This window comes from Cynocephalus volans, unplaced genomic scaffold, assembly GCF_027409185.1.
Source record: "Cynocephalus volans isolate mCynVol1 unplaced genomic scaffold, mCynVol1.pri scaffold_35, whole genome shotgun sequence".
Classification (NCBI taxonomy): Eukaryota; Metazoa; Chordata; class Mammalia; order Dermoptera; family Cynocephalidae; genus Cynocephalus; species Cynocephalus volans.
This window is the reverse complement of record NW_026902463.1, coordinates 3,226,231-3,298,136: the sequence shown is the minus strand read 5'-3', so window position 1 is coordinate 3,298,136 and position 71,906 is coordinate 3,226,231. Positions and strand designations below refer to the sequence as shown.

The 71,906-nt window shown below is 47.7% G+C and overlaps 1 protein-coding gene and 1 pseudogene across 1 annotated transcript; both read left to right on the top strand.

The window, feature by feature from the left end:
• The first annotated feature begins 25,659 nt into the window (after positions 1 to 25,659).
• LOC134369108 (PI-PLC X domain-containing protein 1-like) lies at positions 25,660 to 37,363 on the top strand. The gene is made up of 8 exons (XM_063085271.1): positions 25,660 to 25,786; positions 26,626 to 26,743; positions 26,850 to 27,096; positions 27,218 to 27,272; positions 27,357 to 27,499; positions 32,114 to 32,269; positions 33,557 to 33,740; positions 37,125 to 37,363. The coding sequence occupies exons 1-8, from the start codon at positions 25,660 to 25,662 to the stop codon at positions 37,361 to 37,363; spliced, it is 1,269 nt and encodes a 422-aa protein (XP_062941341.1).
• A 9,719-nt stretch (positions 37,364 to 47,082) lies between these two features.
• LOC134369107 (histone-lysine N-methyltransferase PRDM7-like) lies at positions 47,083 to 58,313 on the top strand (annotated as a pseudogene).
• Positions 58,314 to 71,906: the final 13,593 nt, after the last annotated feature.

Genomic DNA, 71,906 nt, shown 5'->3' with positions numbered 1-71,906 from the left:
AAGGGGAAACTGAGAGGATAAACAGCAGGAAAGAAAAAGTGGAAGAAGGAATCTCCAAACTAGAAGTCAGGCTTTTTGAATTAATACGTTTGGGAAAGAAAGAAAAAGAGAAGAAAAGAAAAAGGAATTTTGAAAAAGACATTCCCTACAAATAGAAACTGAAAATGAGCAGGAGTTGCCATACTTAGATAACATAGATTAAAAACCAAGAACCATAAAAAGAAAAAAAAGACAAGGGTAGTATATAATATATAATATTAATATATAAAAGAATCAATGCAGCGAGAAGATATAACAATCATAAATATATATAAATACAACATAAGAGCACACAGATATATAAAACGATTTTATTGGATATAAGGGGAGAAATTGACCCCAACCCAGTAATAGCAGGGACATTAGTATGCCACTTTTCACTGTGTGATGGAGATGCAAAGATTGGTCAGAGCCCAAATATTAAGAGCATTGAGAAGCCCAAAGGGATTGCACTGAGAAAACTCCCTCAAGAAGGGAGTAACAAGGCACAGCCACATCAATATTTGCTTCAGCTTTTATTGTAAAGACAAGGAAATACAAGAGAAAAAACAAATTAATCAGTCATTTAACAAAAGAATGAAAAGAAATTGGGTATGGGGAAATTTCTGGAAAACATCTTGAGAAAAAAGGAAAGGGAGTAAAGCTGGACAAGAAATGATCTTAATCAATGACTTTCTTATCTAATCTAGCAGAAACTATTTACTATTTTCAGCACATGCTGTTTTCAGGGCTTAGGTTCTGCATAACTGCATTTAGGATTTTTGCCTTTTGTGCACTCCCTGTTCTTTGTCAAGCCTATGTGCTCCCACATATCCCCCTTTTTTTGTTTAAGCAAAATCTAAATCAACAGGGTGTCTGAAGTAGGTTCAGGAAGTGAGTAATATGGAATCTTTTGAAGTACAGTCAGCATGGCTTCTGCATGGAGAGTTCTTTGGAGAAAGGTGCATAGTGCCTTCAGCACTTAAAGAAAACACAGTAAAAATAATGTACCAATACCAGCAATAATCTATATTCTCACATTGAGTCCTGAAAACCAATTAGCAGGCTAAAGCCAATGATCAAAAACATTTAACTGATTGATGGTTGCATTTTGTGTTTCCTCTTGAAGTTGAAGGATCTTCTTCTGGAGCTTATATTTAAGATTATCTCTACTCAAATCAGAGTGAAAAGCTCCATGTAATAACCATTGTACATCCTCCCAAAATGTAGAATTATCCAAAAGAACAGGAGTGATACATATCTGTCAATATCCAGCATCACAGTTAAGTTGACTTTGTGTCCAAAGTGCTTGCTGATGTGCACCTAACCAAGATACAGTGGCTTCTAAGGCACTTAGTCTTTGTAAAATATCTTGGGCAATTTTTGTTTGAGTTAAATGTTCAGAAGTTAAATTTTTAAAAGAACCATTTGTTTTTTGAGCTGTCTGAATTAAATGAGGCAATGCAACCACAGTTGTCACAGCTGTAGGTGCAATTATTGAGGAAATAAGAATGCCCCAAAATCTCTTATGGTGAACTCATTCTAGAGCAGAAATTATTTGCTCCAGGGCAGAATTCCCCATCCATTTATGAGTAAGTTTAATTGGTAACCAGGCTTCTGCTCTTTGTTTTAACACAAAGACATGAGTACTATTAAGGGCAGAGATATTAGAATGTGCGTTGCCAGGAGTAAACCATGTTTTATTGGAAGGAAAGGCGATGTTAAAACCTTGAGTATGGAAACCTGTAGAAGTAAAATTAGTTATAGTAACATTAGGTTCCTGAGAGGTGATAGTAAATATGTATGATCAGGATGTGCATATCGTAAGAGAGTCACTGGTGTCATTTGGCTATCCATGTAATTTCTCATTTCTTTGAAATTCCCCTTGTCAGATAGTATGAGGGAAAAATGGAGTAGCTAAACACCAAGTAGACTTTTTTTAAAAAATGGAAGTATAATATTAATTACAGCAAAGCCTCAGAAGAGGACCTGCCAACCCAGGATTCCATTGAGATGACTGACCAGAATAATTAAAAAGAAGAGTATAATTCCAGGTGGTATTAGAATCCAGTACCAACAAATCACATGGACCCCAATTTTCTAAAGTCCAATTATTACACAATGTGTTTTCTGTAAAATTGGTACAGTGGAAAGAAATCCAATTAAAGTCTTGAACATCTCTAATAGACCTCCCAGGATGAGAACAATCAGGAATATTGGGTTTAGAATGCTTGTCTCCCCATTTAGAATTTCCACCAACTCCTGCAGTTTGAATAAATATTTGATGTTTTGCAGGTATAATATGATTAAAAGCTGTAAAAATGTGGTTCATATACCATTGTGGTCAAAAGGGAATGCAAAAGTTGCTAGCAATAAAATTAGTCACTATACATAAAGGCAATTCCTCAGCAAGGAAACACCAATTATGAAAAAGTTTGTGCCATCCATTATGATAACCCTTCATACAGCCATTTTTTCAGCAATCTTGTGAGGGGGAAGCCAGTCACCTCCAGAGTAAGCAGTATCATTAGATAACAGAAGAGTCTCTGAATCACCCCAAGTAAGCAAATCAAAAACAGGAGGATTCAAAACATGGGTCCAAAAGATATTATTGGTTACAGAAGCCTGAATAAAAAGGGAAAGCCCATATATCTTGAACAGGCATGCTACCTTTGGACCTTTGCAATTGATAGTTTTGTGAGCAAGCATGGCTACAAACAGGTTTTCTAGCATCTTTGGAGTCTGAGTGGTTTCTAGAGTGCTCTCCATCTGTGTGGTAAGCTTCTTTAAATCACTCCAAGGTGGACCAGAGGACAGCATTGTAGAGGTCAATCTTCCATTTCTTGTTCATCATTCCTGGGGGTGGTTATACAGTAGGATTCTGCAGTTCTGGAATTGGATTTATTCCCACATGGTGACACATGATATGGTGAATGGCCTTTGCTGCCATTGAAAGGAGGCCTACAGGAGAAAGAACAGAAGCATATCTTCTTCCCCATGTCTAACCATTTTGGCCTTTGTAAAGGATGTCAATACAAAATGAATGGTTTAGGCCTATCAGGAGGGGATGTGAAATGTTGATCCACCACTGTTAAATTTTGGGAACGACCATTTAAAATTTTTAGGGTAAATGATCTCTCATTAATGGTTCTTGGGGGATCCAACATCCTTCTGTGTTATCCCTTTTTTGTTTATTTAGTTGTGATTTGAGGAGACCATTAGCCCTTTCCACTATTGCTTGACCAGTGGGGTTATTTGGGATTCCCATAACATGTTTAATATTCCATGTATCACAAAATATTTGAAGGCCTTTGGAAGTATATGCAGGTCCATTGTCAGTTTTAATTTGAATTGGAATCCCCATAGTAGCAATAGCAGAGAGAAGATGTTTTCTAACGTTTTATTGTTTCCCCTTTCTGTGCTCAACAGTAACATGTAGATATTTAAGATGCCCAAAAGGGTCATAATGAGTGACATCTATTTGCCATATTTCATCTCCTTTTAGTCTACGGGGATTTATGCTTCCAGGGGAGGTCATTTAGAATATCTTTGGCGAAGCTCCATTGGCGCAATCGGTTAGTGCGCGGTACTTATAGAATATCTTTGGCAGTTAGATAGGCTCAAATAATTTATTGGTTTTGTTTATAAGGTGTTTAAGAGAATGAGCTAATGCTCCAGCCCCTCGATGAAAGAAGTGATGAGAAGCAATGGCCATTTGAAGGGTGATAATATGCATAACTAGTTTATCAGCTCAATTATTACCTTCTGTAATCAAACCTGGCAATCCTGAGTAAGATCTGATGTGACTTACAAAAAATGAGATGGTCCTGTTTTGAATTAATTTTTTCAATTGTCTAAACATTTCAAAAAGAGCAGGGTCATTTCCATTATGAATCAATGCATCTTGAATAACTTGTAAAGTACCTTCTACATAAGCAGATTGAGCCACAACTTTTAATACCTAATGAGGGAAAATGTAAGGCTGCAATAGCAGCTGCTAGTTCAGCTAGCTGTGTGGAGCAATGGTGAAGAGTTAGAAAAGGTTTCCATGAACCCTGTTCTTCTCAAGTAACAGATCCTTTGCTGGACTTTCCAGACCCATCTAAACAAATAGTTAAAACATCTGGATTTAACTGATCCTTGATAGCCAAAGATAGTGATTGAGGGTGAAAAGCTCTTTGGGTAATGATGAACCTAAGTATTTCCAAGGTTCTGTTTTTTCAGTTTTTTCAGGTGCTATCTGTAGGCCTACTTTATAGCTATGATGTAGAAAATGTAAATAAATTTGAGACCCTGGAGGTGAGCCCGCTGGAAGTGGCTGGCAGCAGCACCAGTCGGTGGAACCGCCTGACTCCACGTGCCCCATCACCTCGCAGCCAGGTCAGATGCATAACTATATGAAAAAAAGTGTGGATTATTCCCTGTTGTAGAACAGAAACTGAAACCACTTCTCTTAACATAAATACATGTAACAACTCTTAAAATTCTCAGTATTGACCATATCTTCTGGGATGTGAATTATCCTTAATAAAATACAGTTAACTTATATTTAAACCAAATTATGTTTTACAACTTGCTTAGTTTATCTCTCCTATGTGACAAATAGCAGTCTCTTCTCTCTTGCTCCTTTATGACATATTAATATAACATTCTAATATGTACAAGCTCATAAGGGAATTTCATCTTTTCAACCTTATCACATTCAATTATTGTTTAATTTTTAAAAATTTCTGATGCTTCTTTAGAACCCACAATTAACTTCACTACATTTCTGGGAGAAAATGGTAACAAAAATAACAACCTCCTCAATTGTGAATAGCACAAATTTCCTAGAAGTTAAATTGATGTGACGATGTTGCCAGGCTGACACAAAAACTACAAAGCAGAGTCTTTGCTTGCTCTGGAGCATAATCTATGTAGGTGTAGTGTAGCTCCACTTATACCCAAATATGTTCTTCTACTCACCCCCAGAAAACTTAGTCACTTTGGCCTTATTTAAATTTATCTGCATATGCTTTAAAAATAAATTTCAGAGCTTGAATATAACTTTGTTTGAAGAAACAAATGGATATGATGTTAAAATCAGCTTTTCTTGATGTACATATGCTTTTAAGCCTAAATAGAAACTTACCAAAAATATTCTTATAAATTTTGTAAAATATTAGGATCCCACAACACAGTGAATTAAAAAATAATAAATAAACACAAATTCTATGCTATATTTTAAACAAAAGTAGATCAAAGCAAATGAGAATAAGTCTAGGTGTGTTGGTTAGATGTAACTTCTAAAGTTGAGTATACAAACTAGAATGCGTTAGAAGACAGTTACAGGGAAAATGAGGTGACTCCAAATAAGGTGAATTTATGCATTCATTTGTTTATATACTTTTCCTCTCTTTCATCCCACAATTGTTTTGAGGTAGCTTATACAGATACATTAAGAGGCAGAAATTCAGATACAATAAAGCATTGAGATCAAGAAGAAAACAAAAACACGTAATAGTTATGTAGTAATGCAAGTTTTAAAGACTGTTTATGGTGGTGTGGATACATGGTCTTTAGAGTTCTAGAGTTTCCTGGCATCCATTTAGAAAATATGGTCGTTAATTTCATTCACATCCAAAATAAATAAATAAATAAATAAATAAAAAGAAAGAAAGACAGAAAGGAAGAAAGGAGAAATGCATACAAAAGACTTAGTTTCTTCCTGGCACTAGGCTTAAAAGAAATGACTCACATGGCTCTTTATAGTGGGAACACTGAGCAATGCAGAATCAGCATCCTCAACAGCATCTCTGCAATACATAAAATAACAAGGTCCTTATGCCACTTATGTAAGTGCCCTACGGCATGAAGCTCAGGACAAAACATTCCATGAAAATAATTCCTCCAAGAGCCACATCGCTGTTATATAAATGCAGTGTTTTCTGCACTTTTAGTTTGGTTCAGAGACAAAACCTAGGGAAACATGGGTGACTTGAGAGAGTCACTGGGGATGTTGAGGAAGCTTTGGCTGTGGGGATAGCAGGGCAAGGGTGCTAGCTGTACAGCAGAGTCTTAACTGAGAAGTTTGGAGGAGGCAGCCTGGGTTTAATTTCATTCCATCTATGCCACTTCCTGATGGTGTAACTTGAGCAAATGCTTGAAACGCTCTGTGCTTGTTTGCTTCTTCGTAAAATAGAGATGATGATCATATTCTACTTTATATAACTGTCATGAGGATGAGATTAGTACATACATGTAACGTCCCAAGAAAAGGGTCTGGCACTGTCAAATGTGCGATAAACGTTAGCTTTTACTTATATCTTCAAATACGAGAAAGGTTAGTTTGTGGAAGAGGATATAGGCTTGATCTGCTTGACTCTAAGCAGTGAAAATAGGATAAACACAGTCCTCATCCATGGACTTGATATTTTTAAATTCTCCTACTTGCTAAAATTTATGCATAACTGAAAAGCAATTATGGAGGGGCTGTTTTGGTCATTTGTGGACATATGCAGAACAAGGAAAAATCTGAATCACCCAGTGTGCCTGTTCCCAGCTGAGGTTAATAAAGCTACCTCTCAGACTGTAAATAAGTGTCCTATTCATACGTTCTCCTTACTACCACATTTTTCACATTTTTGTGTTTTTTGATGTTAATTTTGTTCTTTAAAATGACCCTCAAGCATAGTTTGGAAGTGCTGTCTGCTGTCCCTAAATGCAAGAATGCTGTGATGTGCCTTTGGAAAGAAGAGCTCTGGGAAGAAGAAAAAAATAATAAAAGGAAGATGCTAGGACTGCAGAGACTGAGCGGCTGCTTCCAGAGTGGGTGGGTCCTTAACTGTGATGTTGAAACAAAATGACCGTTTATCCCTGATTATAGAGAGAGGAAGCCAGCAAGATTCACATTTCAGGCATAAATCTTATAGCTCTGAGAAAAATTAAGACAGTTATAAAAGATAAGTATGGTTTCATCATAATACAAATACTGAGGAATGACAAAACATTAAAGAATAATGCTTGGTTTTTATTAAATTTTAATTTAAAGTTTGGCCAAAACTATAGCTATGTTTTTCTTGTTTTGTTGTTGTTAGAGCTCAACTAAGTTTTGAAGTCTTTGTGGTTAAAATTATGTTGTGCGAAGTGGGGTGTGCCTCATCGTACATGCAATGTTTACAACATGACAGACTCAAAATTAACATGGTCTTAATCAATGAGTTTTTACTTTGCACAATCCTTTTATACTTGGGGTAGTCCTAAAGCCAAATAAAGTTTATTGAGCTTGCTATAAAACACTTTCTTGTAAACCCAGCACTGGTTTTGTTGAGAAAGAAGAATTATCACAGTATTGTAGTTCCACAACTGGTTATAGGCCTCATTCCCAGTTTAGAGCTTAAACAGCGTATGCCCACAGATGAGGAGGGAGGGGCTCAGCCTTCTAATACTACTTTCTCTACATGTCTATTGAGACAGCTTTTGTAGAATATGCTCAAATAATTTCATAACTCAGTTTCTATGCAATTGAAAGATTATTTCTCCAGAGTGGCCAGCAGTGCCTTTCCCTGAAATGGAATGTGAAAAATGTGTAATTGAGGATCCAGGGTAGAAAAGGAACCTTTTTCTCTGCGTGTGCATTTTCTACAGTGCAATGAAAATGTGTACACCCATTGTTTCCAGCTATTTCTCGAAAATGGATTCTTTTTCTCTACTGCTTCACTTTTAACAGTTACATATTGCTAATACCTTGGTGGAAACCAGTTTAGTTCACCTTTGCATCAAGTCTAATTACTTTTTTTAAAATATGGAATATTCACTGAAGTTAGAAAACAGAATAATAAAGTATACAACTTTTATTATCACCTCCCAGCTTTGGATGTAGACACTGTCGATCTCTTACAACCTACTCTGTGGCTTCCCTATTCTATCCCATTTTTCACCTTCAGACTCCATCACTATTCTGAGTTTGTGGCTGACCATATCCTTCATTCCTTTTTAATTTAAATGATTTTGTCACTTTGTGTATTTATAGACAACTTATATACTGTAAGATTTTATTTGCTTTATTGCTGATAACTCACGTTTGTGCTCAAATATATGTTTCTAATATTGTGTGTTGTTGCAGATAGCTATAATTCATTTATTTTCATTCAATAAATTCATAAAAGTTTATGTACCACAATTTGTTTATCTACTGTCTTATTCAAGGACATGACATGTAAGTCGTTTCCTGCTTTAGCTATTACAGCATCTAAGTACCTGTATCCTGGCATGTTTGTTTCAGAGCAGAATCACTGAGTTGTGGAAAGTGCACGTGCTCATCTCTTCAAGGCAATAGCAAATTATCCTTCAGCGTGGTGGTACAACAAACATTCCCGCCAGCTGTATAAAAGAGTTCCATTGATACACATGCACACCAGCAATTGGAATCATCAGATATCTTAATGTTTGCCAATCTATCAGGTATAAGTGGAAATAGTGACTAATTACAGTTTAAAATTGTACAACTCTGATAATTATCAAGGATGAGCAATTTTTCTGTGTTTATGTTCCTTATTGTTTCTGAGAGAAAGTGATCCTAAATGCTGGGTACAGATCAATCTTCATTAAAGGAAAAGAATCTGCCAGGCTGCACTCAAAATGGGGAGCAGCGCTGGCGTCGGCGTGGGAGGGCTTATATAGGCTGTAAGTAAGGCTGATGTAATCAGGGAGAGGTTTGGTGCTGGTGTGGAAAATAAGTTTCTATTTCTCAGAAACCACAAGGTTTCTCATAAGGGAAAAGCTGGTGACCATTTTGTGCTCAGTGTGCTAGTCATGTCCAAGATCCATTAGTTTACTCCTCAGCAAAATGCATATTCATGATTTTTTTAAAAAATGGACTTTATATTTTGGAGCATTTTTAGGTTTACAGTAAAATTGAGTAGAAGGTACAGAGATTTCCCATATGCCTTCTCTCCACACATATGCAGAGCCTCTCCCACTATCATTCCACCTGTTCACGACCTTTGTAAACTTCTCTAGTGATTCGTATCTGTCCTTCCAGAAAAGTCATCTATTTCCTAGTTTTTGGCTTGTCTTTTAACTCTTTTATGATGTCTTTTGAGGAACAGAAGATCTTAATTTAAATGTGTAGCCTATCAATTCTTTCTTTTATGGTTATCACTTTTCTGTTTTGTTTGCAAACCCCTATTCTACCCCAAGGCCATAAAAAAATATCTTCCTATACATTCGTTCAAAAGTTTTTCTAGTTTTGCCTTTCATATTTGAGGCTTTAATTCACCTGGAGTGAGTTATTGTGTCTAATAAAGTAAGGCTCTAATAGCATGCTTTTTCATAGCAATAATATAGTTCAAGATTAATCAGTATCTCAAATTATTTCTCTCAAAATAGAAAGGCTGTAATAAACTTTAATTCTTGTCATTTGTTTCTTATATACATCCTTAATATTATCCATTATTTTAGTTCTGTTTTTATTTTCAAACTCTATAAATTTGGCAATATTTTCATGCAGATAATGTTTCATTTGTTTATGTGCATGCTTTTTAATTTCTTTGTTTTCCATTCTTATATCTCAAAGCTTACTTTAATAGAAATTTTTCTTTTTCCTGAAATTATCTAGGACATTGTAGGCTATTTGAAAGTATTTGTTTTCACTGTGAATTCATCATCTCCTGTGCCCAATCTAATCTGTTGGCTTTCTATTGATAATTCTGTTTTATTTTTATATTATGTTATGTTGAATCATAAAACGTGCCTTTAATAACTTTTTGCCATGCCTCATTTGTTACATAGTCTTGGGTAGTATTCTGTCCTGAATATTTAATGTTTTAAGATGTGACTCCAGTTTTCATCAAGCCCATGGGCTTAAGATTTTATGAGTAACTTTTGTTACTATGCATAACTGTCAGCTGTCTTGAGTAGGGACATAGATAACAATTGTGTTTTAGAAATAAGTGTGGGTAACTTCAGTTTTGGAAAATAGGGAGTTTCCATATGGAAGTGATGAATAGGTAAATGTAAAGTACAGAACAGAGTCTAAGAATAGATCAATAGGAAGAACAACCAGATTATGACCCAAGTTGAAGTATTTAAACAAAGGCACTTCAGTTCCTAAGCTAAAACAAATGAAAAAAAATCACTTTGGTTGCATACAGTGAGAATGTGCTAAAAGTTATAATGCTTGTACTTGTAAGGGTAGGGTGAATTGCAGAGAGGGGAATTTGGGGTAAGGCATCAAATTTTTATTTTTTTATCTAGGATTTTGAAAAGTTGCATTGTTTCTACTAATACTAAGATAGAGCATTGTGAACTCTATGAGTTTGGTTTTAAAACGTGAGATCTGTCACTTTAAATAGAACCCAGTACTGGAGAATCATCAGTAGTTCCATCATCAGAAACAGTATAAAACCACTAACCAAGACAGCTCTGAAGCTGTGGGGTGGGAGGTACCAAATTAGCTGGGAATTCTTATACCAGCTACTGAGTGCAGAGCCATCAGGGCAGTAAGAATATACTGGGGTAAACAAAAAGAAAAGAAAAAAAAATCGCATGCTTAATCAGGAGCAAATGGACACAGGTGTAAGACGGATCTGGTAGCTAATACCAGGTAGCAAAAAAGAAAGAGCTGGAGAAGATAAATGCCATGCCCTAAATGTAGGCCAATGCTGGTAGTCAAACAATTAAAATGAGTAAGATTTGGATATATAACCATAGACACAGATACTCAAATAAAGGCACAAGGTACTGAACTGAGTGGAAGTCATAGAAATATTGAGGTGTATACATACAAAATTCCAGATGAATTCGGCTTGATGGATAGGTACTATGTTTTGTCTGCCTTTTTGTCCCTGATTGCAGATGTTTTTGTCCCTGGACTTCAAGATTTTAATACTTTCGACTTGTGCGAGAGTACACAAGATTGTACTTTAAAAACGGTAAATGCCCTGCACATCACAGGTGCTTAATAAATGTTTATTTAAATGTTTATATAATTTAATTTGGTTCTATTACAGTGCTCAACTGAATTTCACACTGTAATATAACCAAATGAGGAATATGTGTTATTGATTAATAGATTAAAGTGAAGGAAGTATAAAAGGAAGAAAGGGGTAAAGGGAGAGGGAGAAAGATCATGGAAGGAGGAAAGAAAGGGAGTAAATGAATTATTTTCTACATCTTGAGTCACAATATTATTCAAAAAGTTTTTTGATATTTTAAAAAATTGGGGGGGATAGAAAGTAGAAGAGTATACAGAAGGATCTCATGACAAGAATGATTTTTAATTTCCAATTGGAATATATCTGTAGAATAAAAGGTGAGCATATAGCAGGGGCAGGGGAGTTTAAACACCAGTGAGGTACATAGATAAGCATCTTGTGTGTAATTGGCTCTTCATAGCTTATGTGAAGCAGGTTCACTGTGCATTGGTTACCAACATATCTGAGTCTTGTGAGACAGAACACCCATGCATATAACAAGCTGTATAAAGCAGATTTATTACATAAATATTGGTAGCAAGGGACAACCAAAGCCTAGGATTCATTGACAGCTGATCCCTAAATGTTCAGTAAAGCTGCCTGGAATAGATAAAGTCTTATCTGTGTGTGTCCCACTTGTACTGCAGCTGAGGGACCCCAGAAAGCAGACCATCACTGGTTTTATAACCTGGGATCTCAGGAAACACTGGGCTAAAGTGTTGAAAGAAATTCTGTTTTGAGAGGAGTTGGGAATAGAGCCCAGGTTGCTGAAGTCAGTTCCTCCCTATCGTAGGATGCTGCATTCCCAGCACCCTATACAGACATTCTTGAGAACTACAAGGAAGGAAGAAAGAGAAGTGGGTTGGTCCAAGGCCACCCGGAGAAATCTCCTGCACCTCCTGGTATAAACTCAAAATTGCCTTTAAGAGTGAAAAATAAAATCATCATGAGACTAGAAGATAAGATTGAAGACTATTTTTTTTTTTTTTGGAATCACTGAAATGGGAAGGACTATGACCCCAAATTCAAAAACCATAAAGGAATACATTAATGTAGTTTAACTACATACAGTATAAATTCAAAATCTCACCAAGGAAGTAGCTAGGAGTAAAGCAGCAGATCTAAAGAAGAGGATGAGTTGGTAAAGGGAAATAGATCAACTACATTGTATATTGATCAAGTAAAATAAAAAAAAAAATTAAAGTTAAATTTTTTCTAAAAAATAAAAGAATAATAGCAAAATAAAATAAAGAAGAGGACCTAAGAGAAAAACAGGGCGTAGTGACCAGAGACCAGGGAAACATGGATGACTCAGCAGATATCAATGTGGTGAGATAATATGGAGCAAGCACCAGGTGGAAGATTGTGTTTTCTTCTAGATGAGAGTGTGATGAAAAATGACATGCCCACAAAGACATGGCAGTATGTTAGCCTCCTAGAACTTAGTCTTATAGCTTGGATCTGAGGAAAAAGAAAATACCTAAATTGATCAATTTATCCTGTTTTAACTGAGTTAGCCTGAAGTGATTAAATTTTCACTCTCAGGCCAAATGGAACTCGAAAAATAAATTAGATTCAGTTTTTAATTTTTTTTAACATAAAAATTTCTTTATAGTAAATAGCACCAAAAATAAAGTTCCAACATTTCTTGAAAAAGATTATTTAATTTTACGACAAAAAATTAAAACTTTTGTAAATATATCATCAATAAAGTCAAAAATATGAACAAAACATTTAGAAAAAGTATTTGGAATGTATATCACAAACAATAACTAATCTTAATATTTAAAGAGCTCCTAAAAATCAGTAAGAATAAAGGCATACGATCCAAAAGAGTATGAGTAAAGACTAATCATGAAAAAAACCCAAAAATTTATCAAGTATTATTATATAAATCACATTCTAATGCCAAAATCTGGCAACACAGTTTGTTGATAAATCTGTGGGGAAACATGTGCTCTTAGATATTACTAATGGAAGTAAAATAGATTTTTACAAGCATTGGGGCAATTAGGCAATATCTATCAAAATTACAAATGCATAATAATATGAACCAGCAGAACATCCTATACATTTATTTGCATTTGTGTATAATGAATGCTTACTATATTTTATAATGCAGCATTGTTTTTAATAGTAAATGATTGGAATTGATTCTATATTCATAAATGAGGGACCAATTAAATAGATTAAGAAAAATCAATATGTAAAAAAATTAAGAAACATTTTAAGTAGTAATATGGGAAGATTTCTTAAGTGAAAACTTTACTCACAAGGTATGAGTAGGTATTTTAAAATTTTTGAACGTGTAAATTTATCACCTATTTAAATGAATTCTTAAAATGAGAGAAATTACTATATATAAGCATGCAAATAAAACAAAAACTGATTTGAGTGTTTTCTTATTTGAGGAGCAGTGAAAGGAAAAATTCAAAATTTGACAGTACACAGTGTTGACAAGACTCTGGAAAAATAGGAAATCTTGTACGTAGCTGGTCTGCCAATCCTGCAGCTTTATCTCAACCTGCTTAACTTTTCTCTTAACAGAGATTGTCTCCCACTATAATAGATGAAAATTCCAGCTACTTGCTGTTTCAGACAAACTTACAGCTAGCATATGAGCATGCAAACTAGTACAGACAAACAGGACCTGACAGGATATTTGGGATTTGCTTTTTTCCATTCTAATAGAAAGCATCACACAGAAGGAGAGCACTCTCCTCTCTGCAGGAGTTTTTTACTGTAGCAACGATCTTGTAGTATACAGGGACAAGCTACAAATGACTTGCTTTCAGATAGTGTATTATATGAAAACGGCACGTCTGTCTTTTTAGCCAGATGTGGAGTATGTTATTGCAGCTATAAGAATTCTGATATATAAATTTTATCAGAAAATGGATCAAATGTTAAACATGGAGCAACTTCAACTTATTGTTGTAACTGTTTTCACAGGGTGGAAGAGGATTAGAGGGAGTAAACAATTATATTTTATATAGGAGTGTTTTCGCTTTGTTTTAACAGCATTGCTCCTTACTTGTGTGGTTTAGGTACATATGGTTTTAATTTTACCATCAAATGTAATTTGTGGGCATAACAAATGTTAATCTAATTTACTGAATGAATGGGGAATTTGAGAAAATAGCTTCTCAGTGAACAATGATAATCCTGAGGGTAGTCTCCTTTACATCTTTGTTGATTTTATCTATTTCAGATGTCAGCACCTCTGTGATTTGGGCACCTGGAAATAATGATCATTCAGATCAGAATCATATTACTGGTCTCTCTCCAAAGCTATCCAGTGACTAAGAATTGACTTGTGAAAACCCAATCCATCTATAAATCCATGCAACCTGTGCAAAATTACTCTTCCCTTATAAAAGTCAGTTAAGTTTACCTTCAAAGCAAAATTGTTTTTCAGGTTTTCAAGTTTATACCCTAAAGTCATCCAAACAATTTGTTTTTTCTCCAAGTCAAGTCATATGCAAAACTGATTAATTGTTAAGGTATTTGTAGGCAGCACATAAATTAATAGAATTTACAAATAAGAATATAAGTAAATATTTCTATTGCCAATGACTGAATCAATTCTAATCAAAGTACTGGTTGAAGTTATTAATTTACTAGCCAACAAATGACTTCTCCAATTCTACTTTTCTGCACTATGAACCCTCATTTCCAGTGAAAACTTTAGTATACTCCTAAAATTGGGAAATTCTACCTAAACCAATATCTAAAACTCACATATAAAAATTTTAAATTCAGGAGTATTAAAGATATTTTTGTTTGTTTGTTTGTTGTACCATTATATCAATGGAAAAAATTATACTTCTTATATAAATTGTGCTTTATGCTTAGTATATTGCTATGGAATCTGAGAATTTTTTTCAAAACCTTAGGAAATCTAGATAAAATTGCAACTATTCTATTTGCAACAGAAGTGGCAACTAAGAAATTGACATTTCACAACTGTTTGGGGTTTTATTTTCCTGAATTAAATGATTATTTAACATAGAATAACTAAATTCTTTGTTAAACATTAAATTCTAAAGTTGACCATTCAAAATGTTTTACTGTATTATCTATAATGATTTATCTCAGGGACAAGAGCAGGGACACCTCAGTGGAGGATACCAGAGATTACATGCCGGGGGCCGCCTGCTGCCCGAGGAGCTGCCCCTCTGCTGACATGAGCGGGCTCGTCCGTCGGTCCCCGGGTGACCGCGGCAGTGGACAGGGCCACAGAGGGGCCCGGCAGTCGGACGTCCTCGATGCCTCTCTGGCCACCAGGACCCTGTGGGCACAGTCAGGATGTCCTCGGAGTCCCTCGTGCCCTGACCACGAGGGCCACGGCCAGCTGTCGGGACGTCCCCTTGGGGGTCTCCGCGGCGGGGGCGGGTCTGCAGTGTCGCGGTCCGGTGGTGGCCGAGCTTCTGTGTGGCAGGAAGTGCCGTGTCCCGCAGAGACCAGGCCGCGCTGCGGGAACCGCGAGACAGACTCCAGCGCGCACCGCAGGGCAGCACCTGTCCCCTCCGCCTGACCCAGAGCCCGGGAGGGCGTGTCCGCAGCACGGGAGGGGACAGCGTCCTCGTCGCTGTTGCGCAGGCCCTGGGGTCTTCCTCCCTGCACCCTGGGGTGGAGGGGCACGAAGGGGCCAGGGACAGTGTCACCCTTCGGGGGGCGGGGTCCGGGCTCCCTGGTTGGTGTCGCCGTGGGATGGGAAGGCGCGGATTCGTCCCCAGGGTCAGACCTGCGGCGACAGCGCGGAAAGCACCGGGCGGCTGCGGGCGGTGGCGAGACGGGACAGGGGACAGGCGCGGCCCTGAGGGCTGAGCTGCGCGGGGGGCGGAGGCACGAGGGCGGGCACGTCCGGGGCAGGTGCGCCCCTGCCTGGTTCGCTCACCCCACAGCTATTCCCGGAGAGGGGGCGACGTGCCAGTCACCAGGAGTTTCCTGCGGGGACGGCAGGTGGGGACAGTCCGCGTCGCACCTGCGGGACGTCGGCCTGGACGCGGACCTTCCAAGCACAGCCTCTGACGCGCCGCGACATTGCGGCCACCGCGGCCGGGAAGGTGCGTGCTCCGTGGGGACCGGCAGGTGTGCGGGGATCTCAGGACCCGCTGAGGTGGGCGGTCGGGAGGCGAGGGCCGAGCTGCCTGGGAAGGGGGCTGGAGAGGAGGATCCCTGTCTACACGACAGCATTATCTCGTGATGGGCAGAAGCCCGCGGAGGACGTGGCGACAGGAAGGGACAGGGCACTGCTCATGGCCAGGGGACCTGGGGTGTGAGGGAGGGCCTGGAGGACATGGTGATGGGAGGGAACAGGACACTGCTCATGGTTAGGAGACCTGAGGTGTGAGGAGAGGATCTGGAGGACGCAGGGACAGGAGAGGATGGGACACTGCTCATGGTCAGGAGACCTGGTGTGTCACGGGGAGCATCGGCAGGTGGCATCTTCATGAGGGTCAAGGGCAAGACAGGTGAGGAAATCAGCTGGTGTGTTGGGACATTCGTCTCCCCATCAGCTCCACCTTGCTCACACCTCTCTGACCAGCCTCCTCGCAGTCCCAGCGGTGGTGACAGCCTGCCATTGCTTGGTCTTGGGGTTTCAGAAGGTCTCAGAGGGTTAGGGTGGGAGCATCTGGCAGCATCTCCTATATCCTGGGTGGATCTGTGGGGTCATTGCCCTTATAATGTTCGATCCCCAATCAGAGATATTTCCCTACGTTTGCATCATCCTTCTCAGGTCAAGGGCGAATATCCCTTGGAAATCCTGTGGTTGGCCTCTCAGTATGATTTAGTTAAACCTAATTATTAAATTTCAACCCTTTCTTGGGATCCTCCCTGAAAAGCTTCGTCTGACTAAGGGGGAAAGAGGGGATCTAAGAGGAGCCCTGCAGGGCGCACAGGCATGGGCCCTGCTGTAAGAGCCTTTCAGCCCCTGTGAGGCATGTCCAGTAAGAGCAATTCCACACTTATTGAGAAGGTGTTGTTCACAAGGACTGGAGCACTGGGGAGTGGACGGGAGCGGTGGGGAGGGGATGGGAGCACGGGAGAGGGGACGACAGCGGTGGGGAAGGGACGGGACCACTGGGGAGGGGACTGGGTTAGTGAGGTGGCAGAACTCTCTGACCTGGAGGTCTGCAAGCTTCTCCCAGTTTAGGTAACAGGGGTTTCATCCATAGGCATGAACAGAAGTAGACAGGTCCACCTGTTCTCAGGAGGGGCCATTAGCAGGGGTTTGTGTATTTACTGACCAGTGGGGACCAGCAATTCCGCTGATCCATCCTGAGACAAGGGGCGTGGCTGGAGGGTCAGGGTCTGACCTTCCCCTAGGGAGGGCGGGCATCTCTCTGTCTCCTCTGAGTCATACAGGGTGAGGGCTCTTTGCAGGAAGCTGCGTTCTGCTCAGGAAAAGTGTAAGGGGTTCCTTACCTTTAGGTAAAATCAACATCCTCATGTGGGACTTTGTCCCATGTCACAGGTGGGGAAACTGAGGCTCAGAGAGGCTTATGAGTGAGTTGGGTCCCAGTGTGCACATAGGAGAGCCAGGGTGGCCTCCTCCTACGTGGTGGGGGAGAGGGGCCCCTGAACCAGTGCTCCCGAGCACTGTTGGGGGGCCCGGCTCTCCTTGGAAATGGGGGCATTGAGGCTTAAAAGTGATACACCTTCAGCGTTGGGGTGGAAAAGGCAAGCTGGTGGAAAGGGCAGCAGCTTTCTTAACCTGCCCCTCTCTGCCGAGGCCACTCCGGGACCACCAGCCTGTTACTGAGAGGGGAAGGGGACACTTGGAGACTCGGGGCTGCCCCTCTGGCCATGGGCCACCTCTCAGCGTCTCTGCGCAGCTGTATGACAGAAAATGGGAGAAGTGTATTCCTCCATGTCTTGTCCTTCCCAGGCCCGCGTAGAAGGACGGCTCCCTGCCTGGGCCTCCCTGCAGTACAGGGACGCCTGGTTTTCTCAAAAGAAGGAGACTGAGGCAAGCCAGTGGCCACTGGGGTCCACCCACTGCGTGTGGCTCCATGGGCTCTCAGGGGCCCTCCCTCCCGAGTCACTGCAGCACACCAAGGGCCACTGTGGATCTGACAGGACTCGGGGTCTAGGAGGGAGTATGTCTGGGAAGACAGAACTGCAGACAAAACCTCCAGCCAACCAGAGACGCTCCACAAAGGTGGGAGAAGGTAACCAGCCTCGCAGAGGTGGACAACCGCACCCTTGTCCGCAGCCAAGCAGTGACTTGATTCACAGCTCCTGTGTTCATGACTGATTTGTCTTATCTTTATGACCAGAGGTGACTTCGGACTTTCTTCTCCCGGGAACCAGCCATTTGTTGTGTTCTCTGATCACCGCGTTCCTCAGAGGTGGCTCCCAGGATACCCGCAGGAAACGTTCCTGAGCTGCGGACCTGGCCGAAGGCTCGCTCCGCCGGTAAGAGACTTAAGGACGTTTCAGAGGAAGAGCTTACGAGGGACCGAGTCACCCGAGGTAAATGCTTTGACAAGGAAGTCTGTTCCCTTAGTCTCGGCCGGGAGGACCGAGCCTCCTGTTTTCAGTTTCGACAGCCCTTGTCACCAACAGGCCAGGCTCGGCTTGTCCTCTAGCATTAAACAAATGACTGGAAAGTCCAGGAGTTTGTGCAAGGCTTAAAGGTTTATTCAGATGACCGGCATCTGGGGGTGACCAGGCTAAATTCATCCCCCCTTCTGATGCCTGTTCTGGGGTTTATAAAGGGGAAGAGGTGGGAAGATGAGGAGAGGGTCTTTGTTCTAAGAAAAAGTGGGGGAAGGGTCTGGGAGCAGCAGATGGTCTGAGTCAAATGTCAGGGTCCCGTGATGGATTGGAAACTTCAGTGTCACAGAGTCTGTGGTCAGCTTCAAGTCTTTGATGTCACCTCGAGGTTGGAGTCCTTATCTCCTCGGGAGAGCTCAGGGATAACAACCTTAGTCAGACATCAGAAATATACCTGACTTGGATTTCTAATGAGCATGAATGCAGTTTTCCTTTAAGTGAGAGGGGAGTTGACAACCAGCTCGGCTGTCTGCCTCTCTCTTATCTCTCCTTTGGGTAAGAAAAACAAGAAACCCAGTTTCAGTCCTTAATTGCAGGCGCACAACCTCTGACGTAAATCAGCATAAGGGGTGATCACATCTCCTGCAGCCTCTCGATTCTTCTGCTAACCTCAAGGAATTGATGATTATCAGTTCCCAAGTTAAGGGCTGACTGAAATTCTGCTGGATTTTAGTTACCCCAAAGATGGTTGTTGTTCTGGCTAAGGTCCCTTTCACCCTCACGTGCTGAATGTGCAGCCCAGGATGGGGTGTTCTTTGTACTTGAGGGCAAAACTCTCAAGCTCACTGTTTTAGTCACTCGCATTACAAGTGGACTTGTTTTTCTGTCTGTCTCGATGTGGATAAGGCCCAGAAATGATTTTACTTGGTTGGGGATTAAAATTGTAAAACTATATGCAATTAGTGGAACAATTTCCACCACGACCCGTGCTCCTGAGTCTGCTGTCACTAACGTCATTGTGAGCAGCGAGTTCGTTTGAGGCTGCTAGAAAAGTGCAGGGGCCAAGGGGTCTGGAGAGGCTCAGGGAAGGGCAGCTGTTTCCCATTCTAAAAATTTACATCATACCTGGATTTTCCTGCAGGAGTCACACATACTACACATAAAAATTTCTGTGCACCTGTCAGGGTGGAAGAGCTGTTAACATGGACAGGCGCTTGTGACTGTGTCTGGGTGTGAGGTTTGTTTGTTCAACAAGTACAGGTTGAGGGTGTGGGGACGGAGAAAGCTCTTTTCCCCTGTTGGAAAAATAGGATAATTTAATCAGGACCCCTAGCCTTAGGTACAGTTGGGGGTGGTGTGGGCCATTCTTTGTAAGCAATTTGTGTGTGTGGGTGGGTGGAATTAGTGCGCAGCCATGCTCTCAAGCCTACGGCTCCAAGGACCTTTTGGCTGGTTATCTAGCTCATAGATCTGCGTTTGAGGGGTCTGGTGACCCAGCCTGGCATGTGAGGGGCCTGGGGACCCAGCCTAAGACTTGAGGGGTTTTTGACCCAGTCTGGACAACAGGCTTGAGGGGTCTGTGTGCTCCAGATCCAGACCTATCTTGACACTGGCCCAGTCGGCAGGATTACCAGCAGGTAAAACAGCCTGACATTCCTCCAGCCCTCTTAGGTTCTCAGGCTGGGGCCTTTTAAATTAGACTAACAAAAGGCAGATTATCCAGAACAAAACAAGTATGTTTATTAACACGCGAATACTCGCGAATCAATAACTCAAAGGGATGATAGAATTTGGGGTCTGCGCACCTACCTTAATACAGGAAAGAGAAGGGAGGGAAAAGACACTTATAGAAGAGCAGAGGATGTTTTTGGACAGGTAAAGGGCCCTCAGGAGAATGAGAGAGAGTGTAGTGGGGTGTGGCAGGGTCTGCTGGGGGTGGTGCTGAATTCTCTCTGTGCAGGGAAGACCTGCAGTGGGTCCTGGGAGTGTATTTAAGACAACTGAGATTTTTTGGGAGGCTCTGCTTTCAGACAGGTATGGGAATTCAGGAACTCAAATGCCTCTGGTTCAAAATAACTCTTGTGCTAAAATGGCATATCTTGGGGTGGGTGGCATGTCCTGATCTTCCTCAAGGGTCAAGAAATACGTGTTGAGTGTGTACAGTCCAGCTACTAGGACAATGCTAGGTAGACAAGCCCCCTGTTTTGGGGGTGACTCCAGAATTTCTGTGTCGCTGGGGCTTAAGAGTCCCTCTGTGTGATGAGCTGCTGGGTGACCTGTTCATCTGTCCATTCACCTATCCATCCATGTATTCATCCATTCATCCAACTATCCATGAACACATCCGTTGAACAATCAACACCACCATTTATCCACCCATCCATCCATCCATCCATCCACCCACCTTTCCATCCATCCATCCATCCAACCATCCATCCATCCATCCATCCATCCACCCATCCACCCATCCACCCATCCACCCATCTACCCATCTACCTATCCATCCACCCATCTACCTATCCATCCACCCATCCACCCACCCTTCCTCCCATCCATCCACCTATCCACCTGCCCATCCATCCACCCATCCATCCACCTGCCCATCCATCCACCCATCCATCCACCCATCCATCCATCCATTCTGGAGTTTGAGAGATATCGTGGTTCACTTGAGTGACACCTTCTCTTCCAAGGATAATGGGGTTACTCCTGCACATAAATGTTCCTTAGCCGCAGTATTCTTGTTGACTTCTTATGCGATGGCCTTGGCTTTATCATGACAATGTTAAGACTGCCACTTGGACACCCATGTTTCCACTCCTACATCTAGCAGGATATATTTGAGGGGATCAGAATATGCCACTTTCGCATAAGGTATATTCTGAGCTGAAGGTATTGAGGAAGAGCTGTCACACAAGAGCTCTCTTGCCCACCCCTTTATGCCTAAAGACAGGACATACATTCCCTTTGTGAAGCTGACATACATTTCCATCTGTGAAGGTGTTACCCTCTCTGTTCCAGAAACACCAGAGACTGCACTGAGATGCATATGCAGAACAGTCTTACTAAACCACCCTTACCACTTTCTAGTCACCTTCCCACAATTTACCACTCCTAGGAGCCAGTCACTTCTGCACAATTTATTACTCTTTATTAAAATTGTTTTTGAGCCCCTGGATCTAGCTGCTCCTTTGGGTTTCTCACTTTTCTGTGAAGACCTTGTGCACGTGAAATAACATTTGCATGCCTTTTCTTCTGTTAATCTGTCTTTTGTCACTTTAATTTGCAGGCTGCAGTTACAGAACTTTAGAGGGTCAAGTTTTTTCCTCCCTTATACTCTGTTCACTGCCTATGTTGACATTTTTGCATACACAGAGGGGCCATTTTTATCCTGTTTTATCCTAGCAGCAAGTTGGAAATTGGAGGTGAAAGTTTGGAGAACCCCTGTCACCTTGATCCTCTGGTCTTTTTTGCAGTCTAATTGGTATTTCAGGTGAGACTTGCAGAGTGTGAGTTTTACCAAGGGCTTGGTGAAGGGCCTGCAGGCAGGGGTGTGCTGGTAAATGATCTAGAAGCAGCTCTCCAGGAAAAATGCATGCACACATACATAGTTTATTATGTAAGCTGATACAAAGGATGTGTACCACACAATTAACAAAGGAAAATACTATATTACTGTTATCTGATAGACTAATAATACACAAGAGTCTTACTGTAAGTGACTCTCCAAAGAAAGGAAGCATGCACAGATACATACATTTATATAAACTGATATGAGGGGTGTGTGCACACAGTTACCCCAAAATAATAATAGATGATACCCTTCATTGGAAATTTCACATAGCCAACTGAGTGTCATGATGCTTTTGTTCATTTTTGCTCAACTCTTGGATGATTAGCCAAGCTACGGTTGCCATCGACCAATGAGTGTATTTCCCACGTGATGAAGCTTGGTTGGTACTTCTATTCTTTTAATTTAATTAGTAAGACTACAAACCTGACTGTGAGAAAAACTCACTCATTCCTCAGTGATGGGTCAACCTCTTTGCTGAACTGGATAATTGTATTTAAATACCAAATTGTTTATGAATACTGCTATTTACTGTATAACAACCACACACACACACACACACACACACACACACACACACACACACACACTTTTAAGTTTAATCTGCATTATTAACGTTTTCTCCATCACTTTCATAAGTCTAGGCAGTTAACAAAAGAATAAATCAAGGCCCGCCAATTTCTGTCGTGTAAATCTTCCCACCATGGACAATTTCAGGCTAGTTTGTTGACCATGGAGTTGCGGGGCGGAGGGCGATGGCTCACCGTTAGTGTTTCCACCGTGCCTATACTATGTAAATAACGGCAGGAGCAGAAATAACAGTAAAACGCAGTGCAATAACTAGAAGTGTTGAGTTTTGAGTATTCGTTAATATAACTTTGTTATTAATATTGCTTATTCAAGTGTAGGGTCTTAATTTAATTTCTGGTAATAGCTGCGTTGCACAACTGGTTCACGCAATTCCTGAAAATTTAACCCTGGGCTTTGGTGAAGGGATAATCGAGTACCTACCATTTGGGGGCACCAGCCTTCACAAGGGTTGGGGTGCAGGTGGTGTTTGAAGCTTGAGAGTCTTTTCCTCTGGAAACAAGATGGCAAGTTGATCCCTGTGAGATTCCCGGGCAGCCCTGCAGACAAGCCTGTTCACAAAATTAGTCTAAGGGTCTCAGTCCCCGGACCATTGAAGCCTGACCTGTCCCATCTGGGACAGGACTGGAGAGGGGAAAGGGTTCCGTCAGTGCTGCAGCTGGATGTTAAAAGACGCAGCAGTCATTTGAGAATGAGTCTAATTGGACTAATAACCAACAGGTCACCCCCATGGGTCCTGAGGATGGGGTTCCAGGCTCTGAGCCCTGGCCCTGTCCCCAGGCACGTCAGATTCCGTGAGGGGGTGCCAGAGGCAGAGGCATCATCGTTGCTGATGGTGGGTGCTGGGTGAACCAGCTGCTGCGTGCCACCTGGCAGACTCCACCTGGACGATTGCTGCACGAATGTCACGGGGCGGCTTAAACAACAGACATTTATCTCTCACGGTCCTGGAGGCTGAAGTCTGAGATCAAGGCGTGGCAGGGCTGGTTTCTCCTGAGCCTTCTCTCTTCGGCTTGTAGATCCCGTCTTCTCCCTATGTCTTCACATGGTCGTCCCTCTGTGCATGTCTGTGTCCTCATCTCCTCTTTTTATAGCGACACCAGTCCTACAGGATTAGGACATACCGCAATGACTTCATTTTACCTTAATCACCTCCTTAAAGTCCCTGTCTCCAAACACAGTCACATTTGAGGTTCTGGGGGTCAGAACTTCAACACAGGAGTTTTGAAAGGACACAGTTCAGCCAGTAACAGTGTCCCATTGGACACTGTAAGTCAGGGGACCTCATGGACAGGGTGGCTTTGGCATCAGATGGCCATGGGTGGAGGCTCTGGTCCTGCCCAGGCGTCCCCACCGAGCAGTGTGGACCTGATGCTCAGGCTGTGTCACCTGTGCAGGGCGTGGCTGGTAGTGCACAGTCACCTGCCTGCTTATCGTGAGAGCAAGTTGATGACTGTGCACAGGTATTTGGCACGCACATTGCAGATGTCCAAGGGCAGCAGCTGGGGTCACAGTTTAGCAGCACATGTCTCTTCCGGCTTCCTTCTGCCCTCAGTGTTTTGCGGGTTCTTTGAAGGAGACGTGTTTCTGTAAAAGGTCTGAGCAGGAAAAAGCCATCAGAGGTTGGAGAGTAAAGCAGAAAGAATGCAAATCCAAATTAACACTTCAATGTAAACCCAGTTTCAACCTAGTGAGAAGGTCCATAGTTAAAACTCATAGCCTATCTGGAAACTTGTTTCTAGCAAACAGAGGCAGGTGGGACATTCGCTCCAGGATTCTCTTAATCAAAGCAAAGAAAGATTTGGGGAAACCAAGATCTGGGCAAATACCCGGCATTATTTAGAAAAAGGCCCCAGTTTTTAACTCTTTACTTTTTTATTACCCAGATCCTCTTTTTTATAAGTCAGAAAGATTTCCTGCACCCGAGCCTGATATCCCAACAGATGGAGGCAGAGCAGCCACGGGGCCAGGCTGGGAGGTGTGGAGCCCAGTGCTCCCCCAGGCAGGGCCCTGAAAGGCTGTGCCATAGCCAGGAGGGGGGACCCTACACCTGTGAGATGCTGCAGCTGGAAGACCCCGCACCCAGGAGACCCCACACGGGAGACCCTGCAGATTCACCGCTGCGCCCCTTTCCACAGTCCTGGATTGTGGGGTGGAGTTAGTGTGTGATCTGAGGGCAAGGGCTCCCCTGGAGGCAGGACACATGCTGCAGCCACTCCAGCAAAGGGGCTTTGTGGGCTCTTAGTGTGGGGGTGCCCCAGGTGGCTCTGGGCACCTCTCTTTCTCTCCCTCCCTCTCTCTCTCTCTCTCTATTCTGTGTGAAGACGAAGGGAAAAAAACCCTTTCTCTACCCTCTTAGGTTCTGTGAACAGGGTCCTGCAAAATAAACTGACAAATGACAGATGAACAGGGGAAAAGGTTTATTTCATATGCATGTGGTGGCCTCACAGAATGAAATGAAAACCCCAAGAGATGGTCTCTTAAACAAAGGTTGACGTGTTTGTGGAGAGGGGACTAGACAAAGGAAGGAATCTGAGCTTCTCGGAGCCATAAATCATGTGTGTGTGTGTTGGGGGGGGGTAAGTATCTGGGGAAACTAAAGGGAGATGGGTCATTGTAGGAGGTTTGTTCAGTGGATTCCTCTCGGTGAGTCTCTGGGCTGCAGAGCGTGCAGGTCGCCTTGGTGACTGGGACCAGAGCTCCTCACGCCTCCACACACGGGGCGGTGTGGGCAGCTGTTTCTCAAGTGCTTTTGGCTCAGAACAGTCCTTATCTACCGTGGGTATTGGGGGGCACTTTCTGGTCCCCTGCATGTTTCTCAGGACCCCTCCTCGTCTCTCTCCCTCTCCCGTCCTCAGGAACCCATCTCCGATCTCCCCACAGCCCAGACCACCCTATCCTCCTCCGGGGAAGTCTGTTGATTCTTTTTTATTTCAAAGCCATGCTCCCTGTGTAACCAGTACAAGTTTTCACCCTAAAAAACCTCTTTTCTTTCCTCGGGTTGCACAGTGCTTGCTTGCAATGGGCGGCCAGGTGAGCGCTGCCAGCAGCTTCCCGAGCCTGCGCTGTGGGAACGCCAACGCGGACTGGATGACGGGGCTGTGCCCCCAGCTGTGGGACGTGCCCCTCCACCACCTCTCCTTCCCAGGTGAGGGTGAGGTCTTCTCTGCATTCCCAAGCAGGGATGCCGGCTGCAGGATCAGTCCTGGGTGTGGGGAACCCCGCAAAACACACACACACGCGCACACACAGATGCACACATGTGCACACATCTGCACACATGCGTATGCACGCACACGCATGCACGTGAGCACACAAATACAGGCGTGTACACATGCATACATGCACACAAATGTGCTTATGCACAAGCATGTGCACGTACACATAGGTATGCGCATTTGCACACATCTCCACGCACATGTGTACACACATCTACATGTATGCAGAAGCATATGCATGAACAAGCATGTACACACATGCGTGCACATATACATACACCTGTCCTTCTCTGTCTCCTTCATCTTGATTTGGCTGCAGAGGGCACGTGGTGTACCCCAGGACAGCACAGCTTTGGCAGCCATTACGGCTGAGGCATTAGTGGCTATGATCCCTGTGACTAGTCTGTCCTTGCTTTGAGGACACCGATGGGAGTTCCAGGCCCCTCACTGCTGCATTCATCATCCCCGTCAAAGGTGCATTGAGCATCTTCTGTGCTTGGAGTTCCAGTGTCAGGTTTGGCCCACCAGCAGGGCAAACTTAAATGCTCAGGGACTTCTTAATCAAAAGAAGAATGCTTGACACGAGTCTATAGCAGCAAAGGCCACGGTGGCCACTGCAGGTATGGGGATCCCAGGGGGAGGGGCCATGGTGTCCCATCTGTGCCCATGAACTCGAGCACATGTGGTTCACCCTCCACCATGGTGTGGGTGAGCCTGGATCCCCACCGCCAGCACCGCCACTGACAGCCCCCACTGCACCTGCGTGAAGGTGGGATGCTTTCTGTGGTGCTGCGCATGTGGCCCTCCAGCTACGAGGGGGCCGAGCTTCTTCTCAGCAGAGCCTGCCTTTGTGCCTGGGCCTCTCCTGCTGTCTGCGACCCATTCACGTGAGCCTGGACACTCAGTCAAACACCATTTCTCTCCGAGATGCAGTTTTGTGTGCTGGGGTTTGTTGCCTTGATGCCTATTGGGTTTCTCTGCTCACCGCCCCAGGAGGCACTACAGCTCACAGGCTCAGCTGGGGGCCATTCTGTTCTCTGGATCTGCACAGCACCCCCACTGTGGGAAGGGCCAGTGCACACCTCAAGGAAGAAAGGTCCTGTCAAGTACCCTGAACAGTGAGGCTCTGGGGTCCTCAATGCTCTGTAAACAAGGAAGCGGGCTCTTCGCTCACCTCCTGGCCAACCTCAGGCCCATCAAGGACGTGGGTCCAAGTAGCTCCAGCACCAGGTGTGGCCAGGTGCGGTTGGGGTAGGGCCACCTGAGGTGACCGGGAGGTGGGCCCAGCTGGGAGGAAGGCAGTTTGGAGGGGGAAGGGGGGACAAGCCTCCTCTGTAAAGGGGCCCAGTCTCGTCTCCCAGGAGACACTCCCCTACCAACCTTCAGACATCCTGGTGGCAGAGGACCAGGCCAAGGGTCAGGCCAGCTGACCTGTGGCCCTTGCTGCTCCAGGGTGGTCTGTGGCTCAGCTCAGGACTTGGGTTTTCCCTACACCTGCAGAATCAGATCTCCCCTTCAGCAAGATATGCTGCTCATCAGACCTCTCCCGATGGCTGAGCCTCCTGTGGCAGGTTCTGGAAGGTGCCCAGCACGGCTTCCCCATGCTGCCCTCGGTTGTCCCCGCTGCCCGCAGGGCCAGCCGAGTTGGGTCTGCCCTCCTGGCTCCCTACCTCGTTCAGCATGAGGGGGCTGGTCTTGAAATGCAACGTGGAGCAAGAGAGGGAGACAGGAAAGGGACGTAGTGGTGTCTCTTTCAAAGGAGCTCATAACCAGTGCGTTCAGGTGTGACATCTGCCCCTGCGCACTCTATTCTTCATGCTTTATCAAGATGTAATTCACACACCACACAAGTCACCCATTTAAGGTGAACAATTCAGGGACATCTAGTCCATCCACAATGTTGTACAACCACCACCTCTATCTAGTTCCAGAACATTCCCACCACCCCAAAAGGAGATCCCATCCCCATCAGCAGTCCCTCCCCCCTCCCCCCTCCATAGCCCCTGGTGACCACTAATCTGCTCCTGTCTCTGTGGATTTGCCTGTTCTGGACATTTCATGTAAATGGAATCACACACTGTGTGGTCTTCTGTGTCTGGCGTCTGTCACTGAGCATCATGTGTTCAAGGTTCATCCATGTTGCAGCAGGTGTCAGAGCTTCACTCTTTTCATGGCTGTGTAATATTCCACTGTGTGGGTGGACAACATTATGTTTATATGTCCGTCTGTTTTTGTTTCTGTTTCTTGGGTTTTTTTACCGTGGTTGTTGAATCGTGTGCATCCATCTGTCCCCTGAAACATTGCCAGTCAGCACTCTCCCCACCAAAGCAATCCATGTCCTGACTTCTTCCACTCCAGGTTCCTTTTGCCTCTTCTAGAACTTTCCACCGAGGAAATCCTACAGAATATACTCAGGTATCTGCTGCTTTCCCTCTGCAATGCTGTTGAGATTCCTCCATGTGTTTGCTGACCCTGTTGGTTCTCTTCCAGAATTCTATAACCTTAAAAAAGACATTTAAATCTTTGATTCATGCACTTATTTTGGTGGAGCAGGATCTGATCTGTACTTTTTCCGGAGAGTTGCCAGTTGTTCTGCCACTTAGACTACTCCAACGGCCTCAATCCTACCGCTCGAATGGCCTGGCCGTGCGGTGCTGTCAGGACTTCAGAGAGGAGAGACCTCCCTGGGTCAGGCCTGGGCATGAGGCACGACTAGGTGTAAGAACACCTGATGCAGTGGGGAGAATGGTGTCACCTGAGAATGGGACCTTATGTGGAAAGAGGGTCTTTGCAGGTGTAATTAGTTGAGATCATCCTGAATTAGGGTGGCTGTTAATCCAATGACAGGTGTCCTCATAAGAGACAGAATAGGAGACACAGACACAGAGGAGAAGCCATGTGAAGATGGAAGCAGGGACTGGAGTGAAGTGGCCACAAGCCCAGGGATGCCTGGAGCCATCGGGAGCTGGAAGAGGCAGGAAGGATCCTCCCCCAGAGCCTCTGGAGGGAGCACAGCCCTGCCACACCTGGATGTCACACTTCTGGACTCCAGACCGAGAGGTCATAAAGTCAGTTGTTTTAAGCCCCCAGTGTTTGGCTGTGTGCTGGTCTGTCATCCCTAATACGGAAGGCCCGAGTCCCTGCATGTGGGGACGTGCAGCGTCTGGCAGCCCGCCCGCTCCCAGCTCGGCATCCGATGCCCCTGGACACCTCAGGATCCCTCCCAGCTCTCCCGCCCACTGGCTGATTTTCATGAAGGGAGCGTGTTTTCACTCCATCACCTGATACGAGGCTGCCGTTCATCTCTTTAATGCCTCTGCCTTTTGGAAATCTCAGCTATACAAACAACGTTTTCAGTGTAAAGAGCTTATTTTCAGGTAGAATTCTGGAGCTGCAGCCCCTCACTAAACTGCTGTCCCTGTTATGAAGGGCGAGGAGGTCCCAGCTCCCCTTCCTCGCACTCCCCCTGCTGAGAGGGGGCATCTCAGATGGCACAGCACAGTATGGGGTGTGTGGGGTGGGCTGGTGACTGCAGCCTTGCTGGGAGACATCCATGGGATGCAGGTTTGCAGGAGCCGTGGTGTTGACGGCCCCGTCCCAAGGCAGCAGGAAAGGGTAAAAGTGAGTTTGTCTACAATGCTTAGAAATCACTATGATGCTGTATGGCTGCTAATAATTTTAAATATATGATTTGTATCAAAATTTACCAGTTAGAAAGCACAATGAAAAACTACCCCCTCCATTTACAACAGCAATAAAATATAAAATGCGTAGAAATAAGTTGAACAATTTGCCGCATGTAGATACAGAAAACAGGCGCCATCGGTAAGGAATGTGGAAGATGTGGATGGACAGAAAGACACGTCCAGACCCTGGGAGGGAGCTCCCCGTGGGCAGAGACCTCCCACCCCAGACTGTCCCCCAGCCCCACACAGGCCCTCCGGAGACGCTTCTCTCACCCGACGCAATAACCCTCAAGTTATCTGGATTTAAAAATGTTAAGACTATCTAGAAAACTTTGGGGGGGGGAAGGAGTAAGAAAGGAGATTTGCTGTGGGAGCCACTGCTATATATTAATAAAGCTGCAGCAATAATTAAAACACCATCACACTGATTCCGTAGGCCAAGGGATCAGAATGTGGAATTTAAAAGTGGATATAATTCTAAGAACTTAACACAGTCACAAGAAGACATTTCAGATCAGTGGACGGAAAGGCCAAGTGAGACGCTTGCCTTTTATTTTGCATCTAAATGTGTTACCGGATGTTTAAAGATCAAAATGGTAAAATAAGAGAGTTCTGTGACAGTATAGAGGCAAATCTGTGGTGAGCCTTTCTAAGGATGATAGTAAATGCAAAAGCCACAGAGGAAAAGACAGATTTGACTTTATAAACAAAAATTTAAATCTTCCTTCCTTAAGAAACTGTATACACAAAAGTTAGAGACAAAAGTTAGCTCTTACAGCAGAGGCCATGGGAAGTCCCTGCGGTCACTGAATAATGTCTTAAAGATGTTCGTGTCCTGATGCCTGGAGTCTGTGAACACATGACCCTGTGGCCGATGAGTCTGAAGTTGCAATCAAATAGAATAGCTGAGATGAGGGAGAGTCCTGGCTTTAACCGGCGGCCCGAGGTCCTCACAGGGTCCTCAGAGGAGGAGGCAGGAGGGTCAGACTCAAGAGAGATTAAAGATGGTGCACTACAGGCTTTGCAGATGGAGGAAAGTGCCACATGCCCTGATGCTGGGTCTCTGGAAGCTGGAAAAGGAGGAAATGGCCTCACCTGGAGCCTCCCAGCCCTGCCACAGCCTGACCCTAACCTTAGCCCTGCGATGCATTTTGGGTGTGTGGCCTCCGGAACCATAAGGTGATTCCTCTGTGCTGTTTTAACCTGGTCACTGTGGTCATTTGCTGCAGCAGCCGCAGGACACTTGGCACCAGAAGGCCCCCTGAGGACCAGGCACTCCTGACGCTGTTGGTTTGCAGCTGAGTCCCTCCCCAGGGACTTCAGTCCCATCCCCAGGCAAGCTGCACCTGCAAGGGGCACAGAAGGGACCCAGGACACAGATCGTCCCTCTCTTGCTTCATGAGCAATTCCCACTACCCTATCCCTGGGAGCCCATCTCCACCCCAGGAAACCCAGCCCATGGCAGACATGAAACAATACGTCTCCACTCGCACAACACGCCCAGGGATGCTGGCTTGGCACAGAAAGAGATTTTACAAACCCACACCAGGAATGAGGGCTCCCCAGGGCAATACGGGAGATTCGCTGGTAGAGGTGTGGCTGGGCCCGGGAGGTGGGGTGACGAGCAGCTCGTGCAGTGTGCAGAGTCGCCTCCCTGCCCCCAGATTAGGCTCGTCTCGCTGTTCTCAGTTCACGCTCTTACTTGCTGCGGGAGGAGCACTAGAGTCTCAGTAAAAGTCACCGTCCTGCCTGTGCCCTTGCTGTGGACCCAGGACCCTTGGGTCTGCAGGTGCCCTACCTGGGGCCCACTCTGTCCATACAGGCCCTGCTCACTCCCTGCAGCTTCCAGACCTCACACCTTTGCACAGGCAGCACCTTGTGTATGGCCATGTGTGAGCTCTTAGACACGTGCACACTGGCGCACACATGCACAGTCATAGACATGCATGAGCACACACACATGCACATGTACCTGGACACACGCACAGACATGCACGCACACATGCCCACACACACATTCACACACATGTACATGCATGAGCAAATATGCAAACATGCACACAGACATACACACAGACATGCACACACAAATATACATATATACACATGCAGACATAATGCACATGTTCACACATGCAAATAGACGCATGTGCATACACAGACACATTCACACCCATGCACACTTATGCGCGTGTTCACATTTACATGGGAATGACATGTGAACAGAGAAATGTGCACACAGACCCATGGACACATACACATTCGCACACATGTACATGCATGCACAAACATGCACACATGCACACTTCTCCACCCAGAAGGCTCCTGCTCTACCCTTCTCCCGCTGTACTGCGCTCCCCCCGCCTCCTCCCTCAACCATGGAGCCCTAGCCAGATGGCCTGACTGTGGTTTCTGCTAGACCGTGTGCCTCATCTATTTCCTTGTACGTGATTTGGAACATCTGTGGAGCAAGTTTTGTTCTTGGAAGCCCCTCCACAGGGGGGAGTTTCCTTGTCTTCTTGGAGCCCCCGGGAATGTCTAAAGGACAGAGCCCCTCCCTTAGCCTCCCAGGACACGCTCACGGAGATCTCAGAGTGGCTGGAGAAGCACCCCCGGGAGGTGGTCCCCCTAGCCTGCAGGAACTTTCAGGGCCTGAGCACGGACCTGCACAAGTACCTGGTCACTTGCATCCAGAACATCTTTGGGGACATGCTGTGCCCACGGGGTGTGAGTGTCCCTCCCACCTCTCTCCTGGCGAGGGTGGGGGGTGTCATCTGCAGACTAGACTAGCTCCCTGGCCCCCCCACCCAGGTGTGATCCCAAGATCATCCTGGTGCGTGTGGGGCTGTGTAGTGGGGTCTTCCTGCCTCCTACGTGCAGAGTGGGCCCAGCTGGCCTGGTGGGGACGGCTGCACATGGGAAGTTTGCTCGATGGCAGCAGCAGTGTTAGTGGAGTGTCACAGACAGCAGGGAGGGCCTCAAGGCGGGTTCACAGCTGTGTCTCCTACACCTCAGGCTGTGCCCGTTACTAGTTTAGAAGTAACTGCAGGGTCGTGATACTCTGCGTAACCTGAGGGGTGCTCTCTGTGTGGGTCTCCTGGGGCCTCCTGTGAATGGCAGGGATGTGTCTGCCTCGCAGCTGTGGACCCAGAGGCCTGAGATCAGAGGCCACAGGGCCACAGTCCCCAGACCGCGCTGAGAGAGGGGGCTCCAAGCCTTGCTCCAGCGTCTGGTGGCACCTGGCTTGTGGCAGGATCCCTCCAACTGGACACGACATTCTCCCCGTGTCCCCCTTCCTATAAAGACACCCCCACAGGACTTAGGGCCACCCTACTGCACAGCGATCTCAGCGAATCACATGTGCAATGGCCTTGCTTCCACATAAGGTCCCACTCTGAGATACCGAGGGTGAGGACTTCCAGTGTGAATGGGAGAGACAGCTCACTTGGCCACACAGTTCCATCATGTGCTGATTTTCCCCTTTTCCATGGTGGCGATGGGCGGATGCTCTCGCCTAGTCTCCAGAAAGCCTGAGAAGTTAAATCTATGTCCATTTTTGGTCGAGGTTACCATTCATTTCAAACCATTTTATGGGTGGCATTTCTCCAAGGACGTCTTTAAGGCCAAGGAGAGCATCCCAGCCCGCGTGTTTTGGTGATAAAATAGAGACGACGGTGGTGCCATGAGCCCGCAGGACGTTCTGTTATGTAGAGTTCCCAGAGGAGGCGTGGGTTCCCTGCCCTCCCACCCTCTCTGCCTGGGGTCCTGACAGAGGACAGGCCTTGCTGTGGAGACCCCTCAGTAAAATGGGAGTCTCCGCCTTGGGAGACACTTTCTGTCCTTTGACAGGGACATCTGCAGCGGAAACCAACCTTCCCTGTTGTTGGAATCGCTAACAGAGGTCTCAGAGCGGGTCCTGGGGGCTTGGGGTGGGCATCGTGGGCTGGTCAGAGTGTGGGAGCCACGCACTGTGGGTGCCTCTCACTTGGCACCCAGAAACTCTGTCCCTTCCAGGAGGTGCCGACGCTGCGCCTGCTGTGGGCGCGGAGCCAGCAGGTGATCATCTTTTACGAGGACGAGGACACCATGAGCCGGCACAGGGAGCTGTCACCGGGGGTCTGCTACTGGTGGGGCAACAAAGTGAAGGTGCAGGAGCTGATCCGCTACCTGGAGGGCATGAAGAGCTGCGGCCGCCCAGGTACCTGGAGCTACTCCTGAACAGGGCCAGACTGAGGCCAGTGACACACTTCTGCAGTCTTGGGGGCACGTTGGCTTTCAGTTTTGAGTGAAAGAATTTTAAAGGTGATACATGTCACTGTGTGTGTGTGTGTGTGTGTGTGTGTGTGTGTGTGTGTGTGTGTGTGTGTGTGTGTGGTGTGCACATATGTATATGCACATGTGCATGTCTACATATATGTGCACGTGTGTGTGGACACACATGCTCACACATGTACATACGCGTGTGTATACATGACAGTACTTCAAAAAATTCACAGATTCATATTGTCTTTCAATTCAGTTTTCCCAAGAACTTTTTGAAGTGTGATGTGTGCACACGTACACACATACACATCACACCAGTGCTGAGGCATGGGAAGCTCTCACTCCCTCTCAGTCCCACATGCCCGTTTCTGCTCGGCAGCTGCTAGTCTGCAGCTCCAGGGCACAAACACGAGCACTCCATATTGATCTGCAGTGTCAGAAACATGCCACAGACGCCATAGCACACACATGCTTACAAAGGACTGGTATTTGATGCACATGTGTATACACCACGCGCTTGCTAAGTCCTGTACAGACCTGAGCATGTTAGTCTCAAAGCATCCTGTGCAGGACGCAGTCCCTTTTGCAGGTGAGATGCGAGGCCCTGGCCCTGGCCCCTGACGGTGCCACCTCGGCTCACGCCCTCTGTCTCTCTCAGCTTATCTCCGTCTCTCTGTCTCTCTCAGTTTATCTCTGTCTCTCTGTCTCTCTGTGTTTATCTCCATCTCTCTGTCTCTCTCAGTTTATCTCCGTCTCTCTGTCTCTCACAGTTTTTTGTCTGTCTCTCTCAGTTTCTTTGTCTCTCTGTCTCTCTCGGTTTATCTCTGTCTCTCTTTCTCTCCATCTCTCCATCTCTCTCTCTAGCTCTCAGCCTCTCCCAGTTTGTCTCTCTCTATCTCAATCTCTGTGTGTCAACATCTCTCTTCTGCTATCAAGTTTAACATCTTATTTGGTTCTGACCTTCCTCGCTGCTCATCTGTGTGTAGCTCATGCATGTGACATGATTTGACGAAACCCCACCCAGAGTCCTGTTTTGCACCATGGTAGTTGACACGCATTGTGCAGAATCTTCCAGGCCCCCAGCCCCTCACACGCTCAGTGTCCCTACGTCCTTTCCCAGTGTCCGCGCCTGGCCTCTGCCCTGAGTGACGACTGGCATGGGATTCGCGTGTTTTTGTGCATTTCTTTTTCCATTTGCCTGTTTTATCCACTGCGTTTCCCTTTTTCTTAGTGGTTTGTCAGACTTCGCTGGACTTGTTGGGTCTCCAGGGACCTGGGGCACCATCATTCTCACTATGAACCAGTAGCAGGTGGCCTGGTGCCTTGTGTGCTGTTGCTTGGGCCAAACTTAGCAAACACCTCTGGCCTTTTCCTCTGAGCCAGCGTGATCTACAACTGCATTTGAAACAAACCCAGCACTGACCTGTCATGCTAACACCATGCGAGTGTTATCCCTGTCTGCCCAAGCCAGTAATGTGACGGGCCAGAGGGGCTCCACAACTGGGTGCAAGGACACCTGACGGAGGGACAGAGGCACAGAGGGACCGGGGCTGGAGGGCTGTAGACGCCAGCCAGCATAGGCTTCCTGCAGCCGGCTCCACCTGCCCCAGTGTTTCCACTAAAAACGTTCACCTTGGTGGGTTTTGTGCTCAGTGCTGCCCTTCTGTGGTTCTTTGATCAGTGGTTTGTCTTTACAGAAAGGAGTTCCTGATGTTGTGGCCATTTTGGTCAGTGTTGTCAAGCACAGTGATGAGAAACTTTCCAGAGGATGGGATTTCGGGGGAGAGGAATGCAGTCCCAAACCTGGCTGGATGTTGGAATCGACTGGTCCTATGTCATGGGTGGGGCCCAGGACGTTTACAGGGATGAGTTACCCCAGGTGGCCCTTGGGGTTGAGTGAGTAGACAGTGTGCTGTATCCACACAGTGGAATACTATGCAGCCATGAAAAGGAACAGGGCTCTGACACCTGCTACAGCGTAGATGAACCTTGAACACATGATGCTCAGTGACAGACGTCAGACACAAAAGACCACACAGTGTAGGATTCTACTAACATTAAATGTCCAGAACAGGTAAATCCACATAAACAGAAAGCAGGTTGTCAGGGGCTGGGGAGCGGGAATGAGGACTGACTGCTAACGGGTACGGGGTCTCCTTTTCGGATGATGAGAATGTTCTGGAACTAGTGAGAGGTGGTGGTTGCACATATAGTGAATGCACTAAAACCCACCGAATTGGTCACTTTTAAATGGTGAATTTATAGTATGTAAATTTCACCTCAATTTTTAAAAAACTCACTGGGGTCCGTCTGGTGCAGCAGCTTTGCAAACCACATCTTGCGTCCTTCAGAGGCAGGAATCACAGGCCTGCAGCAATGAAGGGCCCCGCACAGCACAGGGTTAGGGTTGGGCTGGATCAGCCCCAACGTGCTGCTGTTCACACTGCAAAGCGTGACCCAGGAGAGATGGGTCCTGAGGGAACAGCACAAAACCAGGCACCACAGACCAGGAGCAGCTGTCTGCTGTTTTACTATCTCGCCCTCTCACGTGTATGTAATTGACAAGGTTCGAGACTTTGGAGATAAGAATGAAAAACCATTTGCAGAGAACTTTATTCTCTTAAGGTTCCAGAGGTCAGAAATCCACAAAAGGTGTCACAGGTTCTTTCAAGGCTCCAGGGAGAATGGGTTTCCTTGTCTTTCCAGCCTCTGGAGGCTACAGCAGGCCTTGGCCTAGGGCCCCACATCGAGTCTCCTTTTCTCCACCTATTTCCTTCTCCATGTCACCTACTCTTCTTCTGTATTCAAATCTTCCTGTCCCCCTCCTATAAAGACACTGTGATGACACTGGACCTGCCCAGATAATCCAGAACAATCTCCCATCTCAGGATCTTCAACTGAATCTCATCTGCAAAGTCTCCTTTGCCGAGTAAAGTCACATATTCATATGTTCCAAGTATTGAGACATGCACAACTTTGGGGACATAATTCTGTACACCACATGGGGATTAGGATGTGGACATCTTTGGGGACATTATTCTACCACATGGGGATTAGGACGTGGGCATCTTTGGGGACATTATTCTGTCTACCACATGGGGATTAGGATGTGGACATCTTTGAGGCCAATGGTCAGGCCAGCGTCCTCTGTAACAAAGTCCAACTAATATGAGGCCTCTGCTGAGCATTGTGCCGTCAGAACTCTAACTTCTGAAATGGGTAATGGGGAAGACAAGCGGGTGACGGTGGCAGTGTGAGACGGGACATATGCAGCAGCGTGCGTGTGTCGCATAATTGCTCTGCCACTTCCTTATTTCAGGCGGGTTGTTTGTGGCTGGCATCAAACTTACGGAGAACCTGGAATACATCCTGGTGCATCCGTGTGAGTCCCTGCAGAAGATGACGGTGCCCGAAGTGCCGTACCTGAGCACCTGGGTCCGAGCGCAGTGCCCGGGGCTGGGCTCACGGTGCACCAACGTCATCGCGGGTGACTTCATCGGCGCGGACAGTTTCGTCAGTGACGTCATCAGACTCAACGAGAAGCTGCTTTGGTGCTGACGAAGCTCAGTACGGGGCGGGTCGAATATTCAACCATAATCCTTCAAGTATCGCGCTCTTGTTTCGGCCAAGTACCGGTGAGAGCAGGGGTCTGGGAGTTTGGGGCGAGGCCAGCACGGCCTCCTGCCACCTGCCCTCGTTACCCTCCAGTTTCGACGCGGGATGGAGTCAACGTACATGCTGATGGCTAAAGATGACTACGCGGCAGCACCTTCAAAGGAAGACGCGACTCACCTGTAAACGTGGGCTTCTCCCACCACCGCGGCCGTGGCGTGGGTGCTAACGACAACCCTCAAGTATGTCCTTCACCTGACCACTTTCGAGAGCACCACAGTGCAGTGACGTTTGAATAGTGACAAGGCGCTCCTTAAAGTGCTCACGACTGTGATGCTGGCGGAGTAGGACTAAGGGGGTTGAAACCCTACCGAGAAACACATTTTTTTTAAAGAGAACGAGGGTTACCTATTTTTAATTCTGATGAAATCACAGACTGTTCCCCTAGGCCAAGGGGATTCTTGGGTGCTCGCTGGTTTTGCTTTGGCTTTTCCAGCTGTTCATAGGAACAAATTTAATGAGATGTTTGAGGACTTACACAGATGGGGATGACGGGCCGTGTACGAGATCGGTGTCGAACACACGCTCCTCACGTGTCCCCCGGGCCTCCCTGTGCTGTTCTTATGTGCAGGAGTAAGAACACAGGTGTGAGCGGCACAGCACAGGTATTTTGGGCCCCCGTGCCACAGCCATGCTGTGACCTCGCTGTCACAGCTGTTTCTCACGTCTTCTCTCTCACCTGCCACTTCCAGTAACCTTCCTGGGCCTCCTCTGTCCACCCATCTCTCCCTCCAGGTGAGAGGCTGCGCTGCCTCCGCCAGGTGTCCCCAGTTGCCGGCTGAGATGCAAGCCCACCTGTCCTTCCTGCAGTCCCACCCTCTCTGCCTGCCAGTAACTCTTCCCTTTCCTCCAAGGCCACGGTGGGTTTGTCAGTTTTCCAACGTTTCTGCCTGTTCTGTGTTTTCTTAGATTACATTTTTGTCTGCTTGGCACCTTTCATCACAGGGCCGGCTCTATTAACTACATTTTCCTATTCAAATTCTGGATGCTCTGGCATTTGGGGGCCTTACAGATGAGAAAAGAGACTGCCCTTCCCAGGGCCAGCAAACTCCTGAAGGTAGCCAGCGACCCACTCAGGAGCACCCTGCTCCTGTGCAGCCCCTTTTCCTAATTGTCACACACCCAGCCAGTATCTCCCTGCCCTCAGTCACCTCAGGGCTGGGTATCAGGCCAGCAGAGGACCCACAGCAAGAAGCCCACTGTGGTTTTACAAACTCACCAGCCCCGAGCTGTCCACGCAGCCTGACTTCCCCTCCTGTGGAAGCTCCAGCAAAGGCTGTGACCCAGGCTCTCTGTCGCCCCTTCCTGCCTCCTGACACACACCAGGGCTTTCCCCACAGCCCCGTGTGCGGTGATGGGCCCATCCTCTTGATTAATGTAGTAATTTCTTCTTTCAGTGGCATTGGCCTGTGTTGGCAGTTGGTCACCTCCAAATTTAAAGGCCAATGGGTACAAATGATACTCCCCCACTGTGGCCTGCCGTCCTTGGGTGATGTGACATTTTCCAAGTGGGTTTTTGCTTCACTTCCCAATACTGAGGGGTCCAGGTTTCACAAACCCCAAAATCACAGAAATACCTCCTTCTGTACATCAAGTTTTTCAGAGCTGGTGGTTTGAATTCTCAGCCACATAATGGATACCAGACATAAGTTTTCTTCCAGTTCCCTCGTAAGAGGGTACCCAGCTAGGGATTCTTGTTTGTCCATGTTCTGGAACAAGACAGGTTTTTTTAGGATAGTCTTAAAAATAATTCTTTAATCTACGTTAACGTGTGTTGTTTGGAATCCAATTAGTCGTTCTCCAGAGGAAAATCTGCTTATACTTTTGGTATCCAGTTGCGATGATTCTATGAAGGTACCTGAAATCCAGGAGGACAAACTCATGGGCCACCACCCACTGGCTACCTCAGACCCATGACTTTCCTGGATCCAGCAGCCCAAAGCTTGATGCTCAGGAAGAGCACGATGGAGATGAAGGAACACGTTTAAGGATAAGTCTGTGACACTGGCCAGTGTTTCCACTAAACCCGTATCATGATTCCGTCGTCTGTGCTATTCAGCATGACTCGTTTAATTCCAGAGATTAAAAGAAATTAAAGTCAAATGTCTTTATGGGTTTTTGTGACCATGGAAACAGCCAAGACAATTTTGGTAGATTTCAGAATAATCCATGGGAAGAATCTAGAAAATGTTACCTTGATTGAACACTTTTTTCAGATCACAGAGTTAAAAGAAAACAATAAAATCTTGCCTCTCTCCTCCTCAGGTTACTTTTGTCATAGAAACTCAAGGATTGGGTCAAAGTTTTGAGTTTTGCATGATTTAAGCTCCGCCATGGGGACATTAAGTAAAGGTTGTGTATTGAATTTTAAAGACGAACTTCTGAAGCTTTTGAGTTCAAAGAGACATGCTCTGTCAGAAAGAGCTTTCCGGCGGGGAGGGACTCCATTGCTCTGTGCACAGAACGCCAGCCCCGTGCAGGGCTGAGTCTGGCCCACCTTCCCGCCTTCATAGCAGACAGTGCAGCTTCTGTGTCACTACCCGATAACGTTTGCAAGGGGACCTATGTGACACGGGTGCACCTCGGGCTCTCTCGCAACCCGTCATGTGACAGATCCGGGAGAGGGGCCCCCATGGGGATCAGCCCAACGCAGACCCCCTCCTCTGAGTCCTGCTTTCCTCCCACCCAACGGGGTTTGTTCTCAGGACCCCAGTGCTCTGGTACAGCCAGATTGAGGAACTGGGAAGGGACAGGCCCAGCAGCAAAGCAAGGAGACTGGAGACACTGGGAGCTGGGAAGGATGGGGTGCTACACCTGTGCCTATCCCACACGAAGCCCACACCCACTGTTCTGGGCTCCCTGAGACACCCACCATCTCCTCTGGGCTGCATGAGACCCCCACCCTCTCCTCTGGGCTCCCTGAGACCCCCCTCTACCCTCTGGGATCCCTGAGACACCCAACCCTGTCCCCTGGGTTCCCTGAGGCCCCCACCCTCCCCTCTGGGCTCCCTGAGACCCTCTCGCTTCCCACATGAAGGCCCCTGTGTTGCCGAGCTCCTTGCAGGGGGTCTCTCACTGGGCTGTGCCTGAGGAAGCAGTGGGGGCCACGCTCTCCCTCAGTGTCTGAGTCAGGGTGGAGACCACGAGAGTGGCCAGGTGGGTGCTGGAGGACAGCCAGGAGACCAGACCCCGTGCGGCCATTCCTGTGTCACCCAGACAGGGAAGACTTGGACAGGACCAGACACAGTCTGGAGCCAGACCTGGGAGGACAAGCTGGCCTTGCACATGAGGAGAGGTCTCGGGATCCATCTGGCCATGCAAATCCCAGGAGGGGGTGTCTGGGAGAGCTCCTAGGAGCACAGTGGGCACAGCCCCTGGATGGCCACAGGCTGGCAAGCGGTGGGCTGTACCCCACGAGCCCCCAGGAGGCACTGCCCAAGCACGATGCTTCACAGCCAACAGGAGAGTCTCCAAAGTTGCGGTGAAGTGACTCCTCCACAGCAGAGCCCAGTGAACCAGATGGGCTGGGGGAAGCACCCGTCTCCAGCCACCGAGTCCTGAGGCCTTCAGTGGTCTCCTCACCTACTGGTCCCTGTCCCAGACGAGGGGGCTGTTCTGCTCCACTTAGTAAAGCCTGGGCGACCTGCACGTGTCATCCACCCTGTGAGGCTGGGGGCAAAAGGCTAGACAGAGGGTGCAGCTGGGACCATGTGCAAGCTCTGTCCTCACCTGTGGGTCCCAGGACACGGCCCCAGCCCTGGAGCCTACTCTTCTCACCTGTGAGAGGTGTGGGAAGGACAGGTACTGAGCTGGGGGGAGTGGGAAGGAACAGGAGGGGCCGTGTGTCTGGCAGGGCTGTGTGTACAGCAGGGCCACCTGGCCCGCCATTGGAGAAGTTCACACACACCCCATTCACACACTCAGGAGAGGGGTACAGATTTATTTTTGTTTTTTTTTAACTTATCCCTGAATGCTGAATTCTGGAACTCAAAAACACTGACCACTATAAGTTGAATGTAAACCTAAGAAAAAAATACGATTTTTCCTTAGTGCCAAAAGGGAAAAAGGACACTACCCGACTTCTCTCAGGCATTTCCTTAGGAAAATGTGCCATCTCAGGGCTCCCTCAGTGTCTCCAACTCTGCAGATCACTTTAAAATCTGAATGAGCCAGGGGCCAGCTGTGCATCCCATGAATGTCTTTCCAGGAGACGAGAAGCCTCCTGTGCAACGTGAGCATTAAGTGGGGCCCTGTCTCCCTGCCTTTGCTGGAGTTTTGCTCTAAGAGTTAATTTCCCACTCCTTGAAAAGATGCAAGTAGTTTCACTTTTCTTTTGGGTAAAGACAATGGATGTGTATGTGATGGGCTGTATCCACCTGCATTTAGGAAGGTGAGATTCTCTCTGTCTCTGCGATCTCTTAGCGGTGTTCCTGGTTTGTTGCTTTTCCAATAATAAAACTGTTTTCTTTCTCTTTTACCTTTGTGGGGAGCTTTCTGGGCTGTGTCTCGACACCAGCAAGGGGACAGCAGGGCAGTCTCTGAGTCCGTGAACACCCGGTGCCCAGCACGCGCTGAAAGAACTAGAAATGCCAGTTGAGGCGCCTCAGAACAAAGCTTTTAATACCTCGTCACTGAAACATCCCAGAGGGAAACCAGTTCTTGCCACGCACTGATGGCTGGCCTGGATGGTTCAGAGCTGACACTCCAGCCGCCCACTCCGAGGTGACACCAGCCCCACCGTGGTGTCGTCATTGCCAGCAGACGCCCAGGCACACACAGGCGGAGGTGGCCTGCTCTGCTCTGATGCTGGAAAAATGCGATTTGCTGGCCGAGGGTGTCTTTTCATTCCAGAAAGAGCTTCCAGAATTTGCCATAGGTGGCGTTGCTGATGGTGACTGTAACATCGGCTGCCCCGTCCTCAGGTATCACGTCCACCTGCTGCACAGTTGCCTCCTTCTACAGCCAGCTGGGGACGGAGAAGCACGTTCCATGAAGACCGTGAGGACCCTCCACCCATTTGGTCAGTTTCAGCATAAATACCCTGGAGGACAGCCTAGCCACCCCCAAGCCCCTGCTCAGACCTCCTTGTGTTGCTCAGGGAGGTACAGCATGTAGCCCAAGAATGTCCATGAGCACAGATTAGGCACCTGGTGTACGCAGGCTGAGTCATTAACACAGCTCAGGTCCTTTCAGAAACATCCCAGCTACTTGCAGAGTCAGAAAACAGACCTAGGGTTGCCAGGGTGGAGGGGGGCAGGGGGAGGGACGCTGGGGAGAGGTTGGGTGGGGACACAGGGAATAACTGCAATTTGTGGTGAGGGGCACACTGAGAGTATTGATCTGATCATCACATCTTGGGCACAGGAGGGGATAGCTCTGTGCTCCATGAATATGCATAATCAATTAAAAAAAATAATCCCAGCTGATGCCTGCACATCTAAAGCTGGGGGTGCTCTGCCTGTTTTGTGGCTCTCCCCAAACACCCAAAGGCCCAGTTCTGGGCCTGGCGCTGGGACCCAGGTCATCACCCTTTCCCACCCGCCAAGGCCGCTCACCTGAGCTGGGCCCCTGCCAGGCGGACACGGAGGGTGAGGACCCATCTCCTGGTGGCTCTCAAAACCGCCTCTTCCAGCTCAGTTCTCAGTTCCTCCAGCCCATGCCCCAGGAGGGTGGACACAGCCAGGACGTTTGGTTCTGTGGGGCTGTACCTGCCAGGGTAGGACACAGACCCAGAGAGGACACAGACCCGGCTCAGCCTCAGGGATGACCTGTTGAGAAGAGGGTCCCCTTGTCACCCACCCACAGCCGGCTTGTGACACTTCAATTGGTACAAGGTGAAGACACCAGCCCCACCGGATGGTTAGGACATGGAAGAGTGAAAAGAGGTGGCAGAGGCGGAGGCAAACCCCAGGCTGGGAACGAGGAACTGTCCTGAGATCACCCCTGCCCGCCTGCTGGCCACACCTGGGGAACGGGATGCTCAGCCGGCACTGGGTCCTTGGCTCACCCAGGCACCAGGTCCACCTTGTTGTGCACTTCCACCATGGAGTCCAGGAGTGGGGCGGGCAGGCCTAGGCCCTGCAGGGCAGACAGCACGCTGGCTTTCTGCAGCTCCGTCTCGGGGTGGCTCACATCCCTCACATGGACAATCAGATCCTGCAGGACGGGCCACACGTCAGAGCTGAGGTGAGTCCGACCCCAACCCCACACCCGTGGATGGCCTGCACGGTCACTGCAGGCCGGTGGGGGCAGGAGCTGCCCCGCGTGCAGTCTCAGACGGGCACCTGAGGACGGGGGCTGCTGAGGCCACCCATCGCCCCTGCGTCCGGATCCCACCCACTACCCGCCGTGACTCGCTTAGGCCACTGCTTGTGTGACACGGGGACCACCACTCGGTGCCTGACTGGTCTCCGGGGCCACAGGTACCGGCTCTGCCCCTCCAGATCCATGGACAAGGTGAGTGCCGGGTGTGACCACCCATCCACTGACACCTCATTCAAAGCTTCCAGCTGTTTAATCCTTCTGAAAAATCTTTAAAAAATTTTTTGTAAATGATTTCATGTTTTAAAGGATGCTTTTCTTCATTTTAAAAGTATCTGTACATAGGTTCCTTATGCAAAGTCTGGAAAACACAGAAGAGAGGAAAATAAAAGCCACGTGTAATCCTGCCACCAGAAACAGGTGCCACTTAGAGATTAGGGTCTTCATGTCTAGGTTTTGGGGTTTGTTTGGATGTTACTTAAGCTTTTAAAAAATCTTTTCACTTTGGAAAACTTTAAGACTTTCAGAAAACTTGCAGATGTTGGAGTGGGTAGCCCCTGGCCCTTGGCCACCTTTTCCCACAGTCCACCCGTGATGTGAGTGTAGGCACCTGTCCCATTGGAGGGCCGACACTGTTACATGCTTGTCACTCCTCACCTCGTTTGATTTCACTAGCTTTCCCTGAAGGCCTCCTGCCCCAATGCCCAGAAGAAACAAATACGTAAAGTCCTCACGTCTCAGGCTCCTTGGCTTTGACTGCGTGTAGTTCTTCTGCTCCAATGGTTGTAGGATGTCCTCTGTCTGGAGATTTTCTCAGGTTGACACGGGGTTAAGGGTTTTGGGGGTAGACCACAGAGCAGGGTGTCCCCCTCAGCACCTCATGTCAAAGGCACTTGCTGCCAAACTGACCCTCCATTGGGGACGCCAATCCTGGCCACCTGGCTGCAGAGTGTTTGTCAGGTGTGTCCCTGTTCAGTGACTCTCTCCCCAATGATGTCCTTCTTGGAAGACGTCACTAAACACAGCCCACACTTGTGGGAAGGGTCCACCTCTTTGAGAGGTTGGAGCTACATCAGTCACTGTTTTCAGGAGATTTATCTCTTTTCCCCATTGCAGAAACATAATTGAGAAGGAGCTGGAAGTGGCAGGTAGGATCCTCCTCTGGAGCCACCCTAACCCTAACCCTCACCCTAACCCTAACCATTAACCTAACCCTAACCCTCACACTATCCCTCACCCTAAACGTAACCCTCACCCTCACCCTAACCTTCACCCTCACCGTAACCCTCACCGTAACCCTAATCCTAACACTCACCCTAACAATAACCCTAACTCCTAATCCTAACCCTGACTCCTAACCCTAACCCTAACCCTAACCCTCACCCTCACCGTAACCCTTACCCGAACCCTAACACTCACCCTAACCCTAAACCTAACCCTAACCCTCACCATCACCCTAACCCTCACCATCACCCTAACCCTCACCCTAACCCTCACCCTAACCCTAACCCTAAACCTAACCCCCACCCTCACCCTAACCCTCACCCTCACCCTAACTTTCACCCTCACCCTAACCCTAACCCTCACCCAAACCATAACTCCTAACCCTAACCCCTTTGAGATCCCCTGTGGACAGGACCGCGGGGCAAGGCTACGCTAGTGCTGAGAGCCAGATATGTGCCTCATGACAAGCCTGTAAGGCCGGTCACGACCTGAGAGACTGCTCTTCAGGACTCGAGGCTTCTTGACTGACGCATGCGCAGTACCCAGAGTGGCGAATGCCTGAGGTTTTGGGCAGGATCGTCCACCAGGCGGGAAAGAAGTGGTGCCTATTACTGACAGGTTTAGGTTCCGCCCTACTCCCTGCCCCTTTATCCCTTCCTGATCGCTTATTGGCGGGAGCTCGGATTGGCGGTTTGGTGGTACCGGCGGCTGCGTGGCCGTTTCAACGGTCGTCTCCCTCCTGAGAGGATCCGAGCGGGCGCCAGGCCAGGGTGGGCCGCGCGGCAGGAGAAAGCCAGGGAGACTGACAGGAACTCGGGAAGTCTTTGCCGTGCAGTAAGAAACCCTTGTAAACCTTCAGCCCAAGACCTTCAAATTTCAGCCTGGGAAACCCCAGATCCCCTGATCCCCAAGAGACCTCGAATCCGCTAACCTGGACTGACCTCAAACCCCCTGGGCCTGAGACACCGATGCACCTCAGCTTCAGACACCTTCAAATCTACCGTTCACCCACAGGAACGCCAAATCCTCTAATGCTTAGAGCCCAAACACCCTAAGCCTGAGGAAACACAATTCCCCTCAGCCTAAGGCACCCCAACCCCCTCAGCCTGGGAAACCCTAAATACCGCAGCCACAGAGAGACCAATTTTCCCCAACCTTAGAGATCCTGCTCAGCCTGGAAACGTCCTTCAGCTTCAAAGACCCCCAAATAACGTCAGTGTCAGAGAGCCTAATGCCCCCTAATGAGAGACCCCAAATCTCCTTAGCCTGAGAGACCCCGAGTTTCCTCAGCCTCAAAAATGCCACATCCTCTCATCCTGAGAGACCCCAAATTCACTTTACCTGATGAATCCCAAAGCCTCTCAACCTGAGCATCCCAAATCTCTTCAGCACGAAAGACCCAAAATCTTGTCCTGAAAAACCCCAAATACTATCAGCCTGAGAGACCCCAAATCCCCTCGACCTGAGAAACCCCCAGAACCTCAGCCTGAGAGACCCCAAATCTCATTGTCCTTGGAGACCCCCAATCTCCTCAGCCTGAGGGATTGCTGCTCCTTAGAGATCCAGGCTGCTTTACTCCCAGACTTTTCCAGAATCTCCTGGTGGAGATCCCGGAAGCCTTCCTATGAGAAATGTTCATTTCCTCTCCCTGGAGGAGAGCCCCGCTGGTCAGTGTAACCTGAGTCCCACCAGTCAGGGGCCCTCAAGGTCTCCATGGGACTCCCCTAGCCCTCACACCTCAGGAATCCCCTTGAAGACGCCTAGCCTTGACCCTCAGTCACCTTTGCCACCCTTCCTCAGATGCATCAAGATGCAGGGGAACTGAAACAAAACAGCTTACATTAGGTGGTCTGTGATGGCCAGCAGAGACCCCCCCATCCTGTCAATAGCCCCCAGACCTCCCCAACGCCCTCCAGTCCTTGCAGGGTCCCCACATCTTCCTGGTCTGGACACCCTGGCCAAGTGGAGAAGACAGAGCCTGGCTCTGGGCAGTGGTCTGGGCTGTGGCCCCCTCTCAACAACCTCTCTTTCCACAGGAGCTTTGGCCTTGCAGCTGGGAGACTCACGGGACCTTCTCTACCTTGGAGGTGGAGCAGGGCCTGCCATCCTGTCCCGGCATCATGAGCTCCAACAGCTCCCCGGAGGAGAACCCTGAGGGAGATGCAGGGAGAACAGGGCGGAAGCCCATGGTGAGAGGTGGGGGAAGTCGAGCGAAGCTCCAAGCAGGATTTGTACGAAGGATGGAGAGGGGGTACTAGTGACAAGCAGCTGGTGTCTGGAGGGCCACAGACTTGTGGCCTGCAACTCTGTGTGACCCTGGCTGTGCATGTGCATGCAATGGGGACAATTGGTCCTGTCTGGGACATGAGGGAGAAAAGGAGACAAGAATCAAACTCTCTGTGTTGGGGAGAGCTAGGAAAATGCTGTGTTCTCTCAAACAGAACACAATCTGGGGAGGGAGGTAACGAACATCTTTATCCTTGTTTCACAGAGACCACCCCAAGACCCCAGCCTATGTTCTGATTGTTAAGATTACAAGGCAGAAGAAAAGGCCCCACTCGATCTTGTGATGTGTGCAGTAAATCACTGATGAACTATGTTATTTTCTCTAGGCTAAAGATGCTTCCAAAGACATTCCCATATACTTCTCCAAGGAAGAATGGGCAGAGATGGGAGAATTGGAGAAAATTCACTATAGGAATGTGAGAAGGAACGATAATGTGCTGATTAATTTAGGTAACTTCTAGTGCTGGTTGCAGACCGGCCTGCGAAATATAAAACAGGTCTTCTGTCCCCGTGTTATTTTGGCTCTCTCTTAGGCAGCTGCATGGGCCCACAGTTCTCTTCTGTATGGAGAGAAATCTGGAGGGGAAAATTTGTTCTTCTTCATCTTTTTTTTTTTTTTTTTGTCAGTGCACAGCCGAGTATCGGCACTAGTCATGCAGAGTTCACATCTTGACCTTGTTCAAGACTCTCCCAGCACGCGCTGAGCCACACTGGCTTTGTGGTGCTTTCCATTGCCACCACCCTTTGTTCCTCCTCTCACCACTTCCCTTTTAGGACAAAGATTTGGCTTCTTTCCAGGTGTCGGAGCCTCTCAACCAGCTTTCCTGTGTCACCAAAGGCAGACCAAGCACCATGTGGATGACACTGAGGATTCTGATGAAGAATGGACACCTCTACAGAAAGGTGAGGGGCCAGGAGGAATTAGAGGTGACCTCCTGAAACCATCCTGGGTTGAGGTCTCGGCTTTATCTCAGGAGTTAACAAAGGAGACCATGTTCTCTCAAAAACGTAAATGTTCAACAAACAAGCAAGGTGCAATACATTATATACAGTAAGAGGCTATTCATATAAAGGTTTTAAACCTGTAAAATAATTACATATTTTATTTACAGATACAGTAATAAGTGCTAAACGTATAAAAATCTGAATGTGAGTAAGAAATACCAAACTCAGAAGTTATTATCACAAGAGAAGGAGGAAGGGCTGGCAGGTGGCTTCACTGCGTCATAGTTAGCTCTTTTGTCTGTTTTATGTCTATTTTTGAATTTTGAAATAAAAAGTCGAAATGAAAACATTTCCATCAGCTGTGTCCGAATGTTGGAATAGGACTGGATGGTGATGGATTTATAGGTTTTCCAGCATTATTCTCCACACTGTTCTATATGTTTAAAGTTTATCATTCTTTAAAGTAATAAAAGAAAGACTGGTTTTGCTAGACATTGTTAATTAATCAGCGGGAAATTAACTAAACTTTCATTGAACTGTAAATCCACCAAAAAGCTTTCTAACCCTAATGTCTTAATAGTTCAGTCATTGGATCAACGGTCTTAGAAGAAGACATGACTAACCCCATGGTTTGTCATACATCGTTATCTGCACTCAGTTGATCCCCACCTTAGTCACTTTATCGTCTCTTATCGAGAAATCTTGTGGGATTTCTACAAGAATTTTTTTTTTTTCCTTTTGAGATTTCTTATGAGAAATCACACAACGGCAACTTACCCTTTCTAACAATTTTTGAGTGTTTGATATTATTAACTAGATACACACTGATGTGCAAGAAACTGCTAGAACTTTTTCATCTTGCATGACTAAAGCTACACCCGTTGAACAACAACACACCATTTCCTCCTGCCCCAGTTCTTGGCAACAATTCTACTTTGTTTCTATGAATTTGATTACTTTAGATACCTCATATAAGTGAACCATGCCATATTTGTCTTATTGTGACTGGCTTCTTTAACTTATCAAAATGTCTTCAAGGTTTGGCCACGTCATAGCACTGGCAGGGTTTCTTTATGTTCTAAGGCTGAATAATAGCCCATTGTATTTATATACCACATTTTCTATATCTATTCACTTGTTGATGGATATTTAGGTTGCTTCCACCTCTTGGGGGGAATCTCTCTCTTCCTCTTCTTGTAAAAGCACTATTCCCATCATGAGGGCCCCACCCTCATGAACTCATCTAACCCTAATTACTTCCCCAAAGCTCCATCTCCCAATGTTATCACACCAGGAATTAGAATTTCAACATATGAATTTTGGAGGAGCAAAATCCAGTCATAGCACCCATTTTTTAACTGAGTTTTTTTTTTGTTGTTGTTGTTGAGTTGTAGGAGTTCTTTAGATATTCTAGGTATTAACCCTTTTTCAGACATATGGTTTGTAAATATTTTCTCTCATTCTGTAGGCCGCCTTTTCACTCCACTGATTTTTTCTTTCAGTGCTCAGAAGTTTTCAGGCTTTACATAGTCTCTTTGTCTATTTTTGCTTTTGTCACTGATGCTTTTGGTGTCATTTCCAAGGAATCATGGCCAAATTCGATTTCTTGAAGCTTTCTCCTATGTCTTCTTCTTGGAGTTTTATACTTTTGGGTGTTAGATTAAGGTCTTTAATCTATTTTGATGTTATTCTTGTATGTAGTGTAAGATAAGGGTCAATCTCCATTCTTTTGCATATGGCGATCCAGTTTTCCCCATACCGTCTCTTGAAGAGACTGTCCTTTCCTCCATTGTGTGGTTTTGTTTAGCGTTTTTTCATGAAAGTTAAGCCAATTCATTTTTTAAAAGATAAATGTAATGGAAACCTTGTGAACACAAGAAGAAGCAGAGATGAGGTTTGGTGTTGTTTTCTTTGCTTTGTGGTGGGTGACCATTTACCTCAGTTGGTGAGAGTGTGGTGTTAACACCAAGATACAGGGTTCTATTTAAAAAAAAAAACAAACATTTTAAGAAAATTAGCAATGCCTCCAATAGAAGCAAAGGTCTTAATGTTACTTCAGAAACCGTTTTCAAATCACCCGTGGATAATACTTGAAATTGTCACTCTAGTTCAGAATTCTCTGTCCCTAATGAGAATCTTCTGAGCTGGGAAATATTTACCGACCAAAACACTGATTTCTCATCACCTTTTAGTCAAACCTCCTCGGGCGGCCTTCAGAGTGGGACAGAGTAAACACCAGAAGGTGAGTAACTGAAAAATCCTATCGACAAGTCAATCTTCCTAATGGAAGATCCAAACACATGGAAGGGAAGGAGAATGTGCAGAGTATCCTAGGACTGCTGCCTTCCTTTTCTGATCTCTTCAGCACAATGTCTGACATCATCATTTTAAGAGTTAATAAGAAGAGCAACAATAATCACTACCACTCGTTTTATTTTTGCAATATTTCAGACTTTATTTTAAGCATTTTACATGAATAAACTCACTCAAACCTTACAACTATAACTATAACCATTTTGTGGATGAAAAAACTGAGCTACAGAAATGTTTGAGATCACAGTCAGTAGTGGTTCAGTCTAATCCAATACTCCTTCATTCTCTAAAGTACTTACAAGCTCATTAAAACTTTCGTGTTTTGTAAAGTTCATGCTGACTTACCCGGACACCTTTACATTATTCATCGGACTGATTATTTCAACCTAATTCTTGTCTGCTGTGCTAAGTGAGAGATACGCTAAGACACTCTGAGGGAAACTTGCAAATATACAGTCAATTTGCACTGCGCATGGTCCCAGAGGAAGACGGAGATAGTTCCTACTCTCTCACAAGGGATGTATTCAGATGTGAGAAAGTTGCTCCAGGCCCTGAGAAGTTTGAAGTTTGACTGAGAAACAACAGATAGGAAAATGACTTAGCACTTCATGTACTTTACACTATCCAGTAGAAATGCATCCTGGTACTGATTTTAAACTCTCCTCCCTGTAGGAAGAAGTAACTACTCCTTTCTCTGGGCCCAAATTAGGCAAATGTCATGCTGTTTCGAATCATTTATTTAGCCTGCTGCTTCTGTATTGTGAGCTCTTTGAAAGCATGGTCCATACCCGATTTTTCTCAGGAGTCCCAGGCGAGGCTTAGAGCCCCTGAGGGCCCCCTGAATGTTTTCTGAATGATTCCAAGTTTTGCAAATTAAAATACGTGTAACAGGGTCAAGTAATGCTGAAGATAATATCTTTGAATTAGATTTCAACTGTAGAGATGGTTGAGGAGGTAAATCGATGTCAGGACTATAAGAGAAATTATTAATCTCATGTTTGCACTGTATTTAACAACTCGCAAAACACTTTGGTGAACATTATTGCATTTCATGTTCACTATACCATTAAGAATGAGAATGCATGCCAATTTGTGGATCAGAAAGCTGAGTAGAATTAACTAATAGTACACCCTTCCTTAAGTAGAATTGGTACAGGAACCAGTTCATTCAATTCCAAAGTTAAATATTCCTTCCAGGTTATGGCAGTATGCAACTCTTAGCATCACTTTCTTAGTTGTCTGCATACATTTATACCAACTGTTTCTTCTCCTCCCAACCTCACTGTTCATTTTCTAGATGTGTGTTGTACCCTCTGTGCTTTTCTACATTTCTCTTTCCATCAAATGTCTACTAGTTCATAGAAGATCCCCTCTTTTTCTCTATAAGCCCCTACCTCCTTCTTTCACAGACCTGGTTGAGTCTCCTGCTAGTATTCCAAAATATTCTCCCTCACTCACTCTCACGTATATAGAGAAAGTTGAAAGAAAAGAGCCTTAAGACATGGGTTCTAGTCCTGGAGTCACTACCCAATCAGGCCTTTCCTTTTCTCTCTGGTATTCAGAAGCTCCAGGTTTTTCAAGGGACTGTTGAACAAAACTCCTACATGTGAAAAAATGTTGCAAGCCCTAAGAAACTAAATAAATGTATGTTGGTTTTTAAAATGTGACTCTCACATTAAAGGGAATGTCCAGGGCACTGTTAAGTAATGAATCTAGTTTGAAGAAATTGCCCGGAACAACAGATTTCCTGAACACAAGTGACTCAGAGGAGGCCCAGAAACGAGTGTCCCCTCCTGCAGAAGCAAGTACCTCCAGACGGCACTCTAGACAAAAATTGGGTAAGAGAAAATAATTTGGGGACTTTATCCCCTCTAGGTCCTTTAGAAAGGTTGATGAGTATGGTCTAGATATGTGGCGTAGACTTTCAATAGGCCTGCATTTAAGCTGGACTATGCTGAGACCAGAAGTTAGGTACTGTACTGAATAGCATGTGGGAACACCAACTCTGAAGTCACACGCTTGTTTTAATCCACGCAGAATCATTAGGGCCTTGGGCAGACATTATAAATTCTCTGCACTCCTTAAAGCTAATCTGTAAAATGAAGATAAACACATATAGCTCATATATGTTTTAAAAGCATTAAATTAAATATAAAAGAACTGATACATACAACTGTGATAATAGAGACCACATTTTCTTATTGTACATCCATGCCTTTGTTCCATGCCTAATATATAATGCACCCTCAACAAATATTTTGTGGATAAATAAATGCATGAATGAACTGTTTTGTAAGTAGAAAGTTTGGGAGGTTCAATCTGATCATGGGAATCCAGAAACTAAAATTGACTTATGCATCTGTAGTCAGTGTGGAGTCTTAGTCTCTCTGAAATAATAGTTAAGAGGTACTGAAGGGGTGGGGAGCCAGAGTATGTAGAAGGATAGATAATAATTTGATGGTAATAGATTTCACATCTTCTGAAAAAACAGAAACAAACACTCCAGACTCCTAACTTCACTCACTTACTCTTCTCCAATGTAGAACTCGAGAGAAAGAAGATTGAAGTGAAGGTGTACAGCCTGCGAGAAAGAAAGGTTCGGTCATACAAAGAGGTCGATGAGCCTCAGGATGATGACTACCTGTGTAAGTTACCCTTTTGGCCCACTCATGGAGAAGGCTATATCCCGGTAGAATAATTTTATCTTGTTGTTTGACCCCAAATCATTCCTTTACTCTGGTGGCTTGGGATACAGGATTGAGGCTAAATTATGTAACTGCTGGGCTCTTTCTGAAGCTCTTTATATCCAGGAACATGCACTATACTTTTCCAAACCCCTGCTTCTCTCGCCTCCAGATTGTGAGACATGCCAGGACTTCTTCATCGACAGCTGTGTGGCTCATGGTCCCCCTACATTTGTAAAGGACAGTGCAGTGGACAAGGGGCATCCCAACCGCTCAGCCCTCACTTTGCCCCCAGGGCTGAGAATTGGGCCGTCGGGCATCCCTGAGGCCGGGCTTGGAGTATGGAATGAGGGATCCGATCTTCCACTGGGTCTGCACTTTGGCCCCTTTGAGGGCCAGATCACAGAAGATGAAGAGGCAGCCAACAGTGGCTACTCCTGGATGGTGAGAAGGGCCTATCTTACCCCATCTTCTTGCTTCCTATATCCCTTCTGTGCCTTTGGTGGGACATCACCTTCTACATGCTAGAACATGGATACTGGCAACATGGTTAGCTCTGTGTACTTAGTGGTCTTTGCATGAACCTGGAACTCCTATTTAAAGGTCAGAGGGTGAGCGGGAGAAAAGTGGCACAGAGACAGAAAAAGTGCATTCTCCCTATGGGGCCTCTGCTCTGACTGGACAAATCAACTCAGATGTGTAGATGATGCTGAGGAGTACGCAGCATGTGTCACCATTGGCGGCTGAATCCATGCAGGCTCAAAATGCATCGATGACAGTACAATAAAATAATTCTGATTATTACCTGCCCCTCAACCCCAAAATGACTAACTTATTTTTCTGAAACTCAGATCACCAAGGGGAGAAACTGCTATGAGTATGTGGATGGAAAGGACAAATCTCTTGCCAACTGGATGAGGTAAGGCCAATAGGTTTCGGGTTCCAGCAGGGACACTCATCTCTCTCAAGCTCGGCTTCTTTCCTCCTCAGCATGCCTCCCTCGATGGTTTTTACACTCTCTGTTCTCCTTACAATGTTCTTTCATATTATGAACATCCAGGAAAAAATAGATAAAATATAAATATTGCCATTTCTTTTATGAAAAAACTAAATCTCTATGATAGAAAAAATTGGGGCACCAGAATAAACGCTGAGGAGCCTAGATTCATTGGGGATGCTGGATTCGCACTTTAATTGATCTAATCAGCATTTATTAAGCACTTACTATATTCTTGTTTAGAAAATGGAGTACATCACATGAACAGATCACACAACCCATGCCCTCGTGGAGGACTATTGCGCGGAGATGTGAAACATTTGATTATAGGAGAAGTACACAAGGCCAAGACAACCTAAAACAAGGGACCTTTAATCTGTGAGGGCAGGAAATCTTGCCAGCTTCAATGAAATTAAAACCTGAAGCCTGAGAAGTGAGCTGCAGTGTGGTCACGGGCCTCTGTGCTGCATGGACGAGCCCCTTTCTATGAGGGACTCTCATTTTATTAGAAGATAAGAATATGGACATGCTGTTATTATTCTGTATTTCCATGCTAGGACAAAGGGACCTCTAAGTTTCTATGGGAACCCAGGGAGGCAGGTGAATGGCACCTAGGTAAACTATGGGAGATTAGAGAAAGGTCTCTTAAAAGAAGATTGACTTGGGCTGAGTAAAGAATGATGTGTGCTAATCCAGAAGCGGAGTACATGATTGATCAAACACCAAATTCTGTGCTATCAGCAGAAATCGATTCAGAGTTTAGAGAAGTGAGAAGTCAGTGTTTTATGGCCAATCAAGGTGGAGGTAAGTCTGTAATTGGGCTTTGAAGAATGGATAAGTAGGCAAGGGGGGGAAAAGCATTCCAGGCAGGATGAGCACCATAAGCAGGACTTGGAGAAAGAGGCTTAGGTATGAACAGCAGGTTCCTGGAGGAGTGTAACGGCATGGTCCGTCACAGCATGGGGGCCTTGACCATCTGGTGACAAGCCCAACATGGCCCTGGCAGGTAGTGGAGACTCACTGCCTGTTATTTTCTGTCCCTTTGTCTGCCTCAACCCCAGGTATGTGAACTGTGCCCGGGATGATGAGGAGCAGAACCTGGTGGCCTTTCAATACCACGGGCAGATCTTCTATCGAACTTGCCAGGTCATCAGGCCGGGCTGTGAACTGCTGGTCTGGTACGGGGATGAATATGGCCAGGAGCTGGGTATCAAGCGGGACAGCAAGCGGAAGAAAGAGCTCACAGCAGGGAGAGGTGGGCACCACTATTATTCTTTAAATAGAATAGAAGAGAAAGAATTCTCCTTGGGAATTTTCATGGTACAACTCTTAAGTAGAGTAAAATGCAGTCGAAAGATGGAAAAATTTCAAATCAGATGCTTCTGAAATTAAGGATTCATTTCATTTGCCTTTGACTCTTAGGGACAATTTATATTTTGAAATTTTTGTTCTCATTTTATTTTTTTAACTTCTTTATATGAAAAATATATAACAACATATAGTCCTGACGGGCTTAGAGACAAAGAACAAGTCTCAAGCACCTACCAGCTCTTTTATCAAGGCAGTTTCATCTGGCTCTTTTAATTGTTTCTTAATTTCTTCCATATTCCTAAATAACATGCATATGTTGTTATTCATTCATTCATTATTTCAATTAGTTGTCACGTGAATTCCTACTCTGTGCCAGACGATGTTCCAGGAACAGGAAATACACACAGAACAGGATGATCAGAATATGTGCTCTTGAGCAGCTGACACGTGAATTAAGGAAACACGCAGACACGCACAGGCATGTGCATATCAGACAGTGATTCGTGCTTTCAAGAAAACTAATCCAGAAAAGAGCCTAGAGATCATCATGAGGGGAGGGAGGGTGTGACAAGGGACGGTCAGGGAAGGTTCTTCTCAGGACATAACATTTGAGAGGTGCAGAGTTGTTGGCAAAGGACTCCAGGCAGAGGGAGCAGCTCGTGCAACAGCCCTGAGGCAGGAGAGAGTGAGGGTGTTTGAGAAATGGCTCAGACCACCCAGATGAAGGAAGCAGAGAAGAGAGCAGAGGTCAGAGAGATACACAGAAGCCTGGACATGTAGTGCCCATGATTCCTGCCCAGAAACTGGGGATTTTCCTAAGATGGAAACAATTGTGGAGTTTTGGTTAATTTTCAGAAAATAAACTGCAGTGGGTAATCCCATCAGAGGCCACTTTAGACTCCAGGTAAGAGAGGATGGTGGGTTGGATAAAGGTGGGAGTCAGGAGGTAAGAAGTCTGATTAGGGATATAATTAAAACAGAACTTTCTAATAAATTTGAAGTGGCCTAAGACTGAATGAAATAACTCAAGTAGGAATATTTGGCATGTCACCCAAGGAAGGACATATTTTCATTTTATGATTTGTGGACAGAGAGAGAAGCAATTCACAATCTAGTTTAGGCAGCAGGAACCAGAGTCGTTTACTCAAGGGGGACTGGACCACTCTGAATCCCACTTCCTGATGGAGAACCAGGTACACAAGAGTCCTCAATTAAATGTCTTTGACAGGGGAAACTCAAATTCAGTGTTCTTTAACCACTACTCTACACTGCCTTCTACATTTGTGCATCTCCAGACGAAGTGGTTCCTGACTTTATAGATCCCTTTCCCCTCATAAGAAAAGTCACTAAGGATGAGTCCATCCATAACAGCCCCTTTTCGTGTTGCTATAACACAATACCTGCGACTGGATAGTTTATAAAGAACAGAGGTTTATTTGGCTTATGATACTGGGACAGCTGCATCTGGCATGAGCCTCAGGCTGCTTCTACTCATGGTGGAAAGTGGCAGGCAGCTGGCAGGTACAAGCGGCAAGAGGAAGCATGAGAAAGAGAGATGGGGGAGGTGGTAGGGTCTTTTAAACAACCAGCTCTCGTGGAAACTAATAGAGTGAGAACTCACTCACTACTGCCACCTTCCAGGGAGAACATTAATTCATTCATGAGGGATCTTCCCCCCATGACTCAAACAGTTCCCAACACTGCCATATTGGGGATCAGAATTTCACATGAGTTTTGAGGGTTCAACACATCCAAAATCTATCACCATCTACGTAATCCAAAGTCAGTTATTATTTCTCAGTAGAATAAAATAGCTGCAGATGCTCTATCAGGAAAAGTACCCAGAGATTAGGGGGAGAAGACGATATGATATGACCCAGAAGATACTTGTAGTGTGTGTGGCAAAGTCACTGCAGTTCCTTCTGTATAAAGACTGAAGCTGCCTCTGATGCTACTGAAGGTCCCTGGTTTGGCTGATACATAGACAAGGCCCATGACCTAGGATTTCTGGGTTTCTGAGGAAGATGTAGAGAACAAAAATGGAATGAAAAAAGACTGTAAAGGAACACTCGGTGGGAGACAGCAGGCGTTACCACATGAGGAATGATTAGGGGAGCAGGCCTTACCATACAACTAAGCAGATGTCCCAGACAGTGTTGTCTACACCTCCCCTAACCAAAAACTTCCTCTTTCAGCAGAACAAAAGCCAGAGATCCACCCATGTTCTTCAAGCCCTCTGGCCTTCTCCAGTCAGAAATTCCTCAGGCAACATGTGGAACACAATCACTCCTCTCAGACCTTCCCAGGGACATCTGCAAGAGAACTTCTCCAGCCAGGGAATCTCCATCCAGTTGGTCAGAATCAGGAGCAGCAACGTTCTGATCCACACAGCTGGAATGACAAGGCTGAAGGTCAAGAGGTCAAAGAAGGGTCCAACCCCTTATATAAAAGGACAAAGCAGAGGTGAATTTCAAACACATTTTCCAGCCCACCCAAAGGACTAATGGGGAGTTCTCAAGAAGAGTCCAGAACAGGCCAGAAAGTGCATCCAGAGGACACAGGCAAATTATTTGTGGGGTTAGGAATCTCAAGAATTGCAAAAGTCAAGTGTGGAGAGTGTGGGAGAGGCTTCAGTAACAAGTCAGGCCTCATCCTACACCAGAGGACACACACAAGGGAGAAGCCCCAGCAATAAAACCACATCTCAACAGAGAGAGAGGTGGCCACCACACACCTCCACGCCCCAGCACTGAGGGGGCTTCAGAGAACGTCTTTTGACCTCTTGCCTTCCCCAGGAGTGTCGAAAAAGATGTAAGCGATCAAACACACCCTCCACTTTCATGACCAGAGACGAGGCAGAAAATGTGGGGGGGCCGGGATTCCTTTAGGGCTCACAGGCTATGGACAGTTACAGATCCCCTCCATGTCCCACATGGCTCCCCTCTATGTTCTTCTGGCCTCCTTTTCCAATAAACGTTGTTCCCACACAAACCTGCAGCACGGGCTGTGTACCTCGTCCCCAGTTCCAAAGGTGAGAGAGTCCGGGAGGCCACGGGAACTCAGACTCTCAGCCGGGTCTCACGGGAACCAAGTCCCACTTAAATCACCTCTCGCCCAGGGAGAGAACCAGGGGAGGAGATGGAGACAGGGATGGGTCGGGAGGGGACCACCCCCACCAGCGCCCCATGGTCTCTCCCGTTACCCCCATCTCTGTAGCCTCAGAGGTGAAAGCCAGGCACAGACACGAGTGGGAACTCAAGAGAAAAGGAAAAGGAGTCAGGAAACCAGTTGGCCAAGGCCCCAACTTCTTCTCTATGGGTCCAGTCATCAGGTTGGGTATCAGGTATCATAGCAGAGGGGGCAATTGCAGCCCCAGGATCTGGGGCACGTTTACAGAGCAGGGCTTCAGTGGTGGGGTGGTCCCAAACCCTTTAATGACAGAGCCCTCACCAGCTGTGGGCTCTTGGTCCCTCCTCCTCCAGCTCCGGGAAACAGTGAAAGGGGGGCGGGGGGAGACTGCTGGGATCTGGGTTTGAGGCTGCCCTACATATAATCAGGGTATGCTCCTGCGTAGGTCCTCTCCCCCAGTCCCAAAATTTCCACCTGTAAAATTAAGTCTCTGAAATGGGGGAGAGGGAGGCGGGGCCTAGAAAAGGGAAGGAGTCATGGGACAAGTCTGCCTGGGCGGGGACTCAGGAGGAGAATGCTCTAAGAGGTCGTAGATGGATGGAGTCATGGGAGTAACATTTTGGGGACTCCACTGTGACCTGTCTGAAGCTGGGGAACACAGGACGGGGTATAAAAGGCTGGTATCCAGGGCCAGGGTTCCACAGAAGAGCTGGGGGGAGATGGGGATGGCACTACACCCCCTGCTCCTCCTCCTGTCCCTGTCCCCTCTTGGGAGTGAGCCCTCACACAGAGAAGAAAACCAGGTCACTGCACAGACTGAGTGCGTCTTCAGCGGGAGGCCGGCGGGCACAGGGGAGAAAGCTGATGATCCTGTGCCAGGTGGGCTCTGAGCTTTGGGGGCACTGCCTGGCCTGGGTGCCCCACGTGACTCAAGGCCCTGTCTAGGCACAACTCAAGGGAGCTAGGTGGGCAGGACACAGACCCAGACTTGAAGTCCTGTGCCCCTTAGGGCTGTGACTGTCATACAGCATTCAACGTGGGAGCCAATTTCTGATCAGACTCTGCTGTTGAGAGAGAGACAGAGAGGCGGTGAGTTCACAGAAAAAGCCAGGCAGGCCTGGAGTTGGCAAGTGCATCACAAGCAATGAAGTTGTGATGAAACCCAGAGTCGCAAAAACAGCATTTAAGTCCTCTAAGAAAAGTGCCAAAAGTCATCCCTGCAGAAGTGTCGTGGCTGTCCTGCTGTGCTCAGAATGCTGAGGAAGGAAATCAAAGGTTACCGAAACATCCACTTGCTGGTTCAGGGTTACAGGATTTAAACAACATGCTGGAGACTGACTGCATTGGATACATCACAAGGTCATACGGGGAATCTTAAACAAAATGCTGGAGCCAATTCGGATCCTAGAAAAATGCGACTGAGTAGAGGAAGCGCTTGCCTGGGCCCTTTCAGGGTAAGGAAGTGTTTGAGGTAACCTGAGAACCAACCCTAACCACAACCATGATATCCAGCCCTAAACCTCGAAGCGTAATCCTAACACTAACCCCTGCAATACTGGCCTCCCTGTCCCTGCAGTTCCCATCAACAGAACCCACCCCCTGGGGTCTTGGGGTGGGGCTCGGGGCCACACAGCTCTGGAGCTGAAACCATTTCTCAAAACTCCTGTATCTTGCTTTCCAACCGGGAATCACAACCCTGTCTACATTGCCTATTTCCTTTCAGTAGACAAGAGTGGAAGCCAGACTGAGAAGGGGCCTGCACATGGATCACAGGTAGCCCTGAACCCTATGAAGACCACATAAGAATTTCAAATCAACTTGCCAGAATGAAAAAAGAAGCATCCCCAGAGTGCTTGAAGTGCAGCCAGGGATGGCAGTCACAGGACCATGCCGGGTGTTGGGATTGAGGTGTCTGGGCACCCACATTCCCCTGGGTGGATCTTGTCACCACAATCTACCCGTTGTCCAATCTGACCCTCAGCAATGTACCCATGGTGCCCGGAGGTGGGCAGGAACCATCACACATCTCAGAATTCACCCCAGTGTCCCCCAGCTGATGACTTTCAGAGAGCTGACACTGAGCACATCTGCCTGACCTTGTCCTAAACTCCTCGTGTGTCAACCCACATAAACTCAGAAGCAGCCAGTGACATTGATAATACTGTGATAGATGGAAAAGAACAAGAGAGCAGAGTTTGATTGTGTGAGATATACAGTGATAGATATAAAGTGAGATATATATATATAGTGAGGAATTCATATAGTGAGGGATATATAGTGAGAGATATATATAGTGAGAGAAATATATAGTGACATAGTTATAGTGAGATATTCATATGGTGAGAGATACATACAGTGAGCTATATGTGCTGAGATATTTATATAGTAAGATATTCATATAATGAGAGAATTATCCAGTGAGAGATACAGAGTGATATATTTGTACATAAGCACACTATTATAAAAATCTCCATTTCTTGGCAAATTACCCAAGAACTCAGCCAATATGTGGCAAAATTTAGTCACAGACCCTGGTGTATTAGCCCATTTTTGTGTTGCTATAACAGAAATACCTGAGACTGGGTAATTTATAAAGAACAGAGGTTTATTTGGCTCAGGATTCTGGGACAGCTGCATCTGACGCGGGCCTCATGCTGCTTCTACTCAAGGCGGAAAGTGGCAGGCAGCCGGTGGGTACAAGCAGATCACATGGTGAGAAGCAAGAGAGAGAGAGAGAGAGAGAGACAGACAGACAGACAGACTCTTTCTCTCTTCTTTTAAAGCCCTCAGAACCACACGCCTGACCACCATTATTAATCCATTCACTACTGCACGGTCCTACAATCCAATCACCTCTTTAAGGCTCCTCCTTTCAATTATCCTAATAGGATTTCTCACCCTCTTAACAGTCACAGTGGGGGCCAAGTTTCTAATACATAAAACTTGGGGGACACAATTCAAGCTGCAATGAGTTTTTGGGGGAGGCATGATTCAATCCGCTACACCTGGCGTCGTGGCTCAAGCTCTGCTCAGGTAGCCCCTGTCCAGTGATGGCAGATCCCCTGGACTGCTGACGCCCTGCACGCTCGGCTTCCCACCTGCTGACAGGCTCCATCTGGCTCGAGGAGAGGGTGAAGGATGCAGTCAGAAGGGGGACACTCGGGAACCAGCTAAAGTAGGGGCAAACCTCCTGTCTGCCAGCTGCCCACTTCCTACACCTGCACCCCAGCTGTCACTCTGCGGCACCTACACCTGCCCCTCAGCTGTCGCTCTGCAGGACCTACACCTGCACCCCACCCTCAGGCTGCCATCTGAGCCGAATGCTGGGGGATGGGACCGAGCGGAGCCGAACGGTGGCGAGTAAAGTCGAGCGGTGGCGGGTAGAGCCGAGTGGTGGCGGGTGGGCCGGATGGAGCCGAGTGAAGCCGAGCGGTGACGGGTGTGGCGGGTGTGGCGGGTGTGGCGGGTGTGGCTGGTGGGCCGGGTGGCGCCGGCAGAGAGCTGGGCGTTGGACGGGGGGAGCGGCGCGGCTGCTGGGCCCCGGCGAGCAGGTGGCCCGGGGCGCGCGGTGGTGCCCGGGCGCTGGGAGGCTCACGGCGGCCGTCGCACAGCCTCTGGCAGAGCCTGGCCCTGGGCGGCACCACGGTTGCCCCTTTCGCTACTTGGCTCCCTCCCCGTCCTGATTCCCGCCCCGGACCGCGCCTGGCGCACGTCCCCAGGGCTCACGCTGCGGTGCGGCTGCGAGCCCCGGGCTCCCGGGCTCCAGGCTTCGCCGCCCCACAGCTGTGTGGACCCGGCCAGCAGGGTCCAGAGACGGGCCGCACGCACCGCGACCCAGGGTCCGCTGCTCCGCCCGTCGGTCAGGAGTGCTCTCGCGGACACCTGCTCTCTGCCGTGTGGCCACCCGAGTATGGATGGACACGACGCCCTCACAGCCGCGCTCCCTCTGGGACCATTAGTCCTACTCGCTGCTGCAGCCCGAGGGTCCCCTGGCCCTGGACAGCCCCGGGATGATCCCTCGCCAGGACGCCTTTCTGCTGCCTGCGCCATCCTGGGTTGGGGACTTACCTCCCTGTCCATGCCACTGACGCCTGCGAGCGCCCAGCCACGGCGCCTCGCAAGCTGCATGGCTTAAGGTTGGGGCCCAACCCAAGTGGGGCCCATCTAAGCCCATCTCTCAGTGCACCCGTCAGTATCTCTCTCTAAGGAATAATCTTTATTGTGGTGAAACATTCGTAACATAGAACTGACCATCATGACCATCTAAGTGTCCAGGTCAGGGGTATTGAGCACGTTCACACTGCTGTGCAAACATCACCACTGTCTCTCTCCAGAACTCTCTCATCTCCCAGACTGAGACTCTGCACCCACTACACACCAACTCCCACAGTGCTGGGCTGGCAGCAGCCAGTGGAAATCTGCCCTGTGGGAATCTGACCACCCTGGATCCCAGTCTCTCCGCAGCTGGACTTGTGGTGAGGCTGTCGCACGGAAAAGGAACCAGAACGCCCAAATGAGAATTTTAAAAGGGGGTCTTTACCGGCAACTGTCTCTCCAGATATTCTGGTAAGAGAAGAGCCCTGAGTTTAAATTGAAAGGGTCTATTAAAGGCACATAGTCACACAGGCAAGAAAATCATATAGTCACACACTTAAAGTTATATAGTCACACACGTTTCCTCCTAGTATGAGGAGGGAGAGGGTTTCGCGAGGCCTCCTGCCAGCTGGTTACAGAAGCCAAGACAAGCCAGTTAATCACTTAGGGACAGCAAAAACTTCCACAGGGTGGTTTCCTCCTCAGGTTGTCTAGATACATCCAGATACAGCTCTTGGTTTTATTAGTCAGGGACAGCATAGGCGGGAAACAGCAAAGGCAGGCAGAATTTAAAATTTGTGTAAGAACAGGGCAATTTTTAAGCTTCAATTTTCACCATAGGTGTTGGGGGGTGGGTTCAAACAAGGACACTTTTCGAACAGTAAAAATGGCATTAGCTAAATCAATCTACCTCGTCACAGACTGTGAGGTGTGGCACATGATCTGTGATGGGAGAAGAGCCAGGTCTTCCTCCGAGGGAGTAGGGGGAACAGGAGACAAAGCCTAGTGAATCCAGTCCGCACCCAGCTATCTCTGCGGCCAGCTCTGCCTCTCGCTCCTGGGCTTGGTCCTTCATTCATTCCACAACATATCCCATACTCCTCCGCCTCGTGCCCATTTGCTTAAAATGGTTGAAACGGGCTTTACCTCCACACTCACGCTCCTGCACACTGAGGGTGCACTGAGGAATCACATTTTTCCAGGGAGTCTAAGGAAGTGCAGCACAGCACCCCAGAGTGTGTGTGCTGCAGAGAGAGGCCTCGTTCCTGTCGGGTCCTGACCACATGAGCCAAGTCACTAAACCTCTCTTGAAACAGTAAGGCTAAGCCTGTGAACCAAACTGACTCCATTTTCCCTGCAGAAGACAATTTGTTACTTTTCCACTCCTCAGTCATGAGACCCCTCCATGCAAATGATTACCCCATGGGCTGCCCTGACAAAACAGACTGACATAAGACAGGAAACAGATATTTCCTGAGTGGCAAAACCCCTCCCCAAGGCTTGTTTACTATAATTGTAAAAGTTACAGTTTAACCTAAGACCGCTTTAGGATTCCCACCTGTGCACAAAGTATCAAGGTGACTGCTACAATGACCCTCCTGGGGTGACAATGATGAACAGCACTGCCTACTGAGCATGCACCCATGACACAACCAGGAAGAACAGAACGGACCACCTCCAGTGATGCTGCCTGCCACCCCTTAACTCCTTTCCTATAAAAAGACCCTGAGCAGCTCCCCTGGGGGGGCTAGCTTTACTGTTGCTACCCCCCTCATGCATAAGTCCATCTCCTATTTTAATAAAGCGCTGCTTGCTTTACTGCTGGGTACATTGTTCATTTCTATGACTTTGGAATCCGAGAGCCTAATTTAATCACTGGCAAAAATTGGAAGGGCATTGGAGAGGACTCCAGCTGCAAGAGGCAAGTGGCCACTGGGACTATTTTGCTCCCATGTCTCTGCTGCTGGCAGATCTCTCCTGGAGTCCCTGGCCTAAGTTCTGACAAGGCAATGCTTTATTCTCTTTACGTTTCTCTGACTTTCCCAGCCCTCTTCTGTTTGCTGGATTGTATCCACGTCTGTACAGGTGCACCGTGGAGGGCTCCTGGCTATGCTTTGTTTTTTCTGATTTAAATCTAGTTGGTACTTTTCTTCTTTATGCTGAAAACAAAGGGGAGAACTGCTTTTATCAATTCTTGTTAATGGAGTAGGTTGGCCCCGCAGATTGGGACTAGGCTGAACTGGACCCCACTGCTCCTCTTTTCTCTGTGTTTGTTTGCTTGGTTAGAAATTTAGTTGAATACGTGTAATCTGAATAAACCTTCCAATCCTTGCATCAGCTTTTGGACTTCGAGTTCATTTGTTTAATGAGAGAGGGCAGGGCAAGCCTGGCCGGTTGGTAACACTCTGTGCCTCAGTTTCTTTGTCAGAAGAACAGGGAGAGTATATGTTGCTGCCTGTACGAGTTTGTCAGGGCTGCCATAACAAAATACCAAGAACAGGGCTTCAGCAGCAGAGCTCTATCCTCTCACAGTCCTGGAGGCTGGCAGGCCAAGATCGAGGTGTGGCAGGGCCAGTTTCTCGTGAGGCCCTCTTCTCCCTGTGTCCTCGCGTGGTCTTTTCACTATGCACAAGCATCCCTTCTTTGTGCTCAAATTCCCTCTTCTTATAAGAACAGGACATTTAATTAGGGCCAGCCCTAACACACAACCTCATTTTATCACTGTGAGACCACATACAGTCACATTCTGAGCTACTGGCGGTTAGGGTTTCAACTTATGAACTGGGGTGGGGGAGCACAATTCAGCCCATAGTACTACCTCACAGAGCTGTTGCAGGGTTAATGAATGAGTGTAACGTGCTTAGCACCATGTCTGGCACATGGTAAGTACTCAGTAAAAGTTAGCTATTGATATTATTATGTATGTCTGTGATTGCTTGTATATCTTTGAAAGGCAGACTGGTATGGCATGAATTGTGTTTCCCCCAAAAGTCATAATCCCCAGTACCTGTGAATATGACCTCGTTTGGAGATAGGGTCTTTACAGACGATCAGGGTAAGATGATGTCATTATCGTGGGCCTATAATCCAATACGACTGGTGTCTTTACGGAAAGAGGAAGTTTGGGTATAGGAAAGACGTGCACGGGGGAAGCCGGCCATCTACAAGCCAAGGCCGCTGCAGCCTCTGGAAGCTGGGAGAGAAGCATGGGGCAGGTTCTTCCCCACAGCCTCAGAAGGAGCCAGTCCTGCTGACACTCGATCTTGTGCTTGTGCCCCAGAACGGTGAGAGAGGACACCTTGCTGTTCAAGCTTCAGGTGTTCGAGCTGCCCGGCCCGTGGTCCTCTGTTGTGGCAGCCCCTGGAAACTCATGCGCAGACTGCCCTTTACACTCCTAAACACCTAGAGCCCAGTCTAGCCCTGGCGATGCCGCAGGCGTGCTGTAAGTAGGTTCTGAGTCTGCTGCGAAGTTTCACCGTCTCTCTGGGATGAAATCACGTGTCCTCATCAAGCACTCACTGCTGGTTCCCAGAAGTTCCTTCATGATATTTAAGGTGCTGGAGTCATGAACTAATTCTTTCATTTTTTTTGAAAGTATGATTTTCCTGATGTTTTTCCCCTAAGTTCTCCCAAGAGGTCCTCCAGGAAAAAAAAAAAAAAAAAAAAAAAAAAAAAAATTATGACTCTTTTATTCTGCAGGTGTCTGGGAAATGGAGGAGGGGTAGAGAATCTATCCCAGTTCTCCTGTCCCTGGAGATCAGGATTCCCCCCAAGCCTTGCTGAAGTCCTGTTGCAGCTGGGAACAGGTGAAAACCTGCTATTTAGTTTTTGGAGAGTCAGATAAACAGGCCGTTTGCGGCAGCACCAGTGTGGGCTCAGGGGCTGAGAAGAGGGCTGGGATCCAGCTGCTCCCCTGGATAGCTCAAGCAGCAGCTTCTCTGCCCTGCTTCTGTCATCCAAACAGGCCGTGGAAACCTTGGAGGTAGGGGGCGGCCTCCTCGATACACAGTGCCATGCAGAGTGGGAACCGTGGAAACCGCAGCATGTGCGGAAAGTCCCACAGCCAGGAGGCAGTGCTGACACCGCTAGACCCTCCCTAGGGCAGAGCGCATCTGCTGCCCCCCACCCCAGCGATGCACAGCAGAGCAGCCCTCTGAGCCACCAGCCTGCGCCATGGCAACTTCACAGCAGCTGGATTTAGAGGCGTGACGCGTCTGAACTGAGAGGCTCGAGCCACCGAGGCCGCTGCCGTGTGTAGCTCAGAACCGGCCTCAGCCAGGATGGCCCCTGACCACCCTCGGGGTCTGATGGTGACAGACGTCCCCTCGTCCCTTCCTTGTCATCGCTATGCTGATGACACAAGCACTGCCGCCTCCAGCCTGGGCTCCTCTCCCCAGTGCCAGGTGCATCTATGCAGCCACCAAGTGGCCACCTCCCCTGGGGGCTAAGGGGTGTCCAGACAACAGAGATGGGGTCTGCTGTGCCTATCCCGGGGCGTCACTCTGAGCCAGACATAGGGACTGTCCCCCACCCCCCACTCCCCTTCATGCCCCAGCTCTGCACGTTAGTGCTCCTGACGGTTCCTCCTCCAGAATCTAATCCCACCACTCACATCACCTGAAGCCACAGCCCCATCAAGCCCCCACCTGTGTCACTGCCCAACACACTCCTCACCCCCAGCATCGCATACCCAGGCCCATGAGGCTTCCCGGATCAAATGTCAGACTAGAGCACCCCAACTCCCAGCTCCTGAGGGTCCCCATGTTTGCTGAGCGTCTGTTGGGGGGGATGTCACACGGCCCTGAGGTCCTCCTCAGGCTTCCCCTTAGCTTCCTGACGCCAAGCACTCCTGGGCGGGTCACATGGGCACCCCAGTAGTTCAAGGTGACACAGCCTGATGGAAGACACCCCAGAACTGCTCAACTCAGGAGGGGACTGGCCCCCTCACCATGGGATTAGTAGTGTCAGTGGATTTCCCAGCTGGAACTCCAATCCCTGCACATGGAGTGTCCCCCAAGCCACCACATCACCCCATGGGACTTGAGGTGAGAGGGTCTAGCACACATCTTAGCACTAAGAAGGGTGCATGGGCTACACCAAGTCTCCCCAAAGCTTATGTGTTGGAGTCCTGACCCCAGAATGTGACTCAGAATGCAACTGTGTTTGGAGATGGGGTCTTTAAAGAGGTGATTAAGATAAAATGAGGTCACAAGGGTGGGCCCTAATCCAATAGGATTGATGTCCTTATAAGAAGAGAAGATTAGGACACAGACACACATAGAGGGATGACCATGTGAGGACACAGGGAGATGACAGGTTCTACAAGGACAGAGGCCTCAGGAAGAACCGGCCCTGCCACATCTTGATCTCAGACTTCAAGCCTCCAGGACTGGAAGTGATACATATCTGTCGTTTAAGCTGCCCAGGCTGTAGGATATTGTTATGGTGGCCCTGGCAGGCTCACACAGAGTAAAATCAGATCCCAGAGTCAAGGAGCCCACGCACCCCCCTTGTATGTCCCCTGTAACTTTACAGGGTCCCCAGGGACCCGGGGGCGTCCTGAGCAGAGGGATGTGCCTTGATGTACATAACCTTCAGGAAGCAGCCTCTTGCTCCCTCTGTCACAGTCTGTCTGGCCTGGCTGCGACGTGTGCTCGATGTGTGAGTGCTCTCGACTACTTGACACTGTGCGTAATTGACTGCACTGAGCGTCACAGCCATACTTAGACTGGGACTTTTCTAACCCTAACTGGCAGCCTCGCGGCTGTGCCGCTGAGCAGGGAGGGGCTGCCCTGGGTGCGCATGTAGCAGGGGGCCGCTGTCCCAGGATGCACGCTGTCAATGGTGGAACTGGATCCTCCACACAACTCTGCCTCCAGCTCTATGCTCCGTGCAGTGCCCAGCGACATCTCCCACAAGATGAAGGGATTTCAGCCTTGGAGCAGGGATGCTGCTGTTCTCCAGGGGCAGCTGGTTCATTGGGGAGGGACGCTGGACTCATAGAACATCTGACATGTGGAGAACCAGGGTAGAAACCATTGTGCCCATGCCTCAGCCTTGGCCTGGTCCCGCGCCCAATTCACCACACAGGCATGGGACTCCAGGTGTCCTCACCTGAGTGTGCTCAGGCCCAGCTGTGCCCTTCTGGACAGTTGTATCCGTGCTACTAATTTCAACCATGATGCCAAACTCACTTTGGGCCTCATGGATCCAGTAGTGGTCCCCACTTGGGACTTCCAGGTGTGTCCCTTGGGCTCCAAAGATTAGTGTGTTCTCTGCCCAAGGCGGCCACTATCTGCTCAGACGTATGCTCTGTGTAGGGCCCTGACCGGGAATCTACCTGTCAGGCCATGAAGTGGTGCCTGGGGTCTGCTGGCATCTTTGGGCCTCAGTGACCTCCCTAGGGACAGTGAAACAGAATCAGTTCTGCAGATCTCATCAGAGATACCAGGCACCTCTAGCTGGCCTTCTGCATACACGGTGCCCTTTTGTAAAAGACTGTGTCACACATGTGGCCCCAGCCTGAAGCTGCCCCGTGAACACAAGGTGAGACCTTAATGCTGCCTGGGGAGCTAAGAGCAATTAATGCCTCTCAAATGATAGTGGTGGATATTTTCCGTGTAACAGAGACTTACGGCGCCTGGGAGTTTTAACTATGCCGGTTGATGTCAGACATGCTATTGGCCATTCTCTACCAAGTGTCTGCAATTACAGTGAATTTGCTGATTTGTGCTGTTAAACAAGGCCGGCTTTCTGTAAGTACGGCTGTCCCACTCACAGGCTCCCTGGGAGGCTGGGCTGCAGATAAAGTGCCACCCTCCCTCGTAAACCCTGAAAATGTTTACATTGCAAGCACATTCACCCGAGCGCTCTCTACAAAGCAGCGACGTACCACAAGCGCTCTGACACACCAAGAGAATGGCAACATCCCTGGGGGCCTAGACCCGACTGAGTGCGGACCAGCCACTTGCTACAGCAGGGCCCAGCACGGTGGCCCACAGCCATCTGCACGGACTTAGCTGGATTATTCAACAGGATAGACAAGGGTGTGTAATATGCAGACAAATAGAGGAAGCAATAGGAGAAATTTTGTGCATAACACGACTGCATCCGTGTTGAACACAGCTATACACACTCTCAGAAGGCAAGTTTATTCCTGCAATCTTCTCCAGGGCACCCACTCGCACACTTGATGCAGAACTGCAGTTTGGCGTGATCACCTCCACTGTTAGCGTCAGGCTGGAAGCTGCCACACACCCCTCTAACAGGATTCCCACAGCCACTCTGCTTCGGGGTCTGGTCTGCACTGACCTGCAGCCCAGGCATCACCGTGGCCAGAGCCCAGCTCACCCCGCAGTGCTGGAGCCACCTGGCTGCCCGCCACAGTGTGCTTTCCTTTGTCCTGAGATTGTGTCCAAACAACGTCTCCCACCCGCCCTGCCCTGCAGCTTGGGCGCAATGTCCCAAGTTTCCAGTGGGAAGTGGGTGGAGGTGAGGTGTATCCGAGCTGGCCTGGTGTGAGGAGGAACGAAGGACGCTGTGCCTCGTGGTCACTCCACACCACCACCCACCTGCCCTGCTACTGGCCCTCCACCAAGGAGGAAAGTGAGAAGCCAGGAGGACACAGCCTGGGCCCGAGTCACCGCGGCAGCAGAGCTGTCCACTTGCATCCCTAGATGCTGACATGAGGGAACGGACGCCTCCTCCTTCCAGCCCCTGGTGCATCGGGACTCTTTGTAACCTCGACGTTTCCCTAAACACAAAGGTGCTTTGCAAACCCCTCCCCAGTGGTAACAGAAAATGAGACTTAATGTAGCTCACACTTCCTCAACCACAACCCACGCTGCAGAGATGTGTCTCAAGACCATTACTCACGCGACGGTGCTTAAAGGCATGCCCTCGGGAAGAACCCTCGGGTCCAGCCTCCCTCAACTCTGCTGTCTGCTTTCAGGAGAGGCTTCCCTGAAACCGTGCAGCCTGCTCAGTTTCCTGTACAGCCACTCTTTGCAACTGCCTGAGCTTTCCTTGTTTTAAACATCCATTTCAGTCCCATTGAGCCTAAGGCAGCAGTGCCATCATGTGTCTCGTACTGGCACAGCCTCGCTGCAGACAGGCTCATACTCTTCCAGTCCTTCTAGGTATTCTTTGGTGGCATTAGACCTTTACTGGTTAATATCAGAACTTTGTCACTTCTGTGTTAGAGTATTCACTGTTCCTACCACTTAAACTCTGCACTGGAACTAGTTTGTTGTCCTTTGCTTACTTCTGAAATGGGGGAACTTCCTGTGAGGACCAGCACTCGAGCTCTGTGGTTGAGCTAAATTGCTGCTTTGCTGCTGATTCTCTGGGGAAGGCTTTTTGTGCAGCTCAGGATTTAATTGTGGTTACAAGATGGTCTTGTAGGTGTCTGGGTGCCAGTGTGTGTGCGGCAGGGGGTATCTGCTTAAGCGTGGTGAGGTCACCTGACCCTCGCGGGGACATGCTTCGTGCATGCGGCGTGAGGGCGCCCGATATTTTGGAGACCTGCTTAGTGCTTTTGAGGATTACAAACTTTATCGGTGTGACCTTGAGGCGTGCGTCCCTCCGTAGGGGAGATGGAAAAACAGTTAGTGGTTGTCAGAGATTTAGGCGGGGGACGTATTCCTGTGAGTAGAGGGAGGTCACGTGAACCGCAGTTGGGGATCATGCTCCATTAGGGTACAGGCCACATGGCCCGCGGGCATCCTGCTACCTGAGGGGTGATGTCCTTCGCTCAGATGGGGAAGACATGTACTTAAAGGGTGAAGGTGCTCGGCCTTCGGGGACGGACCTCGTCCGTGAAGTTTGAAGGCTCCAAATCTTATACGTGTCCTGGTGAGGGTGCGCGGCCCACGGTGCGGACCTGCGCCTTTCGAAGTGAGGTCTCTAGGCCTTACAGGTAGGTGTCCAGGGGAAGCGTGCGTCTCTACCGCGTAGGGACCTGCTCAGTGCAGAGGCAGGGCGTGCTTCCCGCGGTAGACGAGCACACTCCATTCGGAGGGAGGGCATACGGCCCGCGGGAGTCTTGTTCCCTGTGAAGTGAGATGATGTGACACTCGCGGGAACGTGGGCCAAGCGTATGGTCTGAAGGCTCTCGGCCCTTGTCGTGACGTTCTCAATGCGTCACGGTATAAGGCCAGCGTGGGGAACTGCTGCACCGTGTTGG

Bases quoted from the DNA above. Each gene is read 5' to 3' on its own strand.
- LOC134369108 (XM_063085271.1), top strand. From the start codon at position 25,660: ATGGGCGGCCAGGTGAGCGCTGCCAGCAGCTTCCCGAGCCTGCGCTGT. The intron at 32,270-33,556 runs GTGAGTGTCCCT...TGTCCCTTCCAG, and splicing joins ACATGCTGTGCCCACGGGGT to GAGGTGCCGACGCTGCGCCT. The intron at 33,741-37,124 runs GTACCTGGAGCT...TCCTTATTTCAG, and splicing joins GAAGAGCTGCGGCCGCCCAG to GCGGGTTGTTTGTGGCTGGC.